Raw genomic sequence first — 72,089 nt, forward strand, 5'->3', positions numbered from 1 at the left:
GTGGTCGTCTTTCAGCCTTTCTTACCTTGGCCATGTCTCTGAGTATTGCACACCTTGTGCTTTTGGGCACTCCAGTGATGTTGCAGCTCTGAAATATGGCCAAACTGGTGGCAAGTGGCATCTTGGCAGCTGCACGCTTGACTTTTCTCAGTTCATGGGCAGTTATTTTGCGCCTTGGTTTTTCCACACGCTTCTTGCGACCCTGTTGACTATTTTGAATGAAACGCTTGATTGTTCGATGATCACGCTTCAGAAGCTTTGCAATTTTAAGAGTGCTGCATCCCTCTGCAAGATATCTCACTATTTTTGACTTTTCTGAGCCTGTCAAGTCCTTCTTTTGACCCATTTTGCCAAAGGAAAGGAAGTTGCCTAATAATTATGCACATCTGATATAGGGTGTTGATGTCATTAGACCACACCCCTTCTCATTACAGAGATGCACATCACCTAATATGCTTAATTGGTAGTAGGCTTTCGAGCCTATACAGCTTGGAGTAAGACAACATGCATAAAGAGGATGATGTGGTCAAAATACTCATTTGCCTAATAATTCTGCACTCCCTGTATTAAAGGTATATTGTAGAGTTAGGGATTATTTTTAGAGGTATAGTTAGGGTTAAGGATTATTATTAGAGGTATAGTTAGAATTTGGGATTATTATTAGAGGTATAGTTAGTGTTATTGATTATTATTAGATGTATAGTTAGAGTTAAGGATTATTATTAGAGGTGTAGTTAGGGTTAAGGATTATTATTAGAGGTATAGTTAGTGTTAGGTATTATTATTAGAGGTATAGTTAGGGATTATTATTAGAGGTATAGTTAGAGTTAGGGATTATTATTATAGGTATAGTTAGGGTTAGGGATTATTATTAGAGGTATAGTTAGAGTTAGGAATTATTATTAGAGATATAGTTAGAGTTAGGGATTATTATTAGAGGTACAGTTAGTGTTAGGGATTATTATTAGAGGTACAGTTAGTGTTAGGGATTATTATTAGAGGTATAGTTAGTGTTAGGGCTTATTATTAGATGTATAGTTATGATTAAGGATTATTATTAGAGGTATAGTTAGAATTAGGGATTATTATTAAATGTATAGTTAGTGTTAGGGATTATTATTAGAGGTATAGTTATGGTTAAGGATTATTTTTAGAGGTATAGTTAGGGTTAAGGATTATTATTAGAGGTATAGTTAGAATTTGGGATTATTATTAGAGGTATAGTTACTGTTAGTGATTATTATTAGATGTATAGTTAGAGTTAAGGATTATTATTAGAGGTGTAGTTAGGGTTAAGGATTATTATTAGAGGTATAGTTAGTGTTAGGTGTTATTATTCGAGGTATAGTTAGGGATTATTATTATAGGTATAGTTAGGGTTAGGGATTATTATTAGAGGTATAGTTAGAGTTAGGAATTATTATTAGAGATATAGTTAGAGTTAGGGATTATTATTAGAGGTACAGTTAGTGTTAGGGATTATTATTAGAGGTACAGTTAGTGTTAGGGATTATTATTAAATGTATAGTTAGTGTTAGGGATTATTATTAGAGGTATAGTTATGGTTAAGGATTATTATTAGAGGTATAGTTAGAGTTAGGGATTATTATTAGAGGTATAGTTAGGGTTAAGGATTATTATTAGAGGTATAGTTAGAATTTGGGATTATTATTAGATGTATAGTTAGTGTTAGGGATTATTATTAGAGGTATAGTTATGGTTAAGGATTATTATTAGAGGTATAGTTAGAGTTAGGGATTATTATTAGAGGTATAGTTAGGGTTAAGGATTATTATTAGAGGTATAGTTAGAATTTGGGATTATTATTAGATGTATAGTTAGAGTTAGGGATTATTATTAGAGGTATAGTTAGTGTTAGGTATTATTATTAGAGGTATAGTTAGGGATTATTATTAGAGGTATATTTAGAGTTAGGGATTATTATTAGAGGTATGGTTAAGGATTATTATTAGAGGTATAGTTAGGGTTAAGGATTATTATTAGAGGTATAATTAGTGTTAGGGATTATTATTAGAGGTATAGTTAGAGTTAAGGATTATTATTAGAGGTGTAGTTAGAGTTAGGAATTATTATTAGAGGTATAGTTAGTGTTAGGGATTATTATTAGAGGTATAGTTAGGGATTATTATTAGAGGTATAGTTAGAGTTGGGGATTATTATTAAAAGTATAGTTAGGGTTAAGGATTATTTTTAGAGGTATAGTTAGGGTTAAGGATTATTTTTAGTAAAGGTATTGTTAGGGATTATTATTAGAGGTATAGTTAGTGTTAGGGATTATTATTAGATCTATAGTTATGGTTAAGGATTATTATTAGAGGTATAGTTAGAGTTAGGAATTATATTTAGAGGTATAGTTAGGGTTAAGGATTATTATTAGAGGTATGGTTAAAGTTAAGGATTATTATTAGAGGTATAGTTAGAGTTAGGGATTAATATTAGAGGTTTAGTTAGGGTAAGGGATTATTATTAGATGTATAGTTATGATTAAGGATTATTATTAGAGGTATAGTTTGAGTAAAGGATTATTAGTAGAGGTATAGTTAGAGTTAGGAATTATTATTAGAGATATAGTTAGAGTTAGGGATTATTATTAGAGGTATAGTTAGTGTTAGGGATTATTATTAGATGTATAGGTAGTGTTAGGGATTATTATTAGATGTATAGTTATGATTAAGGATTATTATTAGAGGTATAGTTAGAGTTAGGGATTATTATTAGAGGTATAGTTATGGTTAAGGATTCTTATTAGAGGTATAGTTAGGGTTAGGTATTATTATTAAAGGTATAGTTAGAGTTAGGAATTATTATTATAGGTATAGTTAGAGTTAGGGATTATTATTAGAGGTATAGTTAGTGTTAGGGATTATTATTAGAGGTATAGTTAGAGTTAGGGATTATTATTAGAGGTATAGTTAGAGTTAGGGATTATTATTAGAGGTATAGTTAGAGTTAGGGATTATTATTAGAGGTATAGTTAGGGATTATTATTAGAGGTATAGTTAGAGTTAGGGATTATTATTAGAGGTATAGTTAGAGTTAGGGATTATTATTAGAGGTATAGTTAGGGATTATTATTAGATGTATAGTTAGAGTTAGGGATTATTATTATTATAGGTATAGTTAGGGTTAGGGATTATTATTAGAGGTATAGTTAGAGTTAGGAATTATTATTAGAGATATAGTTAGAGTTAGGGATTATTATTAGAGGTATAGTTAGTGTTAGGGATTATTATTAGAGGTATAGTTAGAGTTAGGGATTATTATTAGAGGTATAGTTAGGGATTATTATTAGAGGTATAGTTAGGGATTATTATTAGAGGTATAGTTAGAGTTAGGGATTATTATTAGAGGTATAGTTAGGGATTATTATTAGAGGTATAGTTAGGGATTATTATTAGAGGTATAGTTAGAGTTAGGGATTATTATTATAGGTATAGTTAGAGTTAGGGATTATTATTAGAGGTATAGTTAGGGATTATTATTAGAGGTATAGTTAGAGTTAGGGATTATTATTATTATAGGTATAGTTAGGGTTAGGGATTATTATTAGAGGTATAGTTAGAGTTAGGAATTATTATTTGAGATATAGTTAGAGTTAGGGATTATTATTAGAGGTATAGTTAGTGTTAGGGATTATTATTAGATGTATAATTATGGTTAAGGATTATTATTAAAGGTATAGTTAGAGTTAGAGATTATTATTAGAGGTATTGTTAGGGTTAGGGATTATTATTCGAGATATAGTTAGAGTTAGGGATTATTATTAGAGGTATAGTTAGAGTTAGGGATTATTATTTTAGGTATAGTTAGAGTTAGGGATTATTATTAGAGGTATTGTTAGGGTTAGGGATTATTATTAGAGGTATGGTTAAGGATTATTATTAGAGGTATAGTTAGGGTTAAGGATTATTATTAGAGGTATAATTAGTGTTAGGGATTATTATTAGAGGTATAGTTAGAGTTAAGGATTATTATTAGAGGTGTAGTTAGAGTTAGGGATTTTTATTAGATGTATAGTTAGGGATTATTATTAGAGGTATAGTTAGAGTTAGGAATTATTATTAGAGATATAGTTAGAGTTAGGGATTATTATTAGAGGTATAGTTAGTGTTAGGGATTATTATTAGATGTATAGGTAGTGTTAGGGATTATTATTAGATGTATAGTTATGATTAAGGATTATTATTAGAGGTATAGTTAGAGTTAGGGATTATTATTAGAGGTATAGTTATGGTTAAGGATTCTTATTAGAGGTATAGTTAGGGTTAGGTATTATTATTAAAGGTATAGTTAGAGTTAGGAATTATTATTATAGGTATAGTTAGGGTTAGGGATTATTATTAGAGGTATAGTTAGAGTTAGGAATTATTATTAGAGATATAGTTAGAGTTAGGGATTATTATTAGAGGTATAGTTAGTGTTAGGGATTATTATTAGAGGTATAGTTAGAGTTAGGGATTATTATTAGAGGTATAGTTAGAGTTAGGGATTATTATTAGAGGTATAGTTAGGGATTATTATTAGAGGTATAGTTAGGGATTATTATTAGAGGTATAGTTAGAGTTAGGGATTATTATTAGAGGTATAGTTAGAGTTAGGGATTATTATTAGAGGTATAGTTAGGGATTATTATTAGATGTATAGTTAGAGTTAGGGATTATTATTATTATAGGTATAGTTAGGGTTAGGGATTATTATTAGAGGTATAGTTAGAGTTAGGAATTATTATTAGAGATATAGTTAGAGTTAGGGATTATTATTAGAGGTATAGTTAGTGTTAGGGATTATTATTAGAGGTATAGTTAGAGTTAGGGATTATTATTAGAGGTATAGTTAGAGTTAGGGATTATTATTAGAGGTATAGTTAGGGATTATTATTAGAGGTATAGTTAGGGATTATTATTAGAGGTATAGTTAGAGTTAGGGATTATTATTATAGGTATAGTTAGAGTTAGGGATTATTATTAGAGGTATAGTTAGGGATTATTATTAGAGGTATAGTTAGAGTTAGGGATTATTATTATTATAGGTATAGTTAGGGTTAGGGATTATTATTAGAGGTATAGTTAGAGTTAGGAATTATTATTTGAGATATAGTTAGAGTTAGGGATTATTATTAGAGGTATAGTTAGTGTTAGGGATTATTATTAGATGTATAATTATGGTTAAGGATTATTATTAAAGGTATAGTTAGAGTTAGAGATTATTATTAGAGGTATTGTTAGGGTTAGGGATTATTATTCGAGATATAGTTAGAGTTAGGGATTATTATTAGAGGTATAGTTAGAGTTAGGGATTATTATTTTAGGTATAGTTAGAGTTAGGGATTATTATTAAAGGTATAGTTAGAGTTAGGGATTATTATTAGAGGTATTGTTAGGGTTAGGGATTATTATTAGAGGTATGGTTAAGGATTATTATTAGAGGTATAGTTAGGGTTAAGGATTATTATTAGAGGTATAATTAGTGTTAGGGATTATTATTAGAGGTATAGTTAGAGTTAAGGATTATTATTAGAGGTGTAGTTAGAGTTAGGAATTATTATTAGAGGTATAGTTAGTGTTAGGGATTATTATTAGAGGTATAGTTAGAGTTGGGGATTATTATTAAAAGTATAGTTAGGGTTAAGGATTATTTTTAGAGGTATAGTTAGGGTTAAGGATTATTTTTAGTAAAGGTATTGTTAGGGATTATTATTAGAGGTATAGTTAGTGTTAGGGATTATTATTAGATCTATAGTTATGGTTAAGGATTATTATTAGAGGTATAGTTAGAGTTAGGAATTATATTTAGAGGTATAGTTAGGGTTAAGGATTATTATTAGAGGTATGGTTAAAGTTAAGGATTATTATTAGAGGTATAGTTAGAGTTAGGGATTAATATTAGAGGTTTAGTTAGGGTAAGGGATTATTATTAGATGTATAGTTATGATTAAGGATTATTATTAGAGGTATAGTTTGAGTAAAGGATTATTAGTAGAGGTATAGTTAGAGTTAGGGATTTTTATTAGATGTATAGTTAGGGATTATTATTAGAGGTATAGTTAGAGTTAGGAATTATTATTAGAGATATAGTTAGAGTTAGGGATTATTATTAGAGGTATAGTTAGTGTTAGGGATTATTATTAGATGTATAGGTAGTGTTAGGGATTATTATTAGATGTATAGTTATGATTAAGGATTATTATTAGAGGTATAGTTAGGGTTAGGTATTATTATTAAAGGTATAGTTAGAGTTAGGAATTATTATTATAGCTATAGTTAGGGTTAGGGATTATTATTAGAGGTATAGTTAGAGTTAGGAATTATTATTAGAGATATAGTTAGAGTTAGGGATTATTATTAGAGGTATAGTTAGTGTTAGGGATTATTATTAGAGGTATAGTTAGAGTTAGGGATTATTATTAGAGGTATAGTTAGAGTTAGGGATTATTATTAGAGGTATAGTTAGATTTAGGGATTATTATTAGAGGTATAGTTAGGGATTATTATTAGAGGTAGAGTTAGGGATTATTATTAGAGGTATAGTTAGAGTTAGGGATTATTATTAGAGGTATAGTTAGGGATTATTATTAGATGTATAGTTAGAGTTAGGGATTATTATTATTATAGGTATAGTTAGGGTTAGGGATTATTATTAGAGGTATAGTTAGAGTTAGGAATTATTATTAGAGATATAGTTAGAGTTAGGGATTATTATTAGAGGTATAGTTAGTGTTAGGGATTATTATTAGAGGTATAGTTAGAGTTAGGGATTATTATTAGAGGTATAGTTAGAGTTAGGGATTATTATTAGAGGTATAGTTAGGGATTATTATTAGAGGTATAGTTAGGGATTATTATTAGAGGTATAGTTAGAGTTAGGGATTATTATTATAGGTATAGTTAGAGTTAGGGATTATTATTAGAGGTATAGTTAGGGATTATTATTAGAGGTATAGTTAGAGTTAGGGATTATTATTATTATAGGTATAGTTAGGGTTAGGGATTATTATTAGAGGTATAGTTAGAGTTAGGAATTATTATTTGAGATATAGTTAGAGTTAGGGATTATTATTAGAGGTATAGTTAGTGTTAGGGATTATTATTAGATGTATAGGTAGTGTTAGGGATTATTATTAGATGTATAGTTATGATTAAGGATTATTATTAGAGGTATAGTTAGAGTTAGAGATTATTATTAGAGGTATTGTTAGGGTTAGGGATTATTATTCGAGATATAGTTAGAGTTAGGGATTATTATTAGAGGTATAGTTAGAGTTAGGGATTATTATTTTAGGTATAGTTAGAGTTAGGGATTATTATTAAAGGTATAGTTAGAGTTAGGGATTATTATTAGAGGTATTGTTAGGGTTAGGGATTATTATTAGAGGTATAGTTATGGTTAAAGGGACACTGTACCCAAAAAAATTCTTTCGTGATTCAGATAGAGCATGACATTTTAAGCAACTTTCTAATTTACTCCTATTATCAAATTTTCTTCATTCTCTTGGTATCTTTATTTGAAATGCAAGAAAGTAAGTTTAGATGTCGGCCCATTTTTGGTGATCAACCTGGGTTGTTCTTGCTGATTGGTGGATAAACTCATCCACTAATAAAAAGTGCTGTCTATAGTTCTGAATTTAAAAAAAGCTTAGATGTCTTCTTTTTAAAATAAAGATAGCAAGAGAATGAAGAAAAATTGATAATAGGAATAAATTAGAAAGTGGCTTAAAATTGCATGCTCTATCTGAATCATGAAAGAAAACATTTGGGTTCAGTGTCCCTTTAAGGATTATTATTATAGGTATAGTTAGAGTTAGGGATTATTATTAGATGTATAGTTAGTGTTAGGGATTATTATTAGAGGTATAGTTAGGGTTAAGGATTATTATTAGAGGTGTAGTTAGAATTTGGGATTATTATTAGATGTATAGTTAGAGTTAGGGATTATTATTAGAGGTTTAGTTAGGGTAAGGGATTATTATTAGATGTATAATTAGTGTTAGGGATTATTATTAGATGTATAGTTATGGTTATTATTATTATTATCGGTTATTTGTAGAGCGCCAACAGATTCTGCAGCGCTATAAACAAAGGGGGAGTACAACAAAACAATTATAGGGTAGAGGGCCCTGCCAAGAGTTGCACTGTTGTAGTCAGCTCTTAAGAAGGTGATCTACAAACAGCTGGACTCTAAGGCTTACATGCTAAGAGGGTTCAGGGGATTGCAGTGGAGGAGAGGAACTGGTATTAGGAAAGGTTAGCGTAGGTTGTATGCGTCCCTGAACAGTAGAGTCTTTAGGGAGCACTTGAAGCTTTTAAAACTAGAAGAGAGTCTTGTGGAGCGAGGCAGAGAGTTCCACAAGATGGGAGCCAGTCTTGAGAAGTCCTGTAAACGGGAGTGTGATGAGGTGACAAGAGAGGAGGAGAGTAGGAGGTCATGAGCAGAGCGAAGGGGATGGGAGGGAGAGTATCTGGAGACAAGGTCTGAGATGTAGGGGGGAGCAGTGCAGTTGAGGGCTTTGTATGTAAGAGTGAGAGTTTTGTGTTTGATCCTAGAGGCAAGAGGAAGCCAGTGAAGGGATTAGCAGAGAGGCGCAGAAGATGAAGAGTGACGTGTAAGGAAGATGAGTCTGGCAGAGGCATTCATTATGGATTGTAAAGGAGCTAGGCGGCAGGTGGGGAGACCAGAGAGGACAGAGTTGCAGTAATCAATGCGGGAAAGAATGAGAGAGTGGATTCAAATCTTAGTTGTGTCTTGTGTAAGGAAGTGTCTAATTTTAGAGATGTTTTTAAGGTGGAAGCGGCAGGCTGTAGCCAAGGACTGAATGTGAGGAGTGAAGGAAAGATCTGAGTCAAATGTGACCCCGAGACATCGGGCATACGGGGTAGGGGTAATGATGGAGTTGTCGACAGTTATAGAGATATTGGGGATGGAGATTTTGGAAGAAGGGGGGAAAAACATAATTTATGTAAAAACTTACCTGATAAATTCATTTCTTTCATATTAGCAAGAGTCCATGAGCTAGTGACGTATGGGATATACATTCCTACCAGGAGGGGCAAAGTTTCCCAAACCTTAAAATGCCTATAAATACACCCCTCACCACACCCACAATTCAGTTTAACGAATAGCCAAGAAGTGGGGTGATAAGAAAAAAGTGCGAAAGCATATAAAATAAGGAATTGGAATAATTGTGCTTTATACAAAAAAATCATAACCACCACAAAAAAAGGGCGGGCCTCATGGACTCTTGCTAATATGAAAGAAATGAATTTATCAGGTAAGTTCTTACATAAATTATGTTTTCTTTCATGTAATTAGCAAGAGTCCATGAGCTAGTGACGTATGGGATAATGACTACCCAAGATGTGGATCTTTCCACGCAAGAGTCACTAGAGAGGGAGGGATAAAATAAAGACAGCCAATTCCTGCTGAAAATAATCCACACCCAAAATAAAGTTTAATGAAAAACATAAACAGAAGATTCAAACTGAAACCGCTGCCTGAAGTACTTTTCTACCAAAAACTGCTTCAGAAGAAGAAAATACATCAAAATGGTAGAATTTAGTAAAAGTATGCAAAGAGGACCAAGTTGCTGCTTTGCAAATCTGATCAACCGAAGCTTCATTCCTAAACGCCCAGGAAGTAGAAACTGACCTAGTAGAATGAGCTGTAATCCTTTGAGGCGGAGTTTTACCCGACTCGACATAGGCATGATGAATTAAAGATTTCAACCAAGATGCCAAAGAAATGGCAGAAGCTTTCTGGCCTTTTCTAGAACCGGAAAAGATAACAAATAGACTAGAAGTCTTTCGGAAAGATTTAGTAGCTTCAACATAATATTTCAAAGCTCTAACAACATCCAAAGAATGCAACGATTTCTCCTTAGAATTCTTAGGATTAGGACATAATGAGGGAACCACAATTTCTCTACTAATGTTGTTGGAATTCACAACCTTAGGTAAAAATTCAAAAGAAGTTCGCAACACCGCCTTATCCTGATGAAAAATCAGAAAAGGAGACTCACAAGAAAGAGCGGATAATTCAGAGACTCTTCTGGCAGAAGAGATCGCCAAAAGGAACAAAACTTTCCAAGAAAGTAATTTAATGTCCAATGAATGCATGGGTTCAAAAGGAAGAGCTTGAAGAGCCCCCAGAACCAAATTCAAACTCCAAGGAGGAGAAATTGACTTAATGACAGGTTTTATACGAACCAAAGCTTGTACAAAACAATGAATATCAGGAAGATTAGCAATCTTTCTGTGAAAAAGAACAGAAAGAGCAGAGATTTGTCCTTTCAAAGAACTTGCGGATAAACCTTTATCTAAACCATCCTGAAGAAACTGTAAAATTCTCGGAATTCTAAAAGAATGCCAAGAAAAATGATGAGAAAGACACCAAGAAATATAGGTCTTCCAGACTCTATAATATATCTCTCTAGATACAGATTTACGAGCCTGTAACATAGTATTAATCACAGAGTCAGAGAAACCTCTTTGACCAAGAATCAAGCGTTCAATCTCCATACCTTTAAATTTAAGGATTTGAGATCCTAATGGAAAAAAGGACCTTGCGACAGAAGGTCTGGTCTTAGCGGAAGAGTCCACGGATGGCAAAAGGCCATCCGGACAAGATCCGCATACCAAAACCTGTGAGGCCATGCCGGAGCTACCAGCAGAACAAACGAGCATTCCTTCAGAATCTTGGAGATTACTCTTGGAAGAAGAACTAGAGGCGGAAAGATATAGGCAGGATGATACTTCCAAGGAAGTGATAATGCATCCACTGCTTCCGCCTGAGGATCCCGGGATCTGGACAGAAACCTGGGAAGTTTCTTGTTTAGATGAGACGCCATCAGATCTATTTCTGGAAGCTCCCACATTTGAACAATCTGAAGAAATACCTCTGGGTGAAGAGACCATTCGCCCGGATGCAACGTTTGGCGACTGAGATAATCCGCTTCCCAATTGTCTATACCTGGGATATGAACCACAGAAATTAGACAGGAGCTGGATTCCGCCCAAACCAGAATTCGAGATACTTCTTTCATAGCCAGAGGACTGTGAGTCCCTCCTTGATGATTGATGTATGCCACAGTTGTGACATTGTCTGTCTGAAAACAAATGAACGATTCTCTCTTCAGAAGAGACCAAGACTGAAGAGCTCTGAAAATTGCACTGAGTTCCAAAATATTGATCGGTAATCTCACCTCCTGAGATTCCCAAACTCCTTGTGCCGTCAGAGATCCCCACACAGCTCCCCAACCTGTAAGACTTGCATCTGTTGAAATTACAGTCCAGGTCGGAAGAACAAAAGAAGCCCCCTGAATTAAACGATGGTGATCTGTCCACCATGTTAGAGAGTGTCGTACAATCGGTTTTAAAGATATTAATTGAGATATCTTTGTGTAATCCTTGCACCATTGATTCAGCATACAGAGCTGAAGAGGTCGCATGTGAAAACGAGCAAAGGGGATCGCGTCCGATGCAGCAGTCATAAGACCTAGAATTTCCATGCATAAGGCTACCGAAGGGAATGATTGTGACTGAAGGTTTCAACAAGCTGAAATCAATTTTAGACGTCTCTTGTCTGTCAAAGACAGAGTCATGGACACTGAATCTATCTGGAAACCCAGAAAGGTTACCCTTGTCTGAGGAATCAATGAACTTTTTAGTGAATTGATCCTCCAACCATGATCTTGAAGAAACAACACAAGTCGATTCGTATGAGATTCTGCTAAATGTAAAGACTGAGCAAGTACCAAGATATCGTCCAAATAAGGAAATACCACAATACCCTGTTCTCTGATTACAGACAGAAGGGCACCGAGAACCTTTGTAAAAATTCTTGGAGCTGTAGCTAGGCCAAACGGCAGAGCCACAAACTGGTAATGCTTGTCCAGAAAAGAGAATCTCAGGAACTGATAATGATCTGGATGAATCGGAATATGCAGATATGCATCCTGTAAATCTATTGTGGACATATAATGCCCTTGCTGAACAAAAGGCAAGATAGTCCTTACAGTTACCATTTTGAACGTTGGTATCCTTACATAACGATTCAATATTTTTAGATCCAGAACTGGTCTGAAGGAATTCTCCTTCTTTGGTACAATGAAGAGATTCGAATAAAACCCCAGCCCCTGTTCCAGAACTGGAACTGGCATAATTACTCCAGCCAACTCTAGATCTGAAACACATTTCAGAAATGCTTGAGCTTTCACTGGATTTACTGGGACACGGGAAAGAAAAAATCTCTTTGCAGGAGGTCTTATCTTGAAACCAATTCTGTACCCTTCTGAAACAATGTTCTGAATCCAAAGATTGTGAACAGAATTGATCCAAATTTCTTTGAAAAAAACGTAACCTGCCCCCTACCAGCTGAGCTGGAATGAGGGCCGCACCTTCATGTGGACTTAGAAGCTGGCTTTGCTTTTCTAAAAGGCTTGGATTTATTCCAGACTGGAGATGGTTTCCAAACTGAAACTGCTCCTGAGGATGAAGGATCAGGTTTTTGTTCTTTGTTGAAACGAAAGGAACGAAAACGATTATTAGCCCTGTTTTTACCCTTAGATTTTTTATCCTGTGGTAAAAAAGTTCCTTTCCCACCAGTAACAGTTGAGATAATAGAATCCAACTGAGAACCAAATAATTTGTTACCCTGGAAAGAAATGGAAAGTAGAGTCGATTTAGAAGACATATCAGCATTCCAAGTTTTAAGCCATAAAGCGCTTCTAGCTAAAATAGCTAGAGACATAAACCTGACATCAACTCTGATAATATCAAAAATGGCATCACAGATAAAATTATTAGCATGTTGAAGAAAAATAATAATATTATGAGAATCATGATCTGTTACTTGTTGCGCTAAAGTTTCCAACCAAAAAGTTGAAGCTGCAGCAACATCAGCCAATGATATAGCAGGTCTAAGAAGATTACCTGAACACAGATAAGCTTTTCTTAGAAAGGATTCAATTTTCCTATCTAAAGGATCCTTAAACGAAGTACCATCTGACGTAGGAATAGTAGTACGTTTAGCAAGGGTAGAAATAGCCCCATCAACTTTAGGGATTTTGTCCCAAAATTCTAATCTGTCAGACGGCACAGGATATAATTGCTTAAAACGTTTAGAAGGAGTAAATGAATTACCCAAATTATTCCATTCTCTGGAAATTACTTCAGAAATAGCACCAGGAACAGGAAAAACTTCTGGAATAACCACAGGAGATTTAAAGACCTTATCTAAACGTTTAGATTTAGTATCAAGAGGACCAGAATCCTCAATTTCTAAAGCAATTAGTACTTCTTTAAGTAAAGAACGAATAAATTCCATTTTAAATAAATATGAAGATTTATCAGCATCAACCTCTGAGACAGAATCCTCTGAACCAGAAGAGTCATTAGAATCAGAATGATGATGTTCATTTAAAAATTCATCTGTATAAAGAGAAGTTTTAAAAGACTTTTTATGTTTACTAGAAGGAGGAATAACAGACATAGCCTTCTTGATGGATTCAGAAACAAAATCTCTTATGTTATCAGGAACATTCTGAACATTAGATGTTGATGGAACTGCAACAGGTAATGGTACATTACTAAAGGAAATATTATCTGCATTAACAAGTTTGTCATGACAATTAATACAAACAACAGCTGGAGGAATAGCTACCAAAAGTTTACAGCAGATACACTTAGCTTTGGTAGTTCCAGCACCAGACAGCGATTTTCCTGAAGTATCTTCTGACTCAGATGCAACGTGAGACATCTTGCAATATGTAAGAGAAAAAACAACATATAAAGCAAAATTGATCAAATTCCTTAAATGACAGTTTCAGGAATGGGAAAAAATGCCAAGGAACAAGCTTCTAGCAACCAGAAGCAAAGAAAAAATGAGACTTAAATAATGTGGAGACAAAAAGCGACGCCCATATTTTTTTAGCGCCAAATAAGACGCCCACATTAATAAATGCTTTTGGCGCCAAAAATGACGCCACGTCCGGAACGCCGACATATTTGGCGCAAAAGAACGTCAACTTCCGGCGACACGTATGACGCTGGAAACAGAAAATATTTTTTGCGCCAAAAAAGTCCGCGCCAAGAATGACGCCCACAGGGAAAAAAGTCAAATTTTAAGGTAAGAAAAATATTTGATTCAAGTGCATTATCCCAAATATGAAACTGACTGTCTGAAAATAAGGAATGTTGAGTCAAGGCAAATAAATGTTTGAATACATATATTTAGAACTTTATTTAAAAAGTGCCCAACCATAGCTTAGAGTGTCACAGAAAATAAGACTTACTTACCCCAGGACACTCATCTACATGTTTGTAGAAAGCCAAACCAGTACTGAAACGAAAATCAGCAGAGGTAATGGTATATATATAAGAGTATATCGTCGATCTGAAAAGGGAGGTAAGAGATGAATCTCTACGACCGATAACAGAGAACCTATGAAATAGACCCCGTAGAAGGAGATCATTGAATTCAAACAGGCAATACTCTCCTCACATCCCTCTGACATTCACTGCACGCTGAGAGGAAAACCGGGCTCCAACCTGCTGCGGAGCGCATATCAACGTAGAATCTAGCACAAACTTACTTCACCACCTCCATAGGAGGCAAAGTTTGTAAAAATGAATTGTGGGTGTGGTGAGGGGTGTATTTATAGGCATTTTAAGGTTTGGGAAACTTTGCCCCTCCTGGTAGGAATGTATATCCCATACGTCACTAGCTCATGGACTCTTGCTAATTACATGAAAGAAATGAGGAGCTCAGTTTTGGAGAGATTTAGCTTGAGGTAGTGAGAGGACATCCCGGAAGAGATGTGAGAAAGACAGTTAGTGACACGGGTTAGCACAGAAGGAGATAGTTCTGGTGCAGAGAAGTAGATTTGGGTGTCATCGGCATACAAATGATATTGGAAACCATGGGACTTAATTAGGGAACCTAGTGATGACGTATAGATTGAGAAGAGAAGGGGACCGAGGACAGAGCCTTGCGGTACTCCGACAGAATGTGGTGACGGGGCAGAGGAGGCCCCAGAGAAGGCTACACTGAAGGTATGGTTTGATAGGTAGGAAAAGAGCCACGAAAGGGCTGTGACACAGACGCCGAAGGATTGGAGGGTTTGGAGCAAAAGAGGGTGGTCGACAGTGTCAAAGGCTGCGGACAGATCAAGGAGGATAAGCAGAGAGAAGTGGCCTTTTGATTTAGCTGTAAGTAGGTCGTTGGTGACCTTAACAATAGCTGTCTCTGTGGAGTGATAGGGACAAAATCCAGATTGCAGCGGGTCAAGAAGGGAGTTTAACGTAAGGAAATGGGATAGGCGTGCATATACTAGTTTTTCAAGAAGCTTTGAAGCAAGAGGGAGGAGGGAAATAGGGCGGTAGTTGGACGGGGAGGTAGGATCAAGGGAAGGTTTTTTTGAGGATAGGTGTGACCAGTGCATGTTTCATCGATGAGGGAAATGTACCAGTGCTGAGGGAGAGGTTGAAAATGTGTGTTAGTATAGGGGTAAGGGTAGCAGAGAGAGAGGGGAGCAGCTGTGAGGGGATAGGGTCAAGGGGACAGGTAGTGAGGTGAGAGCGCAGTATAAGTGCTGAAACTTCTTCCTCAGTAGCAGGGGAGAATGAACTAAGTTTCAGGTTATGAGGGTTGTGGTTGAGTGAGAGTATTTGAGGGGGGGGAGAGAATGGAATTGTGTTGAGAGCTGATTTCATGTCTGATGGAGTCAATTTTGTTAATGAAGTGACTGGCAAAGTCTTGAGCTGACAGAGAAGTTGTATTAGGAAGTGGGGGAGGGCGGAGGAGAGTATTGAAAGTGGAGAACAGACGTTTTGGGTTTGAAGAAAGATTAGAGATAAGAGTAGAGATGTAGTGTTGCTTGTGGAGATTAAGGGCAGAATAGTAGGAGTTCAAGATGAATTTGTAATGAAGAAAATCAGCTGAACTCCGTGATTTTCTCCAATGCTGTTCAGCAGTACGGGAACATCTGCGTAGGTATCGTGTCAGAGGATTATGCCAGGGCTGGGGATGAGTGTGTGATTTCCTAGCAGTGGTAAGAGGGGCGAGATTGTCAAGGACAGATATAAGGGTGGAATTATAGTGGCAGATAGATTGTTCAGGGCAGGAAAAGGAGGAGAAGGATGAGAGGAGCGGTTTAAGGGAATTAGCAAGTTGTTGCTGATCTAAAGACCTAATGCTTCTGTGAAGTTTGGTGTGAGGAATAGAAGGTGGGAGAGTTGTAGGAAGGGATGATATGTTGCAGGTAAGGAGATGGTGGTCAGAAAGAGGAAAAGGGGAGTTTGAGAAGTTTGAGAGAGTGCATCGATAGCTAAAGATCAGGTCAAGAGAGTGACCGTCTTTGTGAGTGGGAGAATCAGTCCATTGTGACAGACCGAAAGAGGAAGTGAGTTGCAGAAGTTGTTTAGCGGATGAGGCAGTGGGATTGTTAAGGGGGATGTTGAAGTCGCCAAGAATGAGGGCAGGGGTGTCTGAGGAAAGGAAATAGGGTAGCCAGGCAGCCAAGTGATCTAGAAATTGAGTTGCGGAGCCAGGGGGTCGGTATATGACTGCAACACGTACAGAGAGAGGGGAGAATAAGCGAATCATGTGGGTTTCGAATGAGGCTACCTATAGTAAGTTAGATGGCAGTTGTTGAGTGGAAAAGTCTGTGTATTTTCTCTGAGTTTGGGAGAGGATGTGTTGGAAATCAAACTAAGGAGAGAGATATTAGGTTAATGATGGTCCAGCAAGAGTGTGTTAAAGGAGTGGGAGGGTACATTTAAGCTGGGGGTCAATCATGCAGAAACATGTATGTTATGGTTAAGGATTATTATTAGAGGTATAGTTAGAGTTAGGAATTATTATTAAATGTATAGTTAAAGTTAGGGATTATTTTAGATGTATAGTTAGGGTTAAGGATTATTATTAGAGGTATAGTTAGAGTTAAGGATTATTATTAAAGGATCATTATTAGAGGTATAGCTAGTGTTAGGGATTATTATTAGAGGTATAGTTATAGTTAAGGATTATTATTAAAGGATTATTATTAGAGGTATAGTTATAGTTAAGGATTATTATTAAAGGATTATTATTAGAGGTATAGTTAGTGTTAGGGATTATTATTAGAGGTATAGTTATAGTTAAGGATTATCATTAGAGGTATAGTTATAGTTAAGGATTATCATTAGAGGTAAAGTTAGTATTAGGGATTATTATTAGAGGTATAGTTATGGTTAAGGATTATTATAAGAGGTATGGTTAGTGTTAGGGATTATTATTAGAGGTATGGTTAGGGTTAGAGATTATTATTAGAGGTATAGTTATGGTTAAGTATTATTATTAGATGTATAGTTATGGTTAAGGATTATTATTAGAGGTATAGTTAGAGTTAATGATTATTATTAGAGGTATAGTTAGAGTTAGGGATTATTATTAGAGGTATAGTTAGGGTTAAGGATTATTATTAGAGGTATATTTAGTGTTAGGGATTATTATTAAATGTATAGTTAGAGTTAAGGATTATTATTAGAGGTATAGTGAGTTAGGGATTATTATTAGAGGTATAGTTAGGGTTAAGGATTATTATTAGAGGTATAGTTAGTGTTAGGGATTATTATTAGAGGTATAGTTAGGGTTAGGGATTATTATTAGAGGTATAGTTATATTTAGGGATTATTATTAAATGTATAGTTAGAGTTAGGGATTATTTTTAGAGGTATAGTTAGGGTTAAGGATTATTATTAGAGGGATAGTTATGGTTAAGGATTATTATTATAGGTATAGTTAGGGTTAGGGATTATTATTAGAGGTATAGTTAGGGTTAGGGATTATTATTAGATCTATAGTTATGGTTAAGGATTATTATTAGAGGTATAGTTAGAGTTAGGGATTATTATTAATGGTATAGTTAGAGTTAGGGATTATGTTTAGAGGTATAGTTAGGGTTAAGGATTATTATTAATAAAGATATAGTTAGGGATTATTATTAGAGGTATAGTTAGTGTTAGGGCTTATTATGAGATGTATAGTTATGGTTAAGGATTATTATTAGAGGTATAGTTAGAGTTAGGGATTATTATTAAATGTATAGTTAGTGTTAGGGATTATTATTAGAGGTATAGTTAGTGTTAGGGATTATTATTAGAGGTATAGTTAGGGTTAGAGATTATTATTAGAGGTATAGTTATGGTTAAGGATTATTATTAGAGGTATAGTTTGAGTAAAGGATTATTAGTAGAGGTATAGTTAGGGATTATTATTAGAGGTATAGTTAGTGTTAGGGATTATTATTAGATGTATAGTTAGAGTTAGGGATTATTACTAAAGGTATAGTTAGAGTTAGGGATTATTTTTAGAGGTATTGTTTGGGTTAGGGATTATTATTAGAGGTATAGTTAGGGTTAGGGATTATTATTAGAGGTATTGTTATGGTTAAGGATTATTATTAGAGGTATAGTTCGGGATAGGGATTATTATTATTAGAGGTATAGTTAGAGTTAGGGATTATTATTAGAGGTATAGTTAGGGTTAGGGATTATTATTAGAGGTATAGTTAGGGTTAGGGATTATTATAGGTATAGTTAGGGTTAGGGATTATTATTAGAGGTACAGTTAGTGTTAGGGATTATTATTGGAGGTATAGTTAGAGTTAAGGATTATTATTAAAGGATCATTATTAGAGGTATAGTTAGTGTTAGGGATTATTATTAGAGGTATAGTTATAGTTAAGGATTATTATTAAAGGATTATTATTAGAGGTATAGTTATAGTTAAGGATTATCATTAGAGGTAAAGTTAGTATTAGGGATTATTATTGGAGGTATAGTTAGGGATTATTATTAGAGGTATAGTTATGGTTAAGGATTATTATAAGAGGTATAGTTATGGTTAAGGATTATTATTAGAGGTATAGTTAGTGTTAGGGATTATTATTAGAGGTATAGTTAGAGTTAAGGATTATTATTAGAGGTATAGTGAGTTAGGGATTATTATTAGAGGTATAGTTAGGGTTAAGGATTATTATTAGAGGTATAGTTAGTGTTAGGGATTATTATTAGAGGTATAGTTAGGGTTAGGGATTATTATTAGAGGTATAGTTAGGGTTAGGGATTATTATTAGATCTATAGTTATGGTTAAGGATTATTATTAGAGGTATAGTTATGGTTAAGGATTATTATTAGAGGTATAGTTCGTGTTAGGGATTATTATTAGATGTATAGTTAGGGTTAGGGATTATTATTAGAGGTATAGTTAGAGTTAGGAATTATTATTAGCGATATAGTTAGAGTTAAGGATTATTACTAAAGGTATAGATAGAGTTAGGGATGATTTTTAGAGGTATTGTTTGGGTTAGGGATTATTATTAGCGGTATAGTTAGGGCTAGGGATTATTATTAGAGGTATAGTTATGGTTAAGGTTTACTATTAGAGGTATAGTTCGGGTTAGGGATTATTATTAGAGGTGTAATTAGAGTTAGGGATTATTATTAGAGGTATAGTTAGAGTTAGGGATTATTATTAGAGGTATAGTTAGAGTAAGGGATTATTATTATAGGTATAGTTAGGGTTAGGGATTATTATTAGAGGTATAGTTAGATTAAGGGATTATTATAGGTATAGTTAGGGTTAGGGATTATTATTAGATGTATAGTTATAGTTAAGGATTATTATTAAAGGATCATTATTAGAGGTATAGTTAGTGTTAGGGATTATTATTAGAGGTATAGTTATAGTTAAGGATTATTATTAAAGGATTATTATTAGAGGTATAGTTATAGTTAAGGATTATCATTAGAGGTAAAGTTAGTATTAGGGATTATTATTAGAGGTATAGTTAGGGATTATTATTAGAGGTATAGTTATGGTTAAGGATTATTATAAGAGGTATAGTTATGGTTAAGGATTATTATTAGAGGTATAGTTATTGTTAGGGATTATTATTAGAGGTATAGTGAGTTAGGGATTATTATTAGAGGTATAGTTAGGGTTAAGGATTATTATTAGAGGTATAGTTAGTGTTAGGGATTATTATTAGAGGTATAGTTAGGGTTAGGGATTATTATTAGAGGTATAGTTAGGGTTAGGGATTATTATTAGATCTATAGTTATGGTTAAGGATTATTATTAGAGGTATAGTGAGTTAGGGATTATTATTAGAGGTATAGTTAGGGTTAAGGATTATTATTAGAGGTATAGTTAGTGTTAGGGATTATTATTAGAGGTATAGTTAGGGTTAGGGATTATTATTAGAGGTATAGTTAGGGTTAGGGATTATTATTAGATCTATAGTTATGGTTAAGGATTATTATTAGAGGTATAGTTAGAGTTAGGGATTATTTTTAGAGGTATAGTTAGGGTTAAGGATTATTATTAGAGGGATAGTTATGGTTAAGGATTATTATTAGAGGTATAGTTAGGGTTAGGGATTATTATTAGAGGTATAGTTAGTGTTAGGGATTATTATTAGATCTATAGTTATGGTTAAGGATTATTATTAGAGGTATAGTTATGGTTAAGGATTATTATTAGAGGTATAGTTCGTGTTAGGGATTATTATTAGATGTATAGTTAGGGTTAGGGATTATTATTAGAGGTATAGTTAGAGTTAGGAATTATTATTAGCGATATAGTTAGAGTTAAGGATTATTACTAAAGGTATAGATAGAGTTAGGGATGATTTTTAGAGGTAGTGTTTGGGTTAGGGATTATTATTAGCGGTATAGTTAGGGCTAGGGATTATTATTAGAGGTATAGTTATGGTTAAGGTTTACTATTAGAGGTATAGTTCGGGTTAGGGATTATTATTAGAGGTGTAATTAGAGTTAGGGATTATTATTAGAGGTATAGTTAGAGTAAGGGATTATTATTATAGGTATAGTTAGGGTTAGGGATTATTATTAGAGGTATAGTTAGAGTAAGGGATTATTATTAGAGGTATAGTTAGGGTTAGGGATTATTATTAGAGGTATAGTTAGAGTTAGGGATTATTATTAGAGGTATAGTTATAGTTAAGGATTATTATTAAAGGATCATTATTAGAGGTATAGTTAGTGTTAGGGATTATTATTAGAGGTATAGTTATAGTTAAGGATTATTATTAAAGGATTATTATTAGAGGTATAGTTATAGTTAAGGATTATCATTAGAGGTAAAGTTAGTATTAGGGATTATTATTAGAGGTATAGTTAGGGATTATTATTAGAGGTATAGTTATGGTTAAGGATTATTATAAGAGGTATAGTTATGGTTAAGGATTATTATTAGAGGTATAGTTAGTGTTAGGGATTATTATTAGATATATAGTTAGAGTTAAGGATTATTATTAGAGGTGTAGTTAGAGTTAGGGATTATTATTAAATGTATAGTTAGTGTTAGGGATTATTATTAGAGGTATAGTTAGTGTTAGGGATTATTATTAGAGGTATAGTGAGTTAGGGATTATTATTAGAGGTATAGTTAGGGTTAAGGATTATTATTAGAGGTATAGTTAGTGTTAGGGATTATTATTAGAGGTATAGTTAGGGTTAGGGATTATTATTAGAGGTATAGTTAGTGTTAGGGATTATTATTAGATCTATAGTTATGGTTAAGGATTATTATTAGAGGTATAGTTAGAGTTATGGATTATTATTAATGGTATAGTTAGAGTTAGGGATTATTTTTAGAGGTATAGTTAGGGTTAAGGATTATTATTAGAGGTATAGTTATGGTTAAGGATTATTATTAGAGGTATAGTTAGGGTTAGGGATTATTATTAGAGGTATAGTTAGTGTTAGGGATTATTATTAGATCTATAGTTATGGTTAAGGATTATTATTAGAAGTATAGTTATGGTTAAGGATTATTATTAGAGGTATAGTTCGTGTTAGGGATTATTATTAGATGTATAGTTAGGGTTAGGGATTATTATTAGAGGTATAGTTAGAGTTAGGAATTATTATTAGCGATATAGTTAGAGTTAGGGATTATTACTAAAGGTATAGATAGAGTTAGGGATGATTTTTAGAGGTATTGTTTGGGTTAGGGATTATTATTAGCGGTATAGTTAGGGCTAGGGATTATTATTAGAGGTATAGTTATGGTTAAGGTTTACTATTAGAGGTATAGTTCGGGTTAGGGATTATTATTAGAGGTGTAATTAGAGTTAGGGATTATTATTAGAGGTATAGTTAGAGTTAGGGATTATTATTAGAGGTATAGTTAGAGTAAGGGATTATTATTATAGGTATAGTTAGGGTTAGGGATTATTATTAGAGGTATAGTTAGATTAAGGGATTATTATAGGTATAGTTAGGGTTAGGGATTATTATTAGAGGTATAGTTAGAGTTAGGGATTATTATTAGAGATATAGTTAGAGTTAGGGATTATTATTAGAGGTACAGTTAGTGTTAGGGATTATTATTAGATGTATAGTTAGGGTTAGGGATTATTATTAGAGGTATAGTTAGAGTTAGGAATTATTATTAGCGATATAGTTAGAGTTAGGGATTATTACTAAAGGTATAGATAGAGTTAGGGATGATTTTTAGAGGTATTGTTTGGGTTAGGGATTATTATTAGCGGTATAGTTAGGGCTAGGGATTATTATTAGAGGTATAGTTATGGTTAAGGTTTACTATTAGAGGTATAGTTCGGGTTAGGGATTATTATTAGAGGTGTAATTAGAGTTAGGGATTATTATTAGAGGTATAGTTAGAGTTAGGGATTATTATTAGAGGTATAGTTAGAGTAAGGGATTATTATTATAGGTATAGTTAGGGTTAGGGATTATTATTAGAGGTATAGTTAGATTAAGGGATTATTATAGGTATAGTTAGGGTTAGGGATTATTATTAGAGGTATAGTTAGAGTTAGGGATTATTATTAGAGATATAGTTAGAGTTAGGGATTATTATTAGAGGTACAGTTAGTGTTAGGGATTATTATTAGAGGTATAGTTAGTGTTAGTGCTTATTATGAGATGTATAGTTATGGTTAAGGATTATTATTAGAGGTATAGTTAGAGTTAGGGATTATTATTAAATGTATAATTAGTGTTAGGGATTATTATTAGAGGTATAGTTAGTGTTAGGGATTATTATTAGAGGTATAGTAAGGGTTAGAGATTATTATTAGAGGTATAGTTATGGTTAAGGATTATTATTGGAGGTATAGTTAGAGTTAAGGATTATTATTAAAGGATCATTATTAGAGGTATAGTTAGTGTTAGGGATTATTATTAGAGGTATAGTTATAGTTAAGGATTATTATTAAAGGATTATTATTAGAGGTATAGTTATAGTTAAGGATTATTATTAAAGGATTATTATTAGAGGTATAGTTAGTGTTAGGGATTTTTATTAGAGGTATAGTTATAGTTAAGGATTATCATTAGAGGTAAAGTTAGTATTAGGGATTATTATTAGAGGTATAGTTAGGGATTATTATTAGAGGTATAGTTATGGTTAAGGATTATTATAAGAGGTATAGTTATGGTTAAGGATTATTATTAGAGGTATAGTTAGTGTTAGGGATTATTATTAGAGGTATAGTTAGGGTTAGGGATTATTATTAGAGGTATAGTTATGGTTAAGGATTTTTATTAGAGGTATAGTTATGGTTAATGATTATTATTAAAGGTATAGTTAGAGTTAGGGATTATTATTAGAGGTATAGTTAGGGGTTAAGGATTATTATTAGAGGTATAGTTAGTGTTAGGGATTAATATTAAAGGTATAGTTAGAGTTAAGGATTATTATTAGAGGTATAGTGAGTTAGGGATTATTATTAGAGGTATAGTTAGGGTTAAGGATTATTATTAGAGGTATAGTTAGTGTTAGGGATTATTATTAGAGGTATAGTTAGGGTTAGGGATTATTTTTAGAGGTATAGTTAGGGTTAAAGATTATTATTAGTGGGATAGTTATGGTTAAGAATTATTATTAGAGTTATAGTTAGGGTTAGGGATTATTATTAAAGGTATAGTTAGTGTTAGGGATTATTATTAGATCTGTAGTTATGGTTAAGGATTATTATTAGAGGTATAGTTAGAGTTAGGGATTATTTTTAGAGGTATAGTTAGGGTTAAGGATTATTATTAGTAAAGGTATAGTTAGTGATTATTATTAGAGGTATAGTTTGAGTAAAGTATTATTTGTAGAGGTATAGTTTGAGTAAAGGATTATTAGTAGAGGTATAGTTAGGGTTAGGGATTATTATTAGAGGTATAGTTAGTGTTAGGGATTTTTATTAGATGTATAGTTAGGGTTAGGGATTATTATTAGAGGTATAGTTAGAGTTAGGGATTATTACTAAAGGTATTGTTAGAGTTAGGGATTATTTTTAGAGGTATTGTTTTGGTTAGGGATTATTATTAGAGGTATAGTTAGGGTTAGGGATTATTATTAGAGGTATAGTTATGGTTAAGGATTATTATTAGAGGTATAGTTCGGGTTAGGGATTATTATTAGAGGTATAATTAGAGTTAGGGATTATTATTAGAGGTATAGTTAGAGTTAGGGATTATTATTAGAGGTATAGTTAGGGTTAGGGATTATTATTAGATGTATAGTTAGGGTTAGGGATTATTATTAGAGGTATAGTTAGAGTTAGGAATTATTATTAGCGATATAGTTAGAGTTAAGGATTATTACTAAAGGTATAGATAGAGTTAGGGATGATTTTTAGAGGTAGTGTTTGGGTTAGGGATTATTATTAGCGGTATAGTTAGGGCTAGGGATTATTATTAGAGGTATAGTTATGGTTAAGGTTTACTATTAGAGGTATAGTTCGGGTTAGGGATTATTATTAGAGGTGTAATTAGAGTTAGGGATTATTATTAGAGGTATAGTTAGAGTAAGGGATTATTATTATAGGTATAGTTAGGGTTAGGGATTATTATTAGAGGTATAGTTAGAGTAAGGGATTATTATTAGAGGTATAGTTAGGGTTAGGGATTATTATTAGAGGTATAGTTAGAGTTAGGGATTATTATTAGAGGTATAGTTATAGTTAAGGATTATTATTAAAGGATCATTATTAGAGGTATAGTTAGTGTTAGGGATTATTATTAGAGGTATAGTTATAGTTAAGGATTATTATTAAAGGATTATTATTAGAGGTATAGTTATAGTTAAGGATTATCATTAGAGGTAAAGTTAGTATTAGGGATTATTATTAGAGGTATAGTTAGGGATTATTATTAGAGGTATAGTTATGGTTAAGGATTATTATAAGAGGTATAGTTATGGTTAAGGATTATTATTAGAGGTATAGTTAGTGTTAGGGATTATTATTAGATATATAGTTAGAGTTAAGGATTATTATTAGAGGTGTAGTTAGAGTTAGGGATTATTATTAAATGTATAGTTAGTGTTAGGGATTATTATTAGAGGTATAGTTAGTGTTAGGGATTATTATTAGAGGTATAGTGAGTTAGGGATTATTATTAGAGGTATAGTTAGGGTTAAGGATTATTATTAGAGGTATAGTTAGTGTTAGGGATTATTATTAGAGGTATAGTTAGGGTTAGGGATTATTATTAGAGGTATAGTTAGGGTTAGGGATTATTATTAGATCTATAGTTATGGTTAAGGATTATTATTAGAGGTATAGTTAGAGTTATGGATTATTATTAATGGTATAGTTAGAGTTAGGGATTATTTTTAGAGGTATAGTTAGGGTTAAGGATTATTATTAGAGGGATAGTTATGGTTAAGGATTATTATTAGAGGTATAGTTAGGGTAAGGGATTATTATTAGAGGTATAGTTAGTGTTAGGGATTATTATTAGATCTATAGTTATGGTTAAGGATTATTATTAGAGGTATAGTTATGGTTAAGGATTATTATTAGAGGTATAGTTCGTGTTAGGGATTATTATTAGATGTATAGTTAGGGTTAGGGATTATTATTAGAGGTATAGTTAGAGTTAGGAATTATTATTAGCGATATAGTTAGAGTTAGGGATTATTACTAAAGGTATAGATAGAGTTAGGGATGATTTTTAGAGGTATTGTTTGGGTTAGGGATTATTATTAGCGGTATAGTTAGGGCTAGGGATTATTATTAGAGGTATAGTTATGGTTAAGGTTTACTATTAGAGGTATAGTTCGGGTTAGGGATTATTATTAGAGGTATAGTTAGAGTTAGGGATTATTATTAGAGGTATAGTTAGAGTTAGGGATTATTATTAGAGGTATAGTTAGAGTAAGGGATTATTATTATAGGTATAGTTAGGGTTAGGGATTATTATTAGAGGTATAGTTAGATTAAGGGATTATTATAGGTATAGTTAGGGTTAGGGATTATTATTAGAGGTATAGTTAGAGTTAGGGATTATTATTAGAGATATAGTTAGAGTTAGGGATTATTATTAGAGGTACAGTTAGTGTTAGGGATTATTATTAGATGTATAGTTAGGGTTAGGGATTATTATTAGAGGTATAGTTAGAGTTAGGAATTATTATTAGCGATATAGTTAGAGTTAGGGATTATTACTAAAGGTATAGTTAGAGTTAGGGATTATTTTTAGAGGTATTGTTTGGGTTAGGGATTATTATTAGCGGTATAGTTAGGGCTAGGGATTATTATTAGAGGTATAGTTATGGTTAAGGTTTACTATTAGAGGTATAGTTCGGGTTAGGGATTATTATTAGAGGTGTAATTAGAGTTAGGGATTATTATTAGAGGTATAGTTAGAGTTAGGGATTATTATTAGAGGTATAGTTAGAGTAAGGGATTATTATTATAGGTATAGTTAGGGTTAGGGATTATTATTAGAGGTATAGTTAGATTATGGGATTATTATAGGTATAGTTAGGGTTAGGGATTATTATTAGAGGTATAGTTAGAGTTAGGGATTATTATTAGAGATATAGTTAGAGTTAGGGATTATTATTAGAGGTACAGTTAGTGTTAGGGATTATTATTAGAGGTATAGTTAGTGTTAGTGCTTATTATGAGATGTATAGTTATGGTTAAGGATTATTATTAGAGGTATAGTTAGAGTTAGGGATTATTATTAAATGTATAATTAGTGTTAGGGATTATTATTAGAGGTATAGTTAGTGTTAGGGATTATTATTAGAGGTATAGTAAGGGTTAGAGATTATTATTAGAGGTATAGTTATGGTTAAGGATTATTATTGGAGGTATAGTTAGAGTTAAGGATTATTATTAAAGGATCATTATTAGAGGTATAGTTAGTGTTAGGGATTATTATTAGAGGTATAGTTATAGTTAAGGATTATTATTAAAGGATTATTATTAGAGGTATAGTTATAGTTAAGGATTATTATTAAAGGATTATTATTAGAGGTATAGTTAGTGTTAGGGATTTTTATTAGAGGTATAGTTATAGTTAAGGATTATCATTAGAGGTAAAGTTAGTATTAGGGATTATTATTAGAGGTATAGTTAGGGATTATTATTAGAGGTATAGTTATGGTTAAGGATTATTATAAGAGGTATAGTTATGGTTAAGGATTATTATTAGAGGTATAGTTAGTGTTAGGGATTATTATTAGAGGTATAGTTAGGGTTAGAGATTATTATTAGAGGTATAGTTATGGTTAAGGATTTTTATTAGAGGTATAGTTATGGTTAATGATTATTATTAAAGGTATAGTTAGAGTTAGGGATTATTATTAGAGGTATAGTTAGGGGTTAAGGATTATTATTAGAGGTATAGTTAGTGTTAGGGATTAATATTAAAGGTATAGTTAGAGTTAAGGATTATTATTAGAGGTATAGTGAGTTAGGGATTATTATTAGAGGTATAGTTAGGGTTAAGGATTATTATTAGAGGTATAGTTAGTGTTAGGGATTATTATTAGAGGTATAGTTAGGGTTAGGGATTATTTTTAGAGGTATAGTTAGGGTTAAAGATTATTATTAGTGGGATAGTTATGGTTAAGAATTATTATTAGAGTTATAGTTAGGGTTAGGGATTATTATTAAAGGTATAGTTAGTGTTAGGGATTATTATTAGATCTGTAGTTATGGTTAAGGATTATTATTAGAGGTATAGTTAGAGTTAGGGATTATTTTTAGAGGTATAGTTAGGGTTAAGGATTATTATTAGTAAAGGTATAGTTAGGGATTATTATTAGAGGTATAGTTTGAGTAAAGGATTATTAGTAGAGGTATAGTTTGAGTAAAGGATTATTAGTAGAGGTATAGTTAGGGTTAGGGATTATTATTAGAGGTATAGTTAGTGTTAGGGATTTTTATTAGATGTATAGTTAGGGTTAGGGATTATTATTAGAGGTATAGTTAGAGTTAGGGATTATTACTAAAGGTATTGTTAGAGTTAGGGATTATTTTTAGAGGTATTGTTTTGGTTAGGGATTATTATTAGAGGTATAGTTAGGGTTAGGGATTATTATTAGAGGTATAGTTATGGTTAAGGATTATTATTAGAGGTATAGTTCGGGTTAGGGATTATTATTAGAGGTATAGTTAGAGTTAGGGATTATTATTAGAGGTATAGTTAGAGTTAGGGATTATTATTAGAGGTATAGTTAGGGTTAGGGATTATTATTAGAGGTATAGTTAGATTAAGGGATTATTATAGGTATAGTTAGGGTTAGGGATTATTATTAGAGGTATAGTTAGATTTAGGGATTATTATTAGAGGTACAGTTAGTGTTAGGGATTATTATTAGAGGTGTAGTTAGTGTTAGGGCTTATTATGAGATGTATAGTTATGGTTAAGGATTATTATTAGAGGTGTAGTTAGAGTTAGGGATTATTATTAAATGTATAGTTAGTGTTAGGGATTATTATTAGAGGTATAGTTAGTGTTAGGGATTATTATTAGAGGTATAGTTAGGGTTAGAGATTATCATTAGAGGTATTGTTATGGTTAAGGATTATTATTGGAGGTATAGTTAGAGTTAAGGATTATTATTAAAGGATCATTATTAGAGGTATAGTTAGTGTTAGGGATTATTATTAGAGGTATAGTTATAGTTAAGGATTATTATTAAAGGATTATTATTAGAGGTATAGTTATAGTTAAGGATTATCATTAGAGGTAAAGTTAGTATTAGGGATTATTATTAGAGGTATAGTTAGGGATTATTATTAGAGGTATAGTTATGGTTAAGGATTATTATAAGAGGTATAGTTATGGTTAAGGATTATTATTAGAGGTATAGTTAGTGTTAGGGATTATTATTAGATATATAGTTAGAGTTAAGGATTATTATTAGAGGTGTAGTTAGAGTTAGGGATTATTATTAAATGTATAGTTAGTGTTAGGGATTATTATTAGAGGTATAGTTAGTGTTAGGGATTATTATTAGAGGTATAGTGAGTTAGGGATTATTATTAGAGGTATAGTTAGGGTTAAGGATTATTATTAGAGGTATAGTTAGTGTTAGGGATTATTATTAGAGGTATAGTTAGGGTTAGGGATTATTATTAGAGGTATAGTTAGGGTTAGGGATTATTATTAGATCTATAGTTATGGTTAAGGATTATTATTAGAGGTATAGTTAGAGTTATGGATTATTATTAATGGTATAGTTAGAGTTAGGGATTATTTTTAGAGGTATAGTTAGGGTTAAGGATTATTATTAGAGGGATAGTTATGGTTAAGGATTATTATTAGAGGTATAGTTAGGGTAAGGGATTATTATTAGAGGTATAGTTAGTGTTAGGGATTATTATTAGATCTATAGTTATGGTTAAGGATTATTATTAGAAGTATAGTTATGGTTAAGGATTATTATTAGAGGTATAGTTCGTGTTAGGGATTATTATTAGATGTATAGTTAGGGTTAGGGATTATTATTAGAGGTATAGTTAGAGTTAGGAATTATTATTAGCGATATAGTTAGAGTTAGGGATTATTACTAAAGGTATAGATAGAGTTAGGGATGATTTTTAGAGGTATTGTTTGGGTTAGGGATTATTATTAGCGGTATAGTTAGGGCTAGGGATTATTATTAGAGGTATAGTTATGGTTAAGGTTTACTATTAGAGGTATAGTTCGGGTTAGGGATTATTATTAGAGGTGTAATTAGAGTTAGGGATTATTATTAGAGGTATAGTTAGAGTTAGGGATTATTATTAGAGGTATAGTTAGAGTAAGGGATTATTATTATAGGTATAGTTAGGGTTAGGGATTATTATTAGAGGTATAGTTAGATTAAGGGATTATTATAGGTATAGTTAGGGTTAGGGATTATTATTAGAGGTATAGTTAGAGTTAGGGATTATTATTAGAGATATAGTTAGAGTTAGGGATTATTATTAGAGGTATAGTTAGTGTTAGGGATTATTATTAGATGTATAGTTAGGGTTAGGGATTATTATTAGAGGTATAGTTAGAGTTAGGAATTATTATTAGCGATATAGTTAGAGTTAGGGATTATTACTAAAGGTATAGATAGAGTTAGGGATGATTTTTAGAGGTAGTGTTTGGGTTAGGGATTATTATTAGCGGTATAGTTAGGGCTAGGGATTATTATTAGAGGTATAGTTATGGTTAAGGTTTACTATTAGAGGTATAGTTCGGGTTAGGGATTATTATTAGAGGTGTAATTAGAGTTAGGGATTATTATTAGAGGTATAGTTAGAGTTAGGGATTATTATTAGAGGTATAGTTAGAGTAAGGGATTATTATTATAGGTATAGTTAGGGTTAGGGATTATTATTAGAGGTATAGTTAGATTATGGGATTATTATAGGTATAGTTAGGGTTAGGGATTATTATTAGAGGTATAGTTAGAGTTAGGGATTATTATTAGAGGTATAGTTAGAGTTAGGGATTATTATTAGAGGTACAGTTAGTGTTAGGGATTATTATTAGAGGTATAGTTAGTGTTAGTGCTTATTATGAGATGTATAGTTATGGTTAAGGATTATTATTAGAGGTATAGTTAGAGTTAGGGATTATTATTAAATGTATAGTTAGTGTTAGGGATTATTATTAGAGGTATAGTTAGTGTTAGGGATTATTATTAGAGGTATAGTAAGGGTTAGAGATTATTATTAGAGGTATAGTTATGGTTAAGGATTATTATTGGAGGTATAGTTAGAGTTAAGGATTATTATTAAAGGATCATTATTAGAGGTATAGTTAGTGTTAGGGATTATTATTAGAGGTATAGTTATAGTTAAGGATTATTATTAAAGGATTATTATTAGAGGTATAGTTATAGTTAAGGATTATTATTAAAGGATTATTATTAGAGGTATAGTTAGTGTTAGGGATTTTTATTAGAGGTATAGTTATAGTTAAGGATTATCATTAGAGGTAAAGTTAGTATTAGGGATTATTATTAGAGGTATAGTTAGGGATTATTATTAGAGGTATAGTTATGGTTAAGGATTATTATAAGAGGTATAGTTATGGTTAAGGATTATTATTAGAGGTATAGTTAGTGTTAGGGATTATTATTAGAGGTATAGTTAGGGTTAGAGATTATTATTAGAGGTATAGTTATGGTTAAGGATTTTTATTAGAGGTATAGTTATGGTTAATGATTATTATTAAAGGTATAGTTAGAGTTAGGGATTATTATTAGAGGTATAGTTAGGGGTTAAGGATTATTATTAGAGGTATAGTTAGTGTTAGGGATTAATATTAAAGGTATAGTTAGAGTTAAGGATTATTATTAGAGGTATAGTGAGTTAGGGATTATTATTAGAGGTATAGTTAGGGTTAAGGATTATTATTAGAGGTATAGTTAGTGTTAGGGATTATTATTAGAGGTATAGTTAGGGTTAGGGATTATTTTTAGAGGTATAGTTAGGGTTAAAGATTATTATTAGTGGGATAGTTATGGTTAAGAATTATTATTAGAGTTATAGTTAGGGTTAGGGATTATTATTAAAGGTATAGTTAGTGTTAGGGATTATTATTAGATCTGTAGTTATGGTTAAGGATTATTATTAGAGGTATAGTTAGAGTTAGGGATTATTTTTAGAGGTATAGTTAGGGTTAAGGATTATTATTAGTAAAGGTATAGTTAGGGATTATTATTAGAGGTATAGTTTGAGTAAAGGATTATTAGTAGAGGTATAGTTTGAGTAAAGGATTATTAGTAGAGGTATAGTTAGGGTTAGGGATTATTATTAGAGGTATAGTTAGTGTTAGGGATTTTTATTAGATGTATAGTTAGGGTTAGGGATTATTATTAGAGGTATAGTTAGAGTTAGGGATTATTACTAAAGGTATTGTTAGAGTTAGGGATTATTTTTAGAGGTATTGTTTTGGTTAGGGATTATTATTAGAGGTATAGTTAGGGTTAGGGATTATTATTAGAGGTATAGTTATGGTTAAGGATTATTATTAGAGGTATAGTTCGGGTTAGGGATTATTATTAGAGGTATAATTAGAGTTAGGGATTATTATTAGAGGTATAGTTAGAGTTAGGGATTATTATTAGAGGTATAGTTAGGGTTAGGGATTATTATTAGAGGTATAGTTAGATTAAGGGATTATTATAGGTATAGTTAGGGTTAGGGATTATTATTAGAGGTATAGTTAGATTTAGGGATTATTATTAGAGGTACAGTTAGTGTTAGGGATTATTATTAGAGGTGTAGTTAGTGTTAGGGCTTATTATGAGATGTATAGTTATGGTTAAGGATTATTATTAGAGGTGTAGTTAGAGTTAGGGATTATTATTAAATGTATAGTTAGTGTTAGGGATTATTATTAGAGGTATAGTTAGTGTTAGGGATTATTATTAGAGGTATAGTTAGGGTTAGAGATTATCATTAGAGGTATTGTTATGGTTAAGGATTATTATTGGAGGTATAGTTAGAGTTAAGGATTATTATTAAAGGATCATTATTAGAGGTATAGTTAGTGTTAGGGATTATTATTAGAGGTATAGTTATAGTTAAGGACTATTATTAAAGGATTATTATTAGAGGTATAGTTATAGTTAAGGATTATTATTAGAGGTATAGTTAGTGTTAGGGATTATTATTAGAGGTATAGTTATAGTTAAGGATTATCATTAGAGGTAAAGTTAGTATTAGGGATTATTATTAGAGGTATAGTTAGGGATTATTATTAGAGGTATAGTTATGGTTAAGGATTATTATAAGAGGTATAGTTATGGTTAAGGATTATTATTAGAGGTATAGTTAGTGTTAGGGATTATTATTAGAGGTATAGTTAGGGTTAGATATAATTATTAGAGGTATAGTTAGGGTTAAGGATTATTATTAGAGGTATAGTTAGTGTTAGGGAATATTATTAAAGGTATAGTTAGAGTTAAAGATTATTATTAGAGGTATAGTGAGTTAGGGATTATTATTAGAGGTATAGTTAGGGTTAAAGATTATTATTAGAGGTATAGTTAGTGTTAGGGATTATTATTAGAGGTAAAGTTAGGGTTAGGGATTATTATTAGAGGTATAGTTAGTGTTAGGGATTATTATTAGATCTATAGTTATGGTTAAGGATTATTATTAGAGGTATAGTTAGTGTTAGGGATTATTATTAGATCTATAGTTATGGTTAAGGATTATTTTTAGAGGTATAGTTAGGGTTAAGGATTATTATTAGTAAAGGTATCATTAGGGATTATTATTAGAGGTATAGTTTGAGTAAAGGATTATTAGTAGAGGTATAGTTAGTGTTATGGATTATTATTAAAGTTATAGTTAGTGTTAAGGATTATTATTAGAGGTATAGTGAGTTAGGGATTATTATTAGAGGTATAGTTAGGATTAAAGATTATTATTAGAGGTATAGTTAGGGATTATTATTAGAGGTATAGTTATGGTTAAGGATTATTATAAGAGGTATAGTTATGGTTAAGGATTATTATTAGAGGTATAGTTAGTGTTAGGGATTATTATTAGAGGTAAAGTTAGGGTTAGGGATTATTATTAGAGGTATAGTTAGTGTTAGGGATTATTTTTAGAGGTATAGTTAGGGTTAAGGATTATTATTAGAGGGATAGTTATGGTTAAGGATTATTATTAGAGGTATAGTTAGGGTTAGGGATTATTATTAGAGGTATAGTTAGTGTTAGGGATTAATATTAGATCTATAGTTATGGTTAAGGATTATTATTAGAGGTATAGTTAGAGTTAGGAATTATTATTAATGGTATAGTTAGAGTTAGGGATTATTTTTAGAGGTATAGTTAGGGTTAAGGATTATTATTAGTAAAGGTATAGTTATGGATTATTATTAGAGGTATAGTTTGAGTAAAGGATTATTAGTAGAGGTAAATTAGGGTTAGGGGTTATTATTAGAGGTATAGTTAGTGTTAGGGATTATTATTATATGTATAGTTAGGGTTAGGGATTATTATTAGAGGTATAGTTAGAGTTAGGGATTATTACTAAAGGTATAGTTAGAGTTAGGGATTATTTTTAGAGGTATTGTTTGGGTTAGGGATTATTATTAGAGGTATAGTTAGATTAAGGGATTATTATTAGAGGTATAGTTAGAGTTAAGGATTATTATTAGAGGTATAGTGAGTTAGGGATTATTATTAGAGGTATAGTTAGGGTTAAGGATTATTATTAGAGGTATAGTTAGTGTTAGGGATTATTATTAGAGGTATAGTTAGGGTTAGGGATTATTATTAGAGGTATAGTTATACTTAGGGATTATTATTAAATCTATAGTTAGAGTTAGGGATTATTTTTAGAGGTATAGTTAGGGTTAAGGATTATTATTAGAGGGATAGTTATGGTTAAGGATTATTATTAGAGTTATAGTTAGGGTTAGGGATTATTATTAGAGTTATAGTTAGTGTTAGGGATTATTATTAGATCTATAGTTATGGTTAAGGATTATTATTAGAGGTATAGTTATGGTTAAGGAGTATTATTAGAGGTATAGTTAGAGTTAGGGATTATTATTAGAGGTATAGTTAGTGTTAAGGATTATTATTAGATCTATAGTTATGGTTAAGGATTATTATTAGAGGTATAGTTAGTGTTAGGGATTATTATTAGATCTATAGTTATGGTTAAGGATTATTTTTAGAGGTATAGTTAGGGTTAAGGATTATTATTAGTAAAGGTATAGTTAGGGATTATTATTAGAGGTATAGTTTGAGTAAAGGATTATTAGTAGAGGTATAGTTAGGGTTAGGGATTATTATTAGAGGTATAGTTAGTGTTAGGGATTATTATTAGATGTATAGTTAGGGTTAGGGATTATTATTAGAGGTATAGTTATAGTTAAGGATTATTATTAGAGGTATAGTTAGTGTTAGGGATTATTATTAGAGGTATAGTTATAGTTAAGGATTATCATTAGAGGTAAAGATAGTATTAGGGATTATTATTAGAGGTATAGTTAGGGATTATTATTAGAGGTATAGTTATGGTTAAGGATTATTATAAGAGGTATAGTTATGGTTAAGGATTATTATTAGAGGTATAGTTAGTGTTAGGGATTATTATTAGAGGTATAGTTAGGGTTAGATATAATTATTAGAGGTATAGTTAGGGTTAAGGATTATTATTAGAGGTATAGTTAGTGTTAGGGAATATTATTAAAGGTATAGTTAGAGTTAAAGATTATTATTAGAGGTATAGTGAGTTAGGGATTATTATTAGAGGTATAGTTAGGGTTAAAGATTATTATTAGAGGTATAGTTAGTGTTAGGGATTATTATTAGAGGTAAAGTTAGGGTTAGGGATTATTATTAGAGGTATAGTTAGGGTTAAGGATTATTATTAGAGGGATAGTTATGGTTAAGGATTATTATTAGAGTTATAGTTAGGGTTAGGGATTATTATTAGAGGTATAGTTAGTGTTAGGGATTATTATTAGATCTATAGTTATGGTTAAGGATTATTATTAGAGGTATAGTTAGTGTTAGGGATTATTATTAGATCTATAGTTATGGTTAAGGATTATTTTTAGAGGTATAGTTAGGGTTAAGGATTATTATTAGTAAAGGTATCATTAGGGATTATTATTAGAGGTATAGTTTGAGTAAAGGATTATTAGTAGAGGTATAGTTAGTGTTATGGATTATTATTAAAGTTATAGTTAGTGTTAAGGATTATTATTAGAGGTATAGTGAGTTAGGGATTATTATTAGAGGTATAGTTAGGATTAAAGATTATTATTAGAGGTATAGTTAGGGATTATTATTAGAGGTATAGTTATGGTTAAGGATTATTATAAGAGGTATAGTTATGGTTAAGGATTATTATTAGAGGTATAGTTAGTGTTAGGGATTATTATTAGAGGTAAAGTTAGGGTTAGGGATTATTATTAGAGGTATAGTTATAGTTAAGGATTATTATTAGAGGTATAGTTAGGGTTAAGGATTATTATTAGAGGTATAGTTAGTGTTAGGGATTATTATTAGAGGTAAAGTTAGGGTTAGGGATTATTATTAAATCTATAGTTAGAGTTAGGGATTATTTTTAGAGGTATAGTTAGGGTTAAGGATTATTATTAGAGGGATAGTTATGGTTAAGGATTATTATTAGAGGTATAGTTAGGGTTAGGGATTATTATTAGAGGTATAGTTAGTGTTAGGGATTAATATTAGATCTATAGTTATGGTTAAGGATTATTATTAGAGGTATAGTTAGAGTTAGGAATTATTATTAATGGTATAGTTAGAGTTAGGGATTATTTTTAGAGGTATAGTTAGGGTTAAGGATTATTATTAGTAAAGGTATAGTTATGGATTATTATTAGAGGTATAGTTTGAGTAAAGGATTATTAGTAGAGGTAAATTAGGGTTAGGGGTTATTATTAGAGGTATAGTTAGTGTTAGGGATTATTATTATATGTATAGTTAGGGTTAGGGATTATTATTAGAGGTATAGTTAGAGTTAGGGATTATTACTAAAGGTATAGTTAGAGTTAGGGATTATTTTTAGAGGTATTGTTTGGGTTAGGGATTATTATTAGAGGTATAGTTAGATTAAGGGATTATTATTAGAGGTATAGTTAGAGTTAAGGATTATTATTAGAGGTATAGTGAGTTAGGGATTATTATTAGAGGTATAGTTAGGGTTAAGGATTATTATTAGAGGTATAGTTAGTGTTAGGGATTATTATTAGAGGTATAGTTAGGGTTAGGGATTATTATTAGAGGTATAGTTATACTTAGGGATTATTATTAAATCTATAGTTAGAGTTAGGGATTATTTTTAGAGGTATAGTTAGGGTTAAGGATTATTATTAGAGGGATAGTTATGGTTAAGGATTATTATTAGAGTTATAGTTAGGGTTAGGGATTATTATTAGAGTTATAGTTAGTGTTAGGGATTATTATTAGATCTATAGTTATGGTTAAGGATTATTATTAGAGGTATAGTTATGGTTAAGGAGTATTATTAGAGGTATAGTTAGAGTTAGGGATTATTATTAGAGGTATAGTTAGTGTTAAGGATTATTATTAGATCTATAGTTATGGTTAAGGATTATTATTAGAGGTATAGTTAGTGTTAGGGATTATTATTAGATCTATAGTTATGGTTGAGGATTATTTTTAGAGGTATAGTTAGGGTTAAGGATTATTATTAGTAAAGGTATAGTTAGGGATTATTATTAGAGGTATAGTTTGAGTAAAGGATTATTAGTAGAGGTATAGTTAGGGTTAGGGATTATTATTAGAGGTATAGTTAGTGTTAGGGATTATTATTAGATGTATAGTTAGGGTTAGGGATTATTATTAGAGGTATAGTTAGAGTTAGGAATTATTATTAGAGATATAGTTAGAGTTAGGGATTATTACTAAAGGTATAGTTGGAGTTAGGGATTATTTTTAGAGGTATTGTTTGGGTTAGGGATTATTATAAGAGGTATAGTTAGGGTTAGGGATTATTATTAGAGGTATAGTTATGGTTAAGGATTATTATTAGAGGTATAGTTCGGGTTAGGGATTATTATTAGAGGTATAATTAGAGTTAGGGATTATTATTAGAGGTATAGTTAGATTTAGGGATTATTATTAGAGGTATAGTTAGATTTAGGGATTATTATTAGAGGTATAGTTAGGGTTAGGGATTATTATTAGAGGTATAGTTAGGGTTAAAGATTATTATTAGAGGTATAGTTAGTGTTAGGGATTATTATTAGAGGTAAAGTTAGGGTTAGGGATTATTATTAGAGGTATAGTTAGGGTTAAGGATTATTATTAGAGGGATAGTTATGGTCAAGGATTATTATTAGAGTTATAGTTAGGGTTAGGGATTATTATTAGAGGTATAGTTAGTGTTAGGGATTATTATTAGATCTATAGTTATGGTTAAGGATTATTATTAGAGGTATAGTTAGTGTTAGGGATTATTATTAGATCTATAGTTATGGTTAAGGATTATTTTTAGAGGTATAGTTAGGGTTAAGGATTATTATTAGTAAAGGTATCATTAGGGATTATTATTAGAGGTATAGTTTGAGTAAAGGATTATTAGTAGAGGTATAGTTAGTGTTATGGATTATTATTAAAGTTATAGTTAGTGTTAAGGATTATTATTAGAGGTATAGTGAGTTAGGGATTATTATTAGAGGTATAGTTAGGATTAAAGATTATTATTAGAGGTATAGTTAGGGATTATTATTAGAGGTATAGTTATGGTTAAGGATTATTATAAGAGGTATAGTTATGGTTAAGGATTATTATTAGAGGTATAGTTAGTGTTAGGGATTATTATTAGAGGTAAAGTTAGGGTTAGGGATTATTATTAGAGGTATAGTTAGTGTTAGGGATTATTTTTAGAGGTATAGTTAGGGTTAAGGATTATTATTAGAGGGATAGTTATGGTTAAGGATTATTATTAGAGGTATAGTTAGGGTTAGGGATTATTATTAGAGGTATAGTTAGTGTTAGGGATTAATATTAGATCTATAGTTATGGTTAAGGATTATTATTAGAGGTATAGTTAGAGTTAGGAATTATTATTAATGGTATAGTTAGAGTTAGGGATTATTTTTAGAGGTATAGTTAGGGTTAAGGATTATTATTAGTAAAGGTATAGTTATGGATTATTATTAGAGGTATAGTTTGAGTAAAGGATTATTAGTAGAGGTAAATTAGGGTTAGGGGTTATTATTAGAGGTATAGTTAGTGTTAGGGATTATTATTATATGTATAGTTAGGGTTAGGGATTATTATTAGAGGTATAGTTAGAGTTAGGGATTATTACTAAAGGTATAGTTAGAGTTAGGGATTATTTTTAGAGGTATTGTTTGGGTTAGGGATTATTATTAGAGGTATAGTTAGAGTTAAGGGATTATTATTAGAGGTATAGTTAGAGTTAAGGATTATTATTAGAGGTATAGTGAGTTAGGGATTATTATTAGAGGTATAGTTAGGGTTAAGGATTATTATTAGAGGTATAGTTAGTGTTAGGGATTATTATTAGAGGTATAGTTAGGGTTAGGGATTATTATTAGAGGTATAGTTATACTTAGGGATTATTATTAAATCTATAGTTAGAGTTAGGGATTATTTTTAGAGGTATAGTTAGGGTTAAGGATTATTATTAGAGGGATAGTTATGGTTAAGGATTATTATTAGAGTTATAGTTAGGGTTAGGGATTATTATTAGAGTTATAGTTAGTGTTAGGGATTATTATTAGATCTATAGTTATGGTTAAGGATTATTATTAGAGGTATAGTTATGGTTAAGGAGTATTATTAGAGGTATAGTTAGAGTTAGGGATTATTATTAGAGGTATAGTTAGTGTTAAGGATTATTATTAGATCTATAGTTATGGTTAAGGATTATTATTAGAGGTATAGTTAGTGTTAGGGATTATTATTAGATCTATAGTTATGGTTAAGGATTATTTTTAGAGGTATAGTTAGGGTTAAGGATTATTATTAGTAAAGGTATAGTTAGGGATTATTATTAGAGGTATAGTTTGAGTAAAGGATTATTAGTAGAGGTATAGTTAGGGTTAGGGATTATTATTAGAGGTATAGTTAGTGTTAGGGATTATTATTAGATGTATAGTTAGGGTTAGGGATTATTATTAGAGGTATAGTTAGAGTTAGGAATTATTATTAGAGATATAGTTAGAGTTAGGGATTATTACTAAAGGTATAGTTGGAGTTAGGGATTATTTTTAGAGGTATTGTTTGGGTTAGGGATTATTATAAGAGGTATAGTTAGGGTTAGGGATTATTATTAGAGGTATAGTTATGGTTAAGGATTATTATTAGAGGTATAGTTCGGGTTAGGGATTATTATTAGAGGTATAATTAGAGTTAGGGATTATTATTAGAGGTATAGTTAGATTTAGGGATTATTATTAGAGGTATAGTTAGGGTTAGGGATTATTATTAGAGGTATAGTTAGATTAAGGGATTATTAGAGGTATAGTTCCTCTAGGGATTAGAGGTATAGTTGCTCTAGGGATTATTATTAGAGGTATAATTAGAGTTAGGGATTATTATTAGAGGTATAGTTAGGGTTAGGAATTATTATTAGAGGTATGGTTAGATTAATGGATTATTAGAGGTATAGTTAGGGTTAGGGATTATTATTAGAGGTATAGTTAGAGTTAGGGATTATTATTAGAGATATAGTTAGAGTTAGGGATTATTATTGGAGGTACAGTTAGTGTTAGGGATTATTATTAGAGGTATAGTTAGTGTTAGGGCTTATTATGAGATGTATAGTTATGGTTAAGGATTATTATTAGAGGTGTAGTTAGAGTTAGGGATTATTATTAAATGTATAGTTAGAGTTAGGGATTATTATTAGAGGTATAGTTAGAGTTAGGGATTATTATTAGAGATATAGTTAGAGTTAGGGATTATTATTGGAGGTACAGTTAGTGTTAGGGATTATTATTAGAGGTATAGTTAGTGTTAGGGCTTATTATGAGATGTATAGTTATGGTTAAGGATTATTATTAGAGGTATAGTTAGTGTTAGGGCTTATTATGAGATGTATAGTTATGGTTAAGGATTATTATTAGAGGTATAGTTAGTGTTAGGGATTATTATTAGAGGTATAGTTAGGGTTAGAGATTATTATTAGAGGTATTGTTATGGTTAAGGATTATTATTGGAGGTATAGTTAGAGTTAAGGATTATTATTAAAGGATCATTATTAGAGGTATAGTTAGTGTTAGGGATTTTTATTAGAGGTATAGTTATTGTTAAGGATTATTATTAGAGGTATAGTTATAGTTAAGGATTATTATTAAAGGATTATTATTAGAGGTATAGTTAGTGTTAGGGATTATTATTAGAGGTATAGTTATAGTTAAGGATTATCATTAGAGGTAAAGTTAGTATTAGGGATTATTATTAGAGGTATAGTTAGGGATTATTATTAGAGGTATAGTTATGGTTAAGGATTATTATTAGAGGTATAGTTAGTGTTAGGGATTATTATTAGAGGTATAGTTAGGGTAAAGGGTTATTATTAGAGGTATGGTTAGTGTTAGGGATTATTATTAAAGGTATAGTTAGAGTTAAGGATTATTATTAGAGGTATAGTGAGTTAGGGATTATTATTAGAGGTATAGTTAGTGTTAGGGATTATTATTAGAGGTATAGTTAGGGTTAGGGATTATTATTAGAGGTATAGTTATACTTAGGGATTATTATTAAATGTATAGTTAGAGTTAGAGATTATTTTTAGAGGTATAGTTAGGGTTTAGGATTATTATTAGAGGGATAGTTATGGTTAAGGATTATTATTAGAGGTATAGTTAGGGTTAGGGATTATTATTAGAGGTATAGTTAGTGTTAGGGATTATTATTAGATCTATAGTTATGGTTAAGGATTATTATTAGAGGTATAGTTAGAGTTAGGGATTATTATTAATGGCATAGTTAGAGTTAGGGATTATTTTTAGAGGTATAGTTAGGGTTAAGGATTATTATTAGTAAAGGTATAGTTATGGATTATTATTAGAGGTATAGTTTGAGTAAAGGATTATTAGTAGAGGTATAGTTAGGGTTAGGGATTATTATTAGAGGTATAGTTAGTGTTAGAGATTATTATTAGATGTATAGTTAGGGTTAGGGATTATTATTAGAGGTATAGTTAGAGTTAGGAATTATTATTAGAGATATAGTTAGAGTTAGGGATTATTACTAGAGATATAGTTAGAGTTAGGGATTATTACTAAAGGTATAGTTAGAGTTAGGGATTATTTTTAGAGGTATTGTTTGGGTTAGGGATTATTATTAGAGGTATAGTTAGGGCTAGGAATTATTATTAGAGGTATAGTTATGGTTAAGGATTATTATTAGAGGTATAGTTCGGATTAGGGATTATTATTAGAGGTATAATTAGAGTTAGGGATTATTATTAGAGGTATAGTTAGAGTTAGGGATTATTATTAGAGGTATAGTTAGAGTAAGGGATTATTATTATAGGTATAGTTAGGGTTAGGGATTATTATTAGAGGTATAGTTAGAGTAAGGGATTATTATTATAGGTATAGTTAGGGTTAGGGATTATTATTAGAGGTATAGTTAGAGTTAGGGATTATTATTAGAGATATAGTTAGAGTTAGGGATTATTATTAGAGGTACAGTTAGTGTTAGGGATTATTATTAGAGGTATAGTTAGTGTTAGGGCTTATTATGAGATGTATAGTTATGGTTAAGGATTATTATTAGAGGTATAGTTAGAGTTAGGGATTATTATTAAATGTATAGTTAGTGTTAGGGATTATTATTAGAGGTTTAGTTAGTGTTAGGGATTATTATTAGAGGTATAGTTAGGGTTAGAGATTATTATTAGAGGTATAGTTATGGTTAAGGATTATTATTGGAGGTATAGTTAGAGTTAAGGATTATTATTAAAGGATCATTATTAGAGGTATAGTTAGTGTTAGGGATTATTATTAGAGGTATAGTTATAGTTAAGGATTATTATTAAAGGATTATTATTAGAGGTATAGTTAGTGTTAGGGATTATTATTAGAGGTATAGTTATAGTTAAGGATTATCATTAGAGGTAAAGTTAGTATTAGGGATTATTATTAGAGGTATAGTTAGGGATTATTATTAGAGGTATAGTTATGGTTAAGGATTATTATAAAAGGTATATTTATGGTTAAGGATTATTATTAGAGGTATAGTTAGTGTTAGGGATTATTATTAGAGGTATAGTTAGGGTTAGAGATTATTATTAGAGGTATAGTTATGGTTAAGGATTATTATTAGAGGTATAGTTATGGTTAAGGATTATTATTAGAGGTATAGTTAGAGTTAGGGATTATTATTAAAGGTATAGTTAGAGTTAGGGATTATTATTAGAGGTATAGTTATGGTTAAGGATTATTATTAGAGGTATAGTTAGTGTTAGGGATTATTATTAAAGGTATAGTTAGAGTTAAGGATTATTATTAGAGGTATAGTGAGTTAGGGATTATTATTAGAGGTATAGTTAGGGTTAAGGATTATTATTAGAGGTATAGTTAGTGTTAGGGATTATTATTAGAGGTATAGTTAGGGTTAGGGAGTATTATTAGAGGTATAGTTAGATTTAGGGATTATTATTAAATGTATAGTTATGGTTAAGGATTATTATTAGAGGTATAGTTCGGGTTAGGGATTATTATTAGAGGTATAATTTGAGTTAGGGATTATTATTAGAGGTATAGTTAGAGTAAGGGATTATTATTATAGGTATAGTTAGGGTTAGGGATTATTATTAGAGGTATAGTTAGAGTTAGGGATTATTATTAGCGATATAGTTAGTGTTAGGGTTTATTATGAGATGTATAGTTATGGTTAAGGATTATTATTAGAGGTATAGTTAGTGTTAGGGATTATTATTAGATGTATAGTTATGGTTAAGGATTATTATTTGAGGTATAGTTAGAATTTGGGATTATTATTAGATGTATAGTTAGGGTTAAGGATTATTTTTAGAGGTATAGTTAGGGTTAAGGATTATTATTAGAGGTATAGTTAGAATTTGGGATTATTAGATGTATAGTTAGAGTTAGGGATTATTATTAGAGGTATAGTTAGGGTAAGGGATTATTATTAGATTTATAGTTATGATTAAGGATTATTATTGGAGGTGTAGTTAGAGTTAGGAATTATGATTAGAGGTATAGTTTGTGTTAGGGATTATTATTAGAGGTATAGTTAGGGATTATTATTAGAGGTATAGTTAGAGTTAGGGATTATTATTAGAGGTATAGTTATGGTTAAGGATTATTATTAGAGGTATAGTTAGGGTTAAGGATTATTATTAGAGGTATAATTAGGGTTAAGGATTATAATTAGAGGTATAGTTAGTGTTAGGGATTATTATTAGAGGTATAGTTAGAGTTAGGGATTATTATTAGAGGTATAGATAGAGTTAGGGATTATTATTAGAGGTATAGATAGAGTTAGGGATTATTATTAGAGGTATAGTTAGAGTTAGGGATTATTATTAGAGGTATAGATAGAGTTAGGGATTATTATTAGAGGTATAGTTAGTTTTAGGGATTATTATTAGATGTATAGTTATGGTTAAGGATTATTATTAGAGGTATAGTTAGAGTTAGGGATTATTTTTAGAGGTATAGTTATGGTTAAAATTATTATTAGAGGTATAGTTAGGGTTAAGGATTATTATTATAGGTATAGTTAGATTTAGGGATTATTATTAGAGGTATAGTTAGTGTTAGGGATTATTATTAGATGTGTAGTTATGGTTAAGGGTTATTATTAGAGGTATAGTTAGAGTAAGGGATTATTATTATAGGTATAGTTAGGGTTAGGGATTATTATTAGAGGTATACCGCTAGATTTAGAGTTCTGCGGCCAAACGGGTGTGTTAGCTACGCATGCTTTTTTTTCCCCGCACCTTTTAAATACCGCTGGTATTTAGAGTTCACAGAAGGGCTGCATTAGGCTCCAAAAAGGGAGCGTAGAGGCATATTTACCGCCACTGCAACTCTAAATACCAGCGGTGCTTACGGAGACGGCCAGCTCCAAAAACGTGCTCGTGCACAATTCCCCCATAGGAAACAATGGGGCATTTTGAGCTGAAAAAAACCTGACACCTGCAAAAAAGCAGCGTTCAGCTCCTAACGCAGCCCCATTGTTTCCTATGGGGAAATACTTCCTAAGTCTGCACCTAACACCCTAACATGAACCCCGAGTCTAAATACCCCTAACCTTACACTTATTAACCCCTAATCTGCCGCCCCCGCTATCGCTGACCCCTGCATATTTTTTTTAACCCCTAATCTGCCGCTCCATACACCGCCGCCACCTACGTTATCCCTATGTACCCCTAATCTGCTGCCCTAACACCGCCGACCCCTATATTATATTTATTAACCCCTAATCTGCCGCCCCCAACGTCATTGCCACCTACCTACACTTATTAACCCCTAATCTGCCGACCAGACCTCACTGCTACTATAATAAAGTTATTAACCCCTAATCCGCCTCACTCCCGCCTCAATAACCCTATAATAAATAGTATTAACCCCTAATCTTCCATCCCTAACATCACCGACACCTAACTTCAAGTATTAACCCCTAATCTGCCAACCGGACCTCACCGCTACTCTATTAAATTTATTAACCCCTAAAGCTAAGTCTAACACTAACACCCCCCTAAATTAAATATAATTTTTATCTAACGAAATAAATTAACTCTTATTAAATAAATTATTCCTATTTAAAGCTAAATACTTACCTGTAAAATAAACCCTAATATAGCTACAATATAAATTATAATTGTAGCTATTTTAGGATTTATATTTATTTTACAGGTAACTTTGTATTTATTTTAACCAGGTACAATAGCTATTAAATAGTTAATAACTATTTAATAGCTACCTAGTTAAAATAATTAGAAAATTACCTGTAAAATAAATCCTAACCTAAATTACAATTAAAGCTAACACTACACTATCAATAAATTAATTAAATAAAATACCTACAATTATCTACAATTAAACCTAACACTACACTATCAATAAATTAATTACATACAAATACCTACAAATAAATACAAATAAATAAACTAACAAAAAATAAAAAAAGAACTAAGTTACAAAAAATAAAAAAATAATATACAAACATTAGAAAAATATTACAACAATTTTAAGCTAATTACACCTTCTCTAAGCCCCTTAATAAAATAACAAAGCCCCCCAAAATAAAAAACAATGCCCTACCCTATTCTAAAATACAAATAGAAAAGCTCTTTTACCTTACCAGCCCTTAAAAGGGCCTTTTGCGGGGCATGCCCCAAAGAATTCTGCTCTTTTGCCTGTAAAAAAAAACATACAATACCCCCCCAACATTACAACCCACCACCCACATACCCCTAATCTAACCCAAACCCCCCTTAAATAAACCTAACACTAAGCCCCTGAAGATCTCCCTACCTTATCTTCACCACGCCGGGTATCATCGATCCGTCCGGAGGAGGCTCCGAAGTCTTCATCCAAGCCCAAGTGGGGGCTGAAGAGATCCATCATCGGGCTGAAAAGATCCATCATCGGGCTGAAGAGATCCATCATCGGGCTGAAGAGATCCATCATCGGGCTGAAGAGATCCATCATCGGGCTGAAGAGATCCATCATCCGGCTGAAGAGGTCCATCATCCGGCTGAAGAGGTCCATCATCTGGCTGAAGAGGTCCATCATCCGGCTGAAGTCTTCTATCAAGCGGCATCTTCAATCTTCTTTCTTCCGGATCCATCTTCATCCCGCCGACGCGGAACATCCATCCTGGCCAACGACTTCCCAACGAATGACGGTTCCTTTAAATGACGTCATCCAAGATGGCGTCCCTCGAATTCCGATTGCCTGATAGGATTCTATCAGCCAATCGGAATTAAGGTAGTAAAATTCTGATTGGCTGATGGAATCAGCCAATCAGATTTAAGTTCAATCCGATTGGCTGATCCAATCAGCCAATCAGATTTAAGTTCAATCCGATTGGCTGATCCAATCAGCCAATCAGATTGAGCTTGCATTCTATTGGCTGATCGGAACAGCCAATAGAATGCGAGCTCAATCTGATTGGCTGATTCCATCAGCCAATCAGAATTTTCCTACCTTAATTCCGATTGGCTGATAGAATCCCATCAGCCAATCAGAATCCGAGGGACGCCATCTTGGATGACGTCATTTAAAGGAACCGTCATTCGTCGGGAAGTCATCGGCCACGATGGATGTTCCGCGTCGGCAGGATGAAGATGGATCCGGAAGAAAGAAGATTGAAGATGCAGCTTGATAGAAGACTACAGCCGGATGATGGACTTCTTCAGCCCGATGATGGACCTCTTCAGCCCGATGATGGACCTCTTCAGCCGGATGATGGATCTCTTCAGCCCAATGATGGATCACTTCAGCCCGATGATGGACCTCTTCAGCCCGATGATGGACCTCTTCAGCCCCCGCTTGGGCTTGGATGAAGACTTCGGAGCCTCCTCTGGACAGATCGGTGATACCCGGCGTGGTGAAGGTAAGGTAGGGAGATCTTCAGGGGCTTAGTGTTAGGTTTATTTAAGGGGGGTTTGGGTTAGATTAGGGGTATGTGGGTGGTGGGTTGTAATGTTGGGGGGGTATTGTATGTTTTTTTTTTACAGGCAAAAGAGCAGAATTCTTTGGGGCATGCCCCGCAAAAGGCCCTTTTAAGGGCTGGTAAGGTAAAAGAGCTTTTCTATTTGTATTTTAGAATAGGGTAGGGCATTTTTTTATTTTGGGGGGCTTTGTTATTTTATTAGGGGGCTTAGAGTAGGTGTAATTAGCTTAAAATTGTTGTAATATTTTTCTAATGTTTGTAAATTATTTTTTTATTTTTTGTAACTTAGTCCTTTTTTTATTTTTTGTACTTTAGTTAGTTTATTTAATTGTATTTAATTGTAGGTATTTGTATGTAATTAATTTATTGATAGTGTAGTGTTAGGTTTAATTGTAGATAATTCTAGGTATTTTTTTTAATTAATTTATTGATAGTGTAGTGTTAGGTTTAATTGTAACTTAGGTTAGGATTTATTTTACAGGTAATTTTGTAGTTATTTTAACTAGGTAGCTATTAAATAGTTATTAACTATTTAATAGCTATTGTACCTGGTTAAAATAAATACAAAGTTGCATGTAAAATAAATATAAAACCTAAAATAGCTACAATATAATTATAATTTATATTGTAGCTATATTAGGGTTTATTTTACAAGTAAGTATTTAGCTTTAAATAGGATTAATTTATTTAATAAGAGTTAATTTATGTCGTTAGATAAAAATTATATTTAATTTAGGGGGGTGTTAGTGTTAGACTTAGCTTTAGGGGTTAATAAATTTAATAGAGTAGCGGTGAGGTCCGGTCTGCAGATTAGGGGTTAATACTTGAAGTTAGGTGTCTGTGATGTTAGGGAGGGCAGATTAGGGGTTAATACTATTTATTATAGGGTTATTGAGGCGGGAGTGAGGCGGATTAGGGGTTAATAACTTTATTATAGTAGCGGTGAGGTCCGGTCGGCAGATTAGGGGTTAATAATTGTAGGTAGGTGGTGGCGACGTTGGGGACGGCAGATTAGGGGTTAATAAATACAGGGAGTGCATAATTATTAGGCAAATTAGTATTTTGACCACATCATCCTCTTTATGCATGTTGTCTTACTCCAAGCTGTATAGGCTCGAAAGCCTACTACCAATTAAGCATATTAGGTGATGTGCATCTCTGTAATGAGAAGGGGTGTGGTCTAATGACATCAACACCCTATATCAGGTGTGCATAATTATTAGGCAACTTACTTTCCTTTGGCAAAATGGGTCAAAAGAAGGACTTGACAGGCTCAGAAAAGTCAAAAATAGTGAGATATCTTGTAGAGGGATGCAGCACTATTAAAATTGCAAAGCTTCTGAAGCGTGATCATCGAACAATCAAACGTTTCATTCAAAATAGTCAACAGGGTCGCAAGAAGCGTGTGGAAAAACCAAGGCGCAAAATAACTGCCCATGAACTGAGAAAAGTCAAGCGTGCAGCTGCCAAGATGCCACTTGCCACCAGTTTGGCCATATTTCAGAGCTGCAACATCACTGGAGTGCCCAAAAGCACAAGGTGTGCAATACTCAGAGACATGGCCAAGGTAAGAAAGGCTGAAAGACGACCACCACTGAACAAGACACACAAGCTGAAACGTCAAGACTGGGCCAAGAAATATCTCAAGACTGATTTTTCTAAGGTTTTATGGACTGATGAAATGAGAGTGAGTCTTGATGGGCCAGATGGATGGGCCCGTGGCTGGATTGGTAAAGGGCAGAGAGCTCCAGTCCGACTCAGACGCCAGCAAGGTGGAGGTGGAGTACTGGTTTGGGCTGGTATCATCAAAGATGAGCTTGTGGGGCCTTTTCGGATTGAGGATGGAGTCAAGCTCAACTTCCAGTCCTACTGCCAGTTTCTGGAAGACACCTTCTTCAAGCAGTGGTACAGGAAGAAGTCTGCATCCTTCAAGAAAAACATGATTTTCATGCAGGACAATGCTCCATCACACGCGTCCAAGTACTCCACAGCGTGGCTGGCAAGAAAGGGTATAAAAGAAGAAAATCTAATGACATGGCCTCCTTGTTCACCTGATCTGAACCCCATTGAGAACCTGTGGTCCATCATCAAATGTGAGATTTACAAGGAGGGAAAACAGTACACCTCTCTGAACAGTGTCTGGGAGGCTGTGGTTGCTTCTGCACGCAATGTTGATGGTGAACAGATCAAAACACTGACAGAATCCATGGATGGCAGGCTTTTGAGTGTCCTTGCAAAGAAAGGTGGCTATATTGGTCACTGATTTGTTTTTGTTTTGTTTTTGAATGTCAGAAATGTATATTTGTGAATGTTGAGATGTTATATTGGTTTCACTGGTAAAAATAAATAATTGAAATGGGTATATATTTGTTTTTTGTTAAGTTGCCTAATAATTATGCACAGTAATAGTCACCTGCACACACAGATATCCCCCTAAAATAGCTATAACTAAAAACAAACTAAAAACTACTTCCAAAACTATTCAGCTTTGATATTAATGAGTTTTTTGGGTTCATTGAGAACATGGTTGTTGTTCAATAATAAAATGAATCCTCAAAAATACAACTTGCCTAATAATTCTGCACTCCCTGTATAATATAGGGGTCGGCGGTGTTAGGGGCAGCAGATTAGGGGTACATAGGGATATTGTAGGTTGTGGCGGTGTGCGGTCGGCAGATTAGGGGTTAAAAAAATTATTAGAGTGGCGGTGATGTGGGGGGGCCTCTGTTTAGGTGTACATAGGTAGTTTATGGGTGTTAGTGTACTTTAGAGCACAGTAGTTAAGAGCTTTATGAACCGGCGTTAGCCCAGAAAGCTCTTAACTCCTGGCTTTCCTCTGTGGCTGGAGTTTTGTCGTTAGAGTTCTAACGCTCACTTCAGCCAAGACTCTAAATACCGGCGTTAGAAAGATCCCATTGAAAAGATAGGCTACGCAAATGGCGTAAGGGGATCTGCGGTATGGAAAAGTCGCGGCTGGAAAGTGAGCGTTAGACCCTTTCTTGACTGACTCTAAATACCAGCGGGCGGCCAAAACAAGCGTTAGGAGCCCCTAACGCTGGTTTTGATGTCTAACGCAGAACTCTAAATCTAGGCGATAGAGTTAGGGATTATTTTTAGAGGTATAGTTAGGGTTAAGGATTATTATTAGAGGTATAGTTATGGTTAAGGATTATTATTAGAGGTATAGTTAGTGTTAAGGATTATTATTAGATGTATAGTTATGGTTAAGGATTATTATTTGAGGTATAGTTAGAGTTAGGGATTATTATTAAAGGTATAGTTAGAGTAAGGGATTATTATTATAGGTATAGTTAGAGTAAGGGATTATTATTATAGGTATAGTTAGGGTTAGGGGTTATTATTAAAGGTATAGTTAGAGTTAGGGATTATTTTTAGAGGTATTGTTAGGGTTAGGGATTATTATTAGAGGTATAGTTAGGTATTATTATTAGAGGTATAGTTAGAGTTAGGGATTATTATTAGAGGTATAGTTATGGTTAAGAATTATTATTAGAGGTATAGTTAGAGTTAGGGATTATTATTAGACGTATAGTTAGTGTTAGGGATTATTATTAGATGTATAGTTATGGTTAAGGATTATTATTTGAGGTATAGTTAGAGTTAGGGATTATTATTAAAGGTATATTTAGAATTAGGGATTATTTTTAGAGGTATAGTTAGGGTTAAGGATTATTATTAGACTTATAGTTAGAATTTGTGATTATTATTAGATGTATAGTTAGAGTTAGGGATTATTATTATTAGAGGTAGAGTTAGGGATTATTATTAGAGGTTTAGTTAGGGTTAGGGATTATTTATTATTAGATGTATAGTTATGATTAAGGATTATTATTAGAGGTATAGTTAGAGTTAGGGATTATTTTCTAAATTTTTTTTATTGAGTAACCATCAGGGATACAGAAATGAAAAAGGGATGGATATAAAGAATAGTAATACAATTACATAAATTAGGGTTATACATACACAATGAAAAGTTTAAACAAAAAAAGATGGAGTCAATCCATTCAAAACAGACTCAGAAATAATAATTGTTTACATTTCTGTCCCCCAAATCCCTTCCTTTCTTTCAAAACATATAACACTTAACTCCTCCCTGACTGGGTACTCTTTTCCATTTCAGAACAAACTAACAAACAACAAAAACAGAAAGGAAAAAAATAAAAAAAAAAAGAAAGGGAGAAAATCCTGTCCTCAACCATCCCCCATTCCAAACTCAATAGACTTGGGGTAATTCATTCCTTAATATGGCATTCATTACATAGTCTGTAGATCTAAGTGGATAGATAATTCTCTTTTGCAGCTCATTTGGCTGTGAGTGTATAAATATCTCCCATTTTTTAAAGAATCTTTCAATTTCCTTGTTTTTATCTTTTTTTATCAAGCATTGTTCTACCGTCATTTGTTTAAAAATCTGATTGTTTACTTCAGCTATAGGTAATTTCCTTGAAATCCAGGTTTTCAGCAGTGAGAACCTGGCCACCCCAATTACCAGTTAAATAAATTCTTTATTGTTGATCTTTTTTTTATCTGTGGGGAATTAAAAGAATACTAGATCTCGATAGATTTTCATCTCTATTTTTAGTATCCTAGATAACCAGAAGCTCATTTTATTCCAGAATTGTGCACTATGTCTGGGAATGTACATTAGTTAGACAATGTCCGCCCCTCTGCTACCGCATTTGGCGCATTTATCTTGAGTTTTACTATTCCACCTTGCCATAGCCGCGGGAGTAAGATACGTTTGATTTAGTATATTGATATGAGCTTCTCTGAAATTCGTAGAAGTAAAAATCTTATTAATTCTAATAATTCTGTTTTGTATGTATTCTTCATTACATTCTCTTAACCCCTTTAGGTGCCATTTCTTAACAATCAATTGTAGATTTAAATTGCCCTCCTGTCTTAATGATTCCTTATACCATTTTTTATAGAAAAATTATCCAACTTGCAAAGGTCTAAATTGTGCATGAGTGAAGGCCAGCCCCAGTCTTTATTCTGATTATGTTGTAATTTATTAGCCAAGTTTCTTGATTGTAAATAAGCAAAGAAATCTTTGCTGGGGAGGTCAAATTCACGCCTTAACTCTTCAAATGTTTTAACCTGTGTTATATCTGGCGTAAAGTTAATCATTTGACTAATATATAATAGCCCCTTTCTCTTCCATCTATGAAATACTGCAGATTTTAATGCTTCGGGGAACGAAGGGTATCCAGTTAATGTTAAAAAATTGGACACTGTGTAATTGATTTTGAGTTTCTTACAGTATTGTTGCCATGCTTTTATAATACAGATAAATGAACTAAAATTTTTGACTTTTGTGGCATATCTTTTGTTTGTGTATGTAATAGTGCTTTTAATATATATGGTTTGACAATCTCTTCTTCTAGTGCTTTATCTGTAAAATTTTCTTTATCTGTCAGCCATTCGGCCGCTATCTTAATCAAGCATGCCAAATTATAATTCCCAATATTCGGGAGAGCGTAGCCCCCATATTCTTTTGAGTATGATAATATTTTTAATGAGATTTTTCTCCTTTTCTTTCCCCAGAGAATTTCCGTTATATTTTTATTAAAAAGTGAAATATCAGCCTTTTTAAGTAAAAGAGGTAGATTCTGCAATTTATAAAGGATTTTTGGGAAGATAATCATTTTAATTAGACTAATCTTTCCTGATAGTGCTAATGGTAAATGTTTCCATGCATTAAGCTGATCATATATTTTCTGTAAAATTGGTACTATATTTAAATCATACCATAATCTTGGATTCTTACTTAAAATAATGCCTAAATATGTAAACTGGTCTACATCTTTAAATGGACTTGTGATCGTGTCCTAGTGGTTATTTAGCCATAGGAGTTCTGATTTATTGATGACATTGACTTTGTATCCTGAGAATGCACTATATATTTCTATAATTTCCATTAATTTTGGGATATTTTGTTTACTATTTCTGAGAAAAATCAAAATGTCATCCGCATATAGTAAAAAATTTTCTTCTTTATTCTTACATAGGACCCCCTGTAACATATGACGGATTTTAATCGCTAAAGGTTCAATAGATAGATTGAATAGAAAGGGAGATAAGGGGCAGCCCTGTCTAGTGCCTCTCTCCAATATTATTTCTGCAGATTCCACCCCATTCACCGATATTATGGATACCGGATTCTTGTAGATTGTTTTAATGAATTTCGTGAATGGTCCTGAAAAGCCAAATTTAGACAGAGTCGTGAAAAAGTGGTCCCATTGCACTGCATTAAAGGCTTTTTCAGCGTCTAAAGCTATTATTGCTGCGTCATAGTTCAATCTATGCAATTTTTCAGGTTGACTCATAATTTCTTTATTCAATAATGATACATTCTTTTTGAATATTTACTACTGAGCTTCTACCACTCATGAAGCCCACCTGATTGGGATGTATAATATTTCCCATTATATTTTTTAATCTTTCTGCGATTACAGTGGTCAATATCTTATAGTCTACATTGAGTAGAGAGATTGGCCTATATGAGTTCACCTTTTCAGGATCTCTTCCTTTTTTTAAAATCATAATTGTGACTGCTTTAGTAAAATTCTTTGACATTACGCCATTCTCTATATAATAATAATTGAATAAACGGGTCAAGTGTGTAACGATTTCTTTGTTTAATATTTTATAAAATTCGGCTGGGATCTGGTCCGGTCCGGGGGCTTTATTTAATATAATTTTATTTATTGTTCTCTCTACTTCCTCCTCTGTAATTGGTCGATTAATTTTTTCGATTTCATCTACTGCCAGGTTAGGGACAGTAATAGTTTCCCAGAATGATTCCTACCTAATAATATCTAACTTACATGTACTATAGAACTTTTGAAAACCTCATTAATTTCTATTGAATTATGTATGGGTATATCGGCTACTCTTATTGTAGGTATTGTATTATTTTTCCTTTCAGACTTCACTAGTCTAGCTAGAAAACTGCCTGTTTTGTTCCCAAATTTCATATATTTTGCTTTCTTTTTAATGTCCTCTCTTGTCGTTTCTCGAAGATAGAATAAGTCTCTCTCCCGTTTCACTTGAATGTACTTAGACCAATTATTCTTTGAGGCACATTGAAGGTATCTATTAAACATATTAGTTAATTGGTTAGTAAGTTGTTCCTCTCTCTCCTTTCTTTTTTTCCTGAATGTAGCCATAAAGCTTATTACTTCTCCCCTTAGTACAGCTTTAGCTGTTTCCCATAGAATTTCTAATTTATCTTCATATTCTCTATTTAAGTTTAAGAAGATATGCCATTTTTCTTTTAGCATAGATACAAAGGATGAATTTTTAAGCATATATTTAGGGAATTTCTCTTATAGCTTCTGGTATTTATATCATCTAGAAACAGATCAAGTGTAATAGGGGCGTGATCAGAAATTACAAAAACATAATTTATGTAAGAACTTACCTGATAAATTAATTTCTTTCATATTAGCAAGAGTCCATTAGCTAGTGACGTATGGGAATATACATTCCTACCAGGAGGGGCAAAGTTTCCCAAACCTTAAAATGCCTATAAATACACCCCTCACCACACCCACAAATCAGTTTAACGAATAGCCAAGAAGTGGGGTGATAAGAAAAAAGTGCGAAAGCATATAAAATAAGGAATTGGAATAATTGTGCTTTATACAAAAAAATCATAACCACCACAAAAAGGGTGGGCCTCATGGACTCTTGCTAATATGAAAGAAATGAATTTATCAGGTAAGTTCTTACATAAATTATGTTTTCTTTCATGTAATTAGCAAGAGTCCATGAGCTAGTGACGTATGGGATAATGACTACCCAAGATGTGGATCTTTCCACGCAAGAGTCACTAGAGAGGGAGGGATAAAATAAAGACAGCCAATTCCTGCTGAAAATAATCCACACCCAAAATAAAGTTTAATGAAAACATAAGCAGAAGATTCAAACTGAAACCGCTGCCTGAAGTACTTTTCTACCAAAAACTGCTTCAGAAGAAGAAAACACATCAAAATGGTAGAATTTAGTAAAAGTATGCAAAGAGGACCAAGTTGCTGCTTTGCAAATCTGATCAACCGAAGCTTCATTCCTAAACGCCCAGGAAGTAGAAACTGACCTAGTAGAATGAGCTGTAATCCTTTGAGGCGGAGTTTTACCCGACTCGACATAGGCATGATGAATTAAAGATTTCAACCAAGATGCCAAAGAAATGGCAGAAGCTTTCTGGCTTTTTCTAGAACCAGAAAAGATGAAAAATAGACTAGAAGTCTTTCGGAAAGACTTAGTAGCTTCAACATAATAATACAAAGCTCTAACAACATCCAAAGAATGCAATGATTTCTCCTTAGAATTCTTAGGATTAGGACATAATGAAGGAACCACAATTTCTCTACTAATGTTGTTAGAATACACAACCTTAGGAAAAAATTCAAAAGAAGTTCGCAACACCGCCTTATCCTGATGAAAAATCAGAAAAGGAGACTCACAAGAAAGAGCAGATAATTCAGAGACTCTTCTGGCAGAAGAGATGGCCAAAAGAAACAAAACTTTCCAAGAAAGAAGTTTAATGTCCAAATGAATGCATGGGTTCAAAAGGAGGAGCTAGAAGAGCCCCCAGAACCAAATTCAAACTCCAAGGAGGAGAAATTGACTAAATGACAGGTTTTATATGAACCAAGTCTTGTACAAAACAATGAATATCAGGAAGATTAGCAATCTTTCTGTGAAAAAGAACAGAAAGGGCAGAGATTTGTCCTGTCAAGGAACTTGCGGACAAACCTTTATCTAAACCATCCTGAAGAAACTGTAAAAAAAATTCTCGGAATTCTAAAAGAATGCCAGGAAAAATGATGAGCAGACACTAAGAAATATAAGTCTTCCAGACTCTATAATATATCTCTCTAGATACAGATTTACGAGCCTGTAACATAGTATTAATCACAGAGTCAGAGAAACCTCTTTGACCAAGAATCAAGCGTTCAATCTCCATACCCTTAAATTTAAAGATTTGAGATCCTGATGGAAAAAAGGACCTTGCGACAGAAGGTCTGGTCTTAACGGAAGAGTCCACGGTTGGCAAGAGACCATCCGGACCAGATCCGCATACCAAAACCTGTGAGGCCATGCCGGAGCTACCAGCAGAACAAACGAGCATTCCTTCAGAATCTTGGAGATTACTCTTGGAAGAAGAACTAGAGGCGGAAAGATATAGGCAGGATGATACTTCCAAGGAAGTGATAATGCATCCACTGCCTCCGCCTGAGGATCCCGGGATCTGGACAGATACCTGGGAAGTTTCTTGTTTAGATGAGACGCCATCAGATCTATTTCTGGAAGTTCCCACATTTGAACAATCTGAAGAAATACCTCTGGGTGAAGAGACCATTCGCCCGGATGCAACGTTTGGCGACTGAGATAATCCGCTTCCCAATTGTCTATACCTGGGATATGAACCGCAGAGATTAGACAGGAGCTGGATTCCGCCCAAACCAGAATTCGAGATACTTCTTTCATATCCAGAGGACTGTGAGTCCCTCCTTGATGATTGATGTATGCCACAGTTGTGACATTGTCTGTCTGAAAACAAATGAACGATTCTCTCTTCAGAAGAGGCCAAGACTGAAGAGCTCTGAAAATTGCACGGAGTTCCAAAATATTGATCGGTAATCTCACCTCCTGAGATTCCCAAACTCCTTGTGCCGTCAGAGATCCCCACACAGCTCCCCAACCCGTGAGACTTGCATCTGTTGAAATTACAGTCCAGGTCGGAAGCACAAAAGAAGCCCCCTGAATTAAACGATGGTGATCTGTCCACCACGTTAGAGAGTGTCGTACAATCGGTTTTAAAGATATTATTTGAGATATCTTTGTGTAATCCTTGCACCATTGATTCAGCATACAGAGCTGTAGAGGTCGCATGTGAAAACGAGCAAAGGGGATCGCGTCCGATGCAGCAGTCATAAGACCTAGAATTTCCATGCATAAGGCTACCGAAGGGAATGATTGTGACTGAAGGTTTCGACAAGCTGAAATCAATTTTAGACGTCTCTTGTCTGTTAAAGACAGAGTCATGGACACTGAATCTATCTGGAAACCCAGAAAGGTCACCCTTGTCTGAGGAATCAATGATCTTTTTGGTAAATTGATCCTCCAACCATGATCTTGAAGAAACAACACAAGTCGATTCGTATGAGATTCTGCTAAATGTAAAGACTGAGCAAGTACCAAGATATCATCCAAATAAGGAAATACCACAATACCCTGTTCTCTGATTACAGACAGAAGGGCACCGAGAACCTTTGTAAAAATTCTTGGAGCTGTAGCTAGGCCAAACGGCAGAGCCACAAACTGGTAATGCTTGTCCAGAAAAGAGAATCTCAGGAACTGATAATGATCTGGATGAATCGGAATATGCAGATATGCATCCTGTAAATCTATCGTGGACATATAATGCCCTTGCTGAACAAAAGGCAAGATAGTCCTTACAGTTACCATTTTGAACGTAGGTATCCTTACATAACGATTCAATATTTTTAGATCCAGAACTGGTCTGAAGGAATTCTCCTTCTTTGGTACAATGAAGAGATTTGAATAAAACCCCATCCCCTGTTCCGGAACTGGAACTGGCATAATTACTCCAGCCAACTCTAGATCTGAAACACAATTCAGAAATGCTTGAGCTTTCACTGGATTTACTGGGACACGGGAAATAAAAAATCTCTTTGCAGGAGGTCTCATCTTGAAACCAATTCTGTACCCTTCTGAAACAATATTCTGAATCCAAAGATTGTGAACAGAATTGAACCAAATTTCTTTGAAAAAATGTAACCTGCCCCCTACCAGCTGAGCTGGAATGAGGGCCGCACCTTCATGTGGACTTAGAAGCAGGCTTTGCCTTTCTAGCAGGCTTGGATTTATTCCAGACTGGAGATGGTTTCCAAACTGAAACTGCTCCTGAGGATGAAGGATCAGGCTTTTGTTCTTTGTTGAAACGAAAGGAACGAAAACGATTATTAGCCCTGTTTTTACCCTTATATTTTTTATCCTGTGGTAAAAAAGTTCCTTTCCCACCAGTAACAGTTGAGATAATAGAATCCAACTGAAAACCAAATAATTTGTTACCCTGGAAAGAAATGGAAAGTAGAGTTGATTTAGAAGCCATATCAGCATTCCAAGTCTTAAGCCATAAAGCTCTTCTAGCTAAAATAGCTAGAGACATAAACCTGACATCAACTCTAATAATATCAAAAATGGCATCACAGATAAAATTATTAGCATGCTGAAGAAGAATAATAATATTATGAGAATCATGATCTGTTACTTGTTGCGCTAAAGTTTCCAACCAAAAAGTTGAAGCTGCAGCAACATCAGCCAATGATATAGCAGGTCTAAGAAGATTACCTGAACACAGATAAGCTTTTCTTAGAAAGGATTCAATTTTCCTATCTAAAGGATCCTTAAAGGAAGTACCATCTGACGTAGGAATAGTAGTACGTTTAGCAAGGGTAGAAATAGCCCCATCAACTCTAGGGATTTTGTCCCAAAATTCTAATCTGTCAGACGGCACAGGATATAATCGCTTAAAACGTTTAGAAGGAGTAAATTAATTACCCAATTTATCCCATTCTTTGGAAATTACTTCAGAAATAGCATTAGGAACAGGAAAAACTTCTGGAATAACCACAGGATATTTAAATACCTTATCTAAACGTTTAGAATTAGTATCAAGAGGACCAGAATCCTCTATTTCTAAAGCAATTAGTACTTCTTTAAGTAAAGAACGAATAAATTCCATTTTAAATAAATATGAAGATTTATCAGCATCAATCTCTGAGACAGAATCCTCTGAACCAGAAGAATCATCAGAATCAGAATGATGATGTTCATTTAAAAATTCATCTGTAGGGAGAGAAGTTTTAAAAGATTTTTTATGTTTACTAGAAGGAGAAATAACAGACATAGCCTTCTTGGTGGATTCAGAAACAAAATCTCTTATGTTATCAGGAACATTCTGCACCTTAGATGTTGAAGGAACTGCAACAGGCAATGGTACTTTACTAAAGGAAATATTATCTGCATTAACAAGTTTGTCATGACAATTAATACAAACAACAGCCGGAGGAATAGCTACCAAAAGTTTACAGCAGATACACTTAGCTTTGGTAGGTCCAGCACTAGACAGCGATTTTCCTGAAGTATCTTCTGACTCAGATGCAACGTGAGACATCTTGCAATATGTAAGAGAAAAAACAACATATAAAGCAAAATTGATCAAATTCCTTAAATGACAGTTTCAGGAATGGGAAAAAATGCCAAAGAACAAGCTTCTAGCAACCAGAAGCAATGAAAAATGAGAATTTTTTTTAGCACCAAATAAGACGCCCACATTATTTGGCGCCTAAATGCTTTTGGCGCCAAAAATGACGCCACTTCCGGAACGCCGACATTTTTGGCGCAAAATAACGTAAAAAAATGACGCAACTTCCGGCGACACGTATGACGCCGGAAACGGAAAAGATTTTTTGCGCCAAAAAAGTCAGCGCCAAGAATGACGCAATAAAATGAAGCATTTTCAGCCCCCGCAAGCCTAACAGCCCACAGGGAAAAAAGAGTCAAATTTTTGAAGGTAAGAAAAAATGATTAATTCAAATGCATTATCCCAAATATGAAACTGACTGTCTGAAAATTGTTGAACATTCTGAGTCAAGGCAAATAAATGTTTGAATACATATATTTAGAACTTTATAAACAAAGTGCCCAACCATAGCTTAGAGTGTCACAGAAAATAAGATTTACTTACCCCAGGACACTCATCTACATGTTTGTAGAAAGCCAAACCAGTACTGAAACGAGAATCAGTAGAGGTAATGGTATATAAATAAGAGTATATCGTCGATCTGAAAAGGGAGGTAAGAGATGAATCTCTACGACCGATAACAGAGAACCTATGAAATAGACCCCGTAGAAGGAGATCACTGCATTCAAATAGGCAATACTCTCCTCACATCCCTCTGACATTCACTGCACGCTGAGAGGAAAACCGGGCTCCAACTTGCTGCGGAGCGCATATCAACGTAGAATCTAGCACAAACTTACTTCACCACCTCCATAGGAGGCAAAGTTTGTAAAACTGAATTGTGGGTGTGGTGAGGGGTGTATTTATAGGCATTTTGAGGTTTGGGAAACTTTGCCCCTCCTGGTAGGAATGTATATCCCATACGTCACTAGCTCATGGACTCTTGCTAATTACATGAAAGAAAAAACAAAACATAACAACACAAAAACATAACCAAGAAAAATAAAAATCATTTAGCACCGCCTGGGTATATATCATCATGTGTTTTTTCAGAGTTTTTTTAGCCAGATACTGTTTAGCCTCTATACTATTCTGGAAGGATATAAAACCCTCCTTGTCTCCTATCTTTAATATTGCGGGATATACTACAAAAGCTTGAATTCCTTTTTGAAGGAATTGTGAGCACAGTTGAGAAATCACTTTCCTTTTATTAGAAGTTTCTATGGAATAATCCTGAAAAATAAGGATCTTCCTATCTTCGAGCATTAAGGGTTTTGAAAGTTGTTTGAAATGCTTTAAAATTTCTAATTTATCTTTATAATTTAAAAATTTAGCTATTACAGGTCTAGAGAAAAATCTATTTGGCCGATCTTCTGTCTCAGGCTGCTTAATAGTTCCTATTCTGTGGACTCTTTCTACAATAATTTCGGAACCATCACTTAACATTCCTAGCTGTTTTGGAATTTCCTTTGTAATTAATACTTCTAGGTCTAGTTTTACAAATTTTTCTGATATGCCAATGAATCTTAAATTGTTCCTTCTTGATCTATCTTCAGCAATATCAGCTCTTTCTTGTAATTTTGTAAATTGCCCTGTTAGAGTCTGAATTATATTGCTCTTAATACTCAATTGGTCTTCTAAATCAGAAATTCTGTTTTCTGCCTTGCCTAATCTTGAGTTAAATTGTTTTACTTCATTAGAGACCGCAGAAAGTTCTAATCCTAATGTATCAAACTGCGGCATCATTAATGCTGATATCTGGTTTATTAGCAGTTGAGTATCTATATTAACATTTGAGCTCAGGCTTTCCATGTTATCTTGAGCTTGTTCATTAGTGTTTTTGTTCCTGTTTCTCTCTCTATTTTTAGCTGCCATAGTTATTGGTGATTTATCTTTTAAATTTTGGACAAATCTGTCCATTTAAATCAGAGAACTCCCCTGGGATGGGGCTTACCTGTGTAAGTGAAAGAGTGATAGAAACACAAGGGTTACAAAAAAGAAGAGAAAGAAAAAAAAGGAAAAGAGTGAGAATTAGTTAAGGGTCAGCCAGCTACCTCTGACCAATATGTGCAGAATGATGAGTGTCTGTGCCTATAGATGGTGAGAAATTTGCAATGTCCAGAAAAAAGAAAAAATGTGTGGGAGTGAAAAAAAAACAATGTGCAAAGACTATTACCGTGAAGAGGATATATATGTGTCTTTAACACCAATTTATATTATATCTTTACAGCAGAGAGTTATCTGAATAGGAGAACCTACTGATATCTAGCCTGGCTCTAATGATCTAGACTCTTATTTCCCTGCAAGCATATAACAGAATCCTCTTGCAGGTGGAATTTATCCTAGGAGTCTAAATCTATGTGTATAAGGTTTGTTTCCAGGTTGTCCAGAAATATAGGAACTCAGCTGCAGACTTAATGAGAACTGAATATGTATCACTTTGTTGAACAGGCTATTAATTAGCATAGACTGTTTGATAAAGTGAAATAAAGTTAATGTAATTTACATAGGAGGAGATAGAGTTATAATTCACTCTATTATTGTAACTGATATCAGTATAGGAGTAAGATTCTGAAATGTAAGCAGAGTTCCAAATTACTCATACATAGATTAGCAAGCAGGTATTGAGGGGAGTAATGTGCACAGAGAGGATTAGCACAGTTCGTCCAAAAGGTAAGCTAGCAGGTTTTAACAAAGGACTTAGGTGTTAAGTTTTCCTTCACAGCGTTACCATGATGAGGGAATTACATACGAGACACAGAGTCTTTGTACTAGCCCGCTATAGAGCCGAGATCAGTAACCGCTGGTAGGAGGAGCTGAGACTCTGACTGACAGCGGCACAAGCGGCAGTGAAAACTGTAGCTCCGGTCACAGAAGAGGTAAGCGGCTGTCTCTAAATGAGAGTTTGAATTGTAGGTGAGACAACCGGTTGAGTGCAATGTCAGAGGGCTTGATAAGATGGTAAGTGAAGTCCCACTGAGAAGGCGTGTGGCTTGTAAGCAGCTGCAGGGAAAGTGCCGATTACGGCAAAACATGAAATGTGATAAAACCTTTGTGCAGCAGAGGATATTAGGAGCTATATGAAAGTCGCTGTGTTATAATCCTCCTGAGGTAAAAGGATAAGTAGAATCCAGGTGACAAAGGAATAAAGCTTTGTAATCCACAAGGAGAGCTTGATAGAGAACTCAGTAGCAAGGATAGCAGGACTGCTACAAACAGCTACATGTGCAATAACTAAGCACCTGTCTGCAGTCAGGTGATGACTTAAATGCAGACAGGTAGAGACCATGTGATTGAAAGGTAACTGGAAAAAGCGGACTGGAATCCTTACATACGCCCCCCTTCAAGGAAGCCGATCCTCGGCTTGATGCTTAGGACGATCAGGGTAGCGTCTATAGAACCGAGAGAGAAGACGAGGGGCATCAATGTGTGTATAAGGCTCCCAGGTGTCGTCGTCTGGAGAGAAACCCTTCCATTGAACAAGATACTGTAGTTCACCATTCAGAATCCTGGAGTCAAGAAGGTCCTGAACTTCAAAGGAATCGGAGTCCATAGGCAAAGTTGGAGGGGGTAGGATACTAGAAGTAGGCAACAAATCGGTAGCTGGTTTTAACAAAGAGACATGGAAGGTTGGATGGATGGGTATGGTGGATGGAAGTTCCAAAGTCACAGCATTGGCGTTGACAACTCTAGTAATGAGGAATGGACCAATGTACAAGCCAGAGAGTTTTTTACATGGAACAGGCATTTTGATGTTCTTTGTGGAGAGCCATACCCTATCACCAACAGCATATGTAGGAGCAGGTCTCCTACGTAAGTCGTAGTACTTCTTTTGAGAGGCTTGAGAGTTTTGCAAGTTCCGTTTCAAGAATTGGAAATTCTCTGCTATGGTTTGCAGAAGGTCATCAACTGTTGGGGAATTGACTGGTTGGTTATCATGGATGTTGAAAGAGGGATGAAAAGCATAGTTAGCGAAGAATGGTGAAAGGTTAGTAGAACTGTGGTTGGAATTGTTATAAGCAAATTCTGCCAAATATAAATACTGTGCCCAGTTGTTTTGGTGATACGAGCAGTAACAGCGAAGATACTGCTCAAGCCACTGGTTTAGCCTTTCAGTTTGTCCATTGGTTTGCGGATGAAAAGCTGTGCTTAGACGATGATCTATCTGCAAATGCTGTGAAAGATGTCTCCAAAACTTAGAGGTGAACTGCGTACCTCTATCAGTTGTTATGATACTAGGTAAGCCATGATAACGAACAACCGTATTCAGGAACAACTGTGCTGTTTCACTGGATGTGGGCAGTTTATGGTATGGAATGAATATAGCCATTTTGGTAAGAATGTCCGTGACAACTAAGATGGTATTGAAGCCCGAACTACTGGGTAGTTCTACTAGGAAATCCATACCTATGTGGAACCAAGGTCTATCAGGTATTTCGATAGGTAGAAGTTGACCATAGGGTTTGTTCCTGTCCTTTTTAGAGGTAATGCAAATCGTACAGGCTTGTATATACTTTTTAATAGTTGATATCATATTAGGCCACCAATAGCATCTACAAAGAAGGTTTTTGGTTCTATTTATACCTGGATGACCAAGAAGAGGAGGGTCATGGTGTTGCTTGATTAGATCCGTCCTAAGGTCTTCTGGCACATATAACTTATTTCCATGGAAGTACAGGTTGTTTCGGAAGGTGAGTTGTCGATGAGGTATGCCGTTATCTGATTGTAGAGACCGTTGTACTTGTGATTCAAAGGTAGGTAGGATACCTAGGAATCTTTCAGCCGGAATAATAGAGGTGGTTTCTTGTGTGTTTGGTGGTCTAGGTAGGCGTCTGGAAAGTGCATCAGCCTTGCCGTTCTTAGCACCAGGTCTGTAGATGATTTGGTAATTGAACCTGCTAAAGTATAGGCTCCAACGAACTTGTCTACTAGAAAGCGTGAGTATGGGGTTAGTCGTGCCCTCCAACAGATGTCTCCAGTTCTCGAAAGCCCTCTTAATTGCAAGCAACTCCTTTTCACCTATAGAGTAATTCAACTCAGCAGAAGAAAGTAACTTAGAATAAAAAGCAACAGGATGTAGAGGCTCCTTTAGACTCTTCCGTTGGGACAAAACCGCTCCAAGAGCATAGTCCGAGGAATCAACTTCGAGAATGAATTGGAGGGACGGATCAGGGAACTGTAGTATAGGGGCCAAGGTGAAAGAATCCTTGAGGGAAATAAAAGCTTGAGTAGCAGCTTCATTCCAACGGAATGGTACGTTAACACTAGTGAGTGTGGTGAGGGGTTTAACTTTATGGGAAAAGTTTTTAATGAACTTTCTATAGTAGTTGCTGAACCCGAGAAAACGTTGCAAATCCTTCCTGGTACTCGGTTGAGGCCAAGATCTAACGGCATCAACCTTGCTATCTTGCATCTTGATGCCATTCGGTCCAATAGTATAACCCAGAAAATCTATTTTAGTCGTATGGAAGACACATTTCTCCAACTTAGCATAAAGCCGGTGGACTTGAAGACGGGACAGTATCCAACTAACATGTTTGATGTGTTCATCCAAGTTGTTCGAATAGATTAAAATATCATCGAGGTAGACAACTACGCAAGTATCAAGAAGGTCATGGAAGATGTCGTTCACAAAATATTGGAACGTTGCAGGAGCATTGGTGAGGCCAAAAGGCATGACGAGGTATTCGAAGAGGCCATACCGAGTTCTAAAAGCGGTAAGCCACTCGTCGCCTTCTCTAATCCTAACGAGATTATAGGCACCTCTTAAATCCAGTTTAGTGAAAATTTTGGCGTTTTGTAGCCTTTCAATAAGTTCCGGTATAAGCGGCAATGGATATCTGTTCTTGATTGTGATTTTATTCAATTCTCTGAAATCTATTATAGGCCGTAGAGAATTGTCCTTGTTCCTGACAAAGAAGAAACCAGAAGCTGCTGGAGAAACAGAAGGACGAATGAAGCCTTTCTTAATATTCTCGTCCAAGTAGGTCTTAAGGTGATCAAGTTCTGGTTGTGACAAAGGATAGAGATGCCCAAAAGGTGGTGACGTACCAGGTTTTAGATCAATGGGGCAGTCGTAGGACCGGTGAGGTGGCAGCGTTTCTGCCTCCTTTTTGCTGAATACTTCTGCAAATTTCGAATATACCTCTGGGACCTGAGTGGAATCTACGATTTGCAATAAAGGATAATGCTGGAAGCAAGTTTGTTTGCAATATGGTGATGTAAAATCAACCTTTAGGGAGCTCCAGGAGATCTGTGGTTCATGTAGGCGCAGCCAGTGTATTCCTAACACAATAGGGAAAAGAGGTGAGGTGATAACATCAAAGGTGATGTATTCCTGATGTAAACCAAGAGTAGTAACAAGAATCGGGATTGTGTGGTGGATGATAGGACCAGAGGATATTTCAGAACCATTGACTACTTTAATAGAAACAGGAGACAATTTTTTAATTAGAGGTATTTTATTTTTCGCTACAAGGGAAACATCAATATAATTGCCCTGTGCTCCGGTGTCAATTATAGCCTCTGTCTTCATGTGCTTGTTGTCCCACTGTAATGAGAGAGGTAAGATACAGTGAGCAGGTTGATCATACACAATCAGAGAAGTCAAGGAAGAATAGGACTAAGGTTTTGTTCTTGCGTAAAGAAGTGCACTCTCTGATTGAGTGAGAAGCTGATCCACAATACATACACAATCCTCTTGTCTTTCGTCTAAATCTTTCTTCAGAAGAGAGAGGGCCTCTGAAGAAACCTATTTCCATAGCCTCAGGATTACTTGAAGTAGCAGTATGAGAAACTGGTACATGAGCAGGTAGGGTAGACTTTCTAGGACTGGAGTCAGTGTATTGGCGTTCGGATCTTCGTTCTCTCAAACTCCGGTCGATTTGCATGGAGAGTCTAATAAGTCCTTCCAGCGAATCAGGGAGCTCAGTGCGAGCCAACTCATCCTTCACCTGATCCGATAGTCCCAGGCGAAATTGATTCTTTAATGCGATGGTGTTCCACTGGCTGTCAGTAGCGTATTGTTTAAAGTCTGTTATATAAGATTCAACAGGCCTGTTCCCTTGTTTTAGTTTCCTCAGCTTGGTTTCTGCTGTGAGCTGTAGATTAGAATCTGAATATAGCTCATCCAAAACTGCAAGAAATGACTCAAGTGAGGACAAAAGGGGACTATCGGTCTCAAACAGGGTATCAGCCCAGGTGCGGGGTTCCCGGCGTAGGTATGTAATCATAGTTAAGACCTTCACCCTGTGATTTGGGTAAGTATGTGGTTTTAAATTGAAGGTTAAGAGACAAGCATTTCTGTATTGGCGGTATAGAGATCTATCCCCGCTAAATAAATCTGGGGGGAGAAATATGCGGTTCCACAGATGACTCAGTAGTATATGATTTAGAAGGGGCTATGTCTTTAAGAGCCTTCCTTAAGCTGTTGTTTTCAGCCTTAAGTTCCCTCATACCTTGGGTGAGCTCATCTACTCTTTGAGACAGATTATATACAATGTTAGGTAAGTCTGCTGGTTCCATCTTAGAAGAGGCTTAGTTATTCTATAAGGTTTGTTTCCAGGTTGTCCAGAAATATAGGAACTCAGCTGCAGACTTAATGAGAACTGAATATGTATCACTTTGATGAACAGGCTATTAATTAGCATAGACTGTTTGATAAAGTGAAATAAAGTTAATGTAATTTACATAGGAGGAGATAGAGTTATAATTCACTCTATTATTGTAACTGATATCAGTATAGGAGTAAGATTCTGAAATGTAAGCAGAGTTCCAAATTACTCATACATAGATTAGCAAGCAGGTATTGAGGGGAGTGATGTGCACAGAGAGGATTAGCACAGTTCGTCCAAAAGGTAAGATAGCAGGTTTTAACAAAGGACTTAGGTGTTAAGTTTTCCTTCACAGCGTTACCATGATGAGGGAATTACATACGAGACACAGAGTCTTTGTACTAGCCCGCTATAGAGCCGAGATCAGTAACCACTGGTAGGAGGAGCTGAGACTCTGACTGACAGCGGCACAAGCGGCAGTGAAAACTGTAGCTCCGGTCACAGAAGAGGTAAGCGGCTGTCTCTAAATGAGAGTTTGAATTGTAGGTGAGACAACCGGTTGAGTGCAATGTCAGAGGGCTTGATAAGATGGTAAGTGAAGTCCCACTGAGAAGGCGTGTGGCTTGTAAGCAGCTGCAGGGAAAGTGCCGATTACGGCAAAACATGAAATGTGATAAAACCTTTGTGCAGCAGAGGATATTAGGAGCTATATGAAAGTCGCTGTGTTATAATCCTCCTGAGGTAAAAGGATAAGTAGAATCCAGGTGACAAAGGAATAAAGCTTTGTAATCCACAAGGAGAGCTTGATAGAGAACTCAGTAGCAAGGATAGCAGGACTGCTACAAACAGCTACATGTGCAATAACTAAGCACCTGTCTGCAGTCAGGTGATGACTTAAATGCAGACAGGTAGAGACCATGTGATTGAAAGGTAACTGGAAAAAGCGGACTGGAATCCTTACAATGTGTGATCAGAGTAAGGTATTTAACTGAGACTGTGTAGTCTCTTTAATACAATATATAGACTCAAGAGTACATAGCAGATTGTATGCCAGATGTTGCAGAAAAAAGAGAGTGTTAATACATTCAACAATATACAAAAGTAAAAAAAAAGAAAAAAAAGAGCGGACCATATGTATGACTAGATACCTACATAGCAATGTTATCCTAGCCTATCCAGTCTAGAACCACTTTTCCTAAAATGTGAACACAGAATCACAACACCGTATATTTGTAACCTTTAGATCAGAGACCTATATTTCAATACCGGCATAGGATAGTGTATATAATCTGGTTAGCATACCACTAAAGCGCCATTTTTTATTTTTTTATATCCCTGTGTTGCTATTACAATGGCCCTTCATCAATTACAGCATTTTACATATCTAGCAACAAGATAATAGATTTCTATGCATACTAAATAAATATCTTTGAAGCCTAAAGCTATTTAAACTGCAATGCACTATCCCCTTTTTCCTTCTTTTTCTTCTCTCCTTCCGTGCACTTTCTATCTTTACTGTGCCTTCAGCAGCTGCTATATTGATAACATCTTTTGATATTTCCTGAGACCTGCAGGCCTATAGTAGTATTAATGTCTAGAGTTGCTCTCTGAATGTAATCAGACCCAAGAAGAGTTTGAGCCTTTTATGCTTTTATGTAGAACAAAACTAGCATTTCCAGGTGTAAACGTTCCTTTAACAGACTTATAAATTGTTCTATAAGAATTTCTTGTAGACTTCTCTTCTTGCATTTACTTCCCTTGTTTGGTCAAAATGCTGAGTTCTGTATATTTTGTAAGTCCTTACATAATGTGTATATGCGGCAATAATATGAGGAACGGGATGGTATCCACCACCAGGTCAATGTAGGCCTCTTCACTGGGGCTTTTTAAGAGGTATATACTGTTCAGTGCAACTAGGGTCTTTAAATCTCCACTATGTGAAAACCCAGTTCAGCCCATTAGCTCAATGTATTAGTGTGAAGGAAGAATACTAGAGCGACTTTATACGGCAGTCTTTGGGGCGGGTTGTGTTAGTTTATTTCCCTTTATGTGTGCAGCTTCACTGGGGTCTTATGAATCAGATACACTTTCCGCTCTCAATTCCTTTACCAGACTTATATGCCACACATATCCTCTGAAACTTCCGCTCCCTTTACTGCTGGAGAATTTAAACCTCTTTTCTATCAGCCTTATCTTATGTAGATTTGTCTTGCTGCCTGATATTTCTTTTGACGCCACTCAAAAATATTGTACCATATTTAGATAGATCACCCAGACTATGTGCTCTATACTTTGTGAGGCACCTCGGTTGTTAAGTCCCTCAGTCAAATAAGTCAGATAGAGAGAACACTTATCTTTATATTTCATAAGCGTATGCTCGTTTTCAGCTTGTTATTCACCTATAACCATTGCTAAGTAAATGTGAGCCTCTTCACTGGGACTTTTTAAGAGCTGTATGCTGTTCGCTATAGCTGGGGCATTTAAATCTCCAATATGTAAAAACAAAGTTCAGCTTTTTCGCTCAGTGTGTTAGTAGTAAATAACACAACAGTCCTTAAGGAGGGATATGTTAGATTATTTTTATAATGTGTGCGGCTTCACTGGGGTCTTATAACTCAGATATGCTTTCCACTCTCAGTTTATGCACATTTAGCCTCCAGACTTACATGCAACACATATCCTCTAAATCTTCCATTCCCTTTGTTACTAGAGAATTCTGAACTTTTCCCTGGTAGCTTTATTTCTTTTATCACCACTAATAAATATTGCACTGTATTTACATAATTCACCCAGACTTTATGCTCTACATTTTGTGTGTTACCTTAGGTAGTCGAGTAGAATAAACACTTATCTTTTGTATTTAAGTAGCCGTTTGTTCGTTTTTCGGCTTGTAGCTCACATGCGATAACATCCAGGAGGTGCTGCTTCTGCTATGAAACTCCCAATGCAGCTGACAAACTCGGTGGAGTATCAGTATACTCTTGTTCATGCACCTCCCCCAGCGTGTGATTTCCAACCTCGGCACCCGTCTTTCTAGGGTGCTCCACGCTGGCTAATGGTGCTTGTGCCCGGCTTCAATAGCGGCCTAGGGCCTGGAACTGGCGGTTTGAGCTTTTCCTCACACCGCGCAACTCACTTGCGCTCTGGTTTGCCATGAGACCCGCCCACCGGAAGTCAAGATCCGCTTCATGAATTCCAAAAAACGAGACCAGAGTTAGGGATTATTATTAGATGTATAGTTAGAGTTAGGGATTATTATTAGATGTATAGTTATGGTTAAGGATTATTATAAGAGGTATAGTTAGAGTTAGGGATTATTATTAGATGTATAGTTAGAGTTAGGGATTATTATTAAAGGTATAGTTAGGGTTAAGGATTATTATTAGATGTATAGTTAGGGTTAGGGATTATTATTAGAGGTATAGTTAGTGTTAGGGATTATTATTAGAGGTATAGTTAGAGTTAGGGATTATTATTAGAGGTATAGTTAGAGTTAAGGATTATTATTAGAGGTGTAGTTAGGGATTATTATTAGAGGTATAGTTAGGGTTAGGGATTATTATTAGAGGTATAGTTAGTGTTAGGGATTATTATTAGAGGTATAGTTAAAGTTAAGGATTATTATTAGAGGTGTAGTTAGAGATAGGGATTATTATTAGAGGTATAGTTAGGGATTATTATTAGAGGTATAGTTATGGTTAAGGATTATTATTAGAGGTATAGTTAGGGTTAGGGATTATTATTAGAGGTATAGTTAGTGTTAGGGATTATTATTAGAGGTATAGTTATGGTTAAGGATTATTATTAGAGGTATAGTTAGGGTTAGGGATTATTATTAGAGGTATAGTTAGTGTTAGGGATTATTATTAGAGGTATAGTTAGAGTTAAGGATTATTATTAGAGGTATAGTTAGGGATTATTATTAGAGGTATAGTTATGGTTAAGGATTATTATTAGAGGTATAGTAAGGGTTAGGGATTATTATTCGAGGTATAGTTAGGGTTAGGGATTATTATTAGAGGTATAGTTAGAGTTAAGGATTATTATTAGAGGTATAGTTAGGGATTATTATTAGAGGTATAGTTATGGTTAAGGATTATTATTAGAGGTATAGTTAGTGTTAGGGGTTATTATTAGAGGTATAGTTAGTGTTAGGGATTATTATTATGTCAAGGTATATGTGAAGATTAATATATATATAAATATATATATATATATATATATATATATATATATATATATATATATATATATATATATATATATATATATATATATGTATATTATTAGATATCTGACTAAATAAATTCAAAATAATTCATTCATTCAGAAAAGTCTGCTTGAGACTCCTATCCCATCCTCCCACATTCAGTATGCAAAAGTGAAGAGGGCATCCAGGTGAGAACAATAAACATTTGGTTTGTTTAAATTTAACAGAAATTGCAAGGGACCATATGTGTGACTGCCTGGAATAGAGAGATAAAATCTCTTACCCCTCAAGAGTCTGACTCAGGCGACATATTTTGTAAGAAAGTGACATGCTTTGTAAAACCTTGACCATTTACTTTCAGATGCAAATTGACCCCATGCTATAAGTGGGGCAATAAAAACTTGGCAGGAACACATGTTTTAAATTATACTCTTGGGAACCATTGTTAAAAGACAGCATTCTGATGCCTAGATCAGGATACATGCCCATATATGGGCTTCCTCCAACGGAGATGCTGATCCGTCTGAAGAGAGGTGGAAAATGCAAGCATTTTCCAAAAGGGACTGATAATTAGCACAGATTTGTTGAGTGACTCATGCTGTGTGG

General features: G+C 33.6%; 2 long non-coding RNA genes across 7 annotated transcripts; both read left to right on the plus strand.

Annotated features, from left to right (window-relative positions):
• The first annotated feature begins 348 nt into the window (after positions 1 to 348).
• Positions 349 to 9,049, plus strand: LOC128659678 (uncharacterized). Of its 6 annotated transcripts, none has more exons than XR_008402456.1 (5): positions 349 to 2,896; positions 2,928 to 3,290; positions 3,341 to 6,002; positions 6,059 to 6,430; positions 6,543 to 9,049. It is a non-coding gene; the product is annotated as an uncharacterized LOC128659678 (long non-coding RNA). The 6 variants fall into 6 exon arrangements; XR_008402458.1 differs by having other exon boundaries at positions 349 to 2,834; positions 3,015 to 3,290; XR_008402459.1 differs by having other exon boundaries at positions 349 to 815; positions 1,585 to 3,290; positions 6,543 to 9,047.
• Positions 9,050 to 26,771: 17,722 nt separating this feature from the next.
• LOC128659679 (uncharacterized) lies at positions 26,772 to 35,139 on the plus strand. Its single transcript, XR_008402461.1, has 4 exons — positions 26,772 to 27,263; positions 27,340 to 30,750; positions 31,030 to 31,150; positions 31,227 to 35,139. It is a non-coding gene; the product is annotated as an uncharacterized LOC128659679 (long non-coding RNA).
• The last annotated feature ends 36,950 nt before the right edge of the window (positions 35,140 to 72,089 follow it).

The sequence above is a fragment of the Bombina bombina genome, chromosome 5 (assembly GCF_027579735.1).
Source record: "Bombina bombina isolate aBomBom1 chromosome 5, aBomBom1.pri, whole genome shotgun sequence".
NCBI classification, from domain to species: domain Eukaryota; kingdom Metazoa; phylum Chordata; class Amphibia; order Anura; family Bombinatoridae; genus Bombina; species Bombina bombina.